General features: G+C 39.1%; 7 protein-coding genes across 9 annotated transcripts in view; 4 read left to right on the top strand and 3 right to left on the bottom strand.

Moving 5' to 3' along the window:
• Nucleotides 1–12,939, top strand: part of LOC141908739 (WD repeat-containing protein 47-like) — a 16,942-nt gene extending 4,003 nt beyond the window's left edge. Inside the window, exons 3-12 of one of the 3 annotated variants that reach the window (XM_074798909.1) lie at nt 1–77; nt 589–711; nt 3,097–3,185; nt 7,435–7,595; nt 8,318–8,487; nt 8,903–9,073; nt 9,606–9,731; nt 10,472–10,690; nt 11,403–11,552; nt 12,044–12,939. The exon at nt 1–77 is cut by the window's left edge and continues 217 nt beyond it. In XM_074798909.1, the coding sequence (XP_074655010.1) occupies nt 1–77; nt 589–711; nt 3,097–3,185; nt 7,435–7,595; nt 8,318–8,487; nt 8,903–9,073; nt 9,606–9,731; nt 10,472–10,690; nt 11,403–11,548 (1,282 nt within the window). In that variant the 3' untranslated portion in view covers nt 11,549–11,552; nt 12,044–12,939. The remainder of the gene's footprint in view (nt 78–588; nt 712–3,096; nt 3,186–7,434; nt 7,596–8,317; nt 8,488–8,902; nt 9,074–9,605; nt 9,732–10,471; nt 10,691–11,402; nt 11,553–12,043) is intronic. The other 2 variants (XM_074798911.1, XM_074798910.1) reach the window with 2 other exon arrangements.
• A 7,483-nt stretch (nt 12,940–20,422) lies between these two features.
• On the top strand, nt 20,423–21,364 carry LOC141908549 (neuromedin-U receptor 2-like). Its single transcript, XM_074798646.1, has one exon. The coding sequence runs from the start codon at nt 20,423–20,425 to the stop codon at nt 21,362–21,364; it is 942 nt and encodes a 313-aa protein (XP_074654747.1).
• A 7,919-nt stretch (nt 21,365–29,283) lies between these two features.
• On the top strand, nt 29,284–30,186 carry LOC141908548 (FMRFamide peptide receptor frpr-18-like). The gene has a single exon (XM_074798645.1). It carries the CDS (start codon nt 29,284–29,286, stop codon nt 30,184–30,186), a length of 903 nt encoding a protein of 300 aa, XP_074654746.1.
• A 2,165-nt stretch (nt 30,187–32,351) lies between these two features.
• On the bottom strand, nt 32,352–34,607 carry LOC141908770 (toll-like receptor 2). The gene has a single exon (XM_074798963.1). It carries the CDS (start codon nt 34,541–34,543, stop codon nt 33,245–33,247), a length of 1,299 nt encoding a protein of 432 aa, XP_074655064.1. The 5' UTR covers nt 34,544–34,607; the 3' UTR covers nt 32,352–33,244.
• A 2,708-nt stretch (nt 34,608–37,315) lies between these two features.
• On the bottom strand, nt 37,316–37,950 carry LOC141909289 (delta-actitoxin-Avd1c 4-like). Its single transcript, XM_074799687.1, has 3 exons — nt 37,925–37,950; nt 37,744–37,811; nt 37,316–37,512 (listed from the first exon to the last, which is right to left on the bottom strand). The coding sequence occupies exons 2-3, from the start codon at nt 37,808–37,810 to the stop codon at nt 37,376–37,378; spliced, it is 204 nt and encodes a 67-aa protein (XP_074655788.1). The 5' UTR covers nt 37,811; nt 37,925–37,950; the 3' UTR covers nt 37,316–37,375.
• A 2,717-nt stretch (nt 37,951–40,667) lies between these two features.
• LOC141909110 (delta-stichotoxin-Sgt2a-like) lies at nt 40,668–41,129 on the top strand. The gene is made up of 3 exons (XM_074799480.1): nt 40,668–40,690; nt 40,773–40,840; nt 40,951–41,129. Exons 2-3 carry the CDS (start codon nt 40,774–40,776, stop codon nt 41,088–41,090), a joined length of 207 nt encoding a protein of 68 aa, XP_074655581.1. The 5' UTR covers nt 40,668–40,690; nt 40,773; the 3' UTR covers nt 41,091–41,129.
• A 6,976-nt stretch (nt 41,130–48,105) lies between these two features.
• LOC141908547 (LIM/homeobox protein Awh-like) lies at nt 48,106–67,736 on the bottom strand. The gene is made up of 5 exons (XM_074798643.1): nt 67,641–67,736; nt 62,105–62,286; nt 56,269–56,480; nt 48,618–48,878; nt 48,106–48,146 (listed from the first exon to the last, which is right to left on the bottom strand). The coding sequence occupies exons 1-5, from the start codon at nt 67,734–67,736 to the stop codon at nt 48,106–48,108; spliced, it is 792 nt and encodes a 263-aa protein (XP_074654744.1).
• Nucleotides 67,737–72,089: the final 4,353 nt, after the last annotated feature.

Genomic DNA, 72,089 nt, shown 5'->3' with positions numbered 1-72,089 from the left:
ATTCAATATATCCCCAATCCGTCCGCCCATCGATAGTTTATTTCAACGTTTAGATTTTTCTTCCGCCGATGTCGGAGGTATGTGTTGTTTTTGTTTTTTTTTCTAAGAATGACTGACACCTCCCTCGTAGGTTCGCCAGACCTGACAACTAAGCCTACAAACCATTTGATGGCAGGTTCAACTCAATTACATTTGAAATAGATTTCGAAGTCAAAATCATTTCCAATTAAACTGCTGTTTTTTTATCTTAAATTATAGTTCCCATTCTTGGTGAAAACTGCCTCAAATGGAAGTACAGTCAAATCTCTTTTCAATCTACCCCAAGCGACTTTTTTCAAAACTCCTTATATCCAGGAATGACTGCTCTGTAGGGACCCTGACCATGGATGTATAAACTTATTTTATACATCCATCACAGGTACTCTAAAGATGCATTGCGTAGAATCGAGATTTCAGAACTTGAATTGACGCGTTATACCGAGATTCAACTGTTCGTTAAGTAGTCAGGTCTGGTTCGCTCTACTCTTTTTCTGCACTACTAACTGCTGTCTCTAACCCCGGTGTTTCTGTTCGGTTGTATATTACCAGGCTTCGAGGCTGGCACGTCTAAACCCCGCCCTATCGGCCCCGTGAAAAGTGCCGGCATGAAATCGTCACGAGAAGGAGGTAGGACTCATCGTGTTAGGCTTCTAGATGTTTTTCGTGCTTCAGGTATCTATGACCTTCCACGCATGGTTGTATCTTTCGTTGCAAAAATATCCCACTTTATTTAAGACCCTTCAGGAACCCGCAGGAACCCTGAGAGTAATTTTTTACATCGAAAATTAAGGCAAATTGGTAGGGCCTAAATGATTTGGCCGGGCCTAAGTCTGAAAGTCGAAACAGTGCAAAACCGGTGTGCAATAACTCGTGGACAATAACTCATGGACGTATATATCATAGTTTATATGTCCGTAGACCTAACCTCTTCCTATCCTTACCTGTGCATATGGACCCAGTTTCACTGATCTCAAATTGTAATTTTGCACTAGAGTTAAGACACGGGAAATAAGCTAATTTCAAGTGAAACGAAGCGGAGATCTCTGAACCTGGGTCCTATGTATTAATACAGTAGACACTGCCTTACATGATACTAGTCTTCACAGTAAATTGCCGAACTCAGTGAATTTTACTGAAATTTGTTTGAAAAACCGCTTTGTTTTTTTCTCTTGACTCCTAACGCTACAGATTAAGGCAGAGTCTACTGCGGTGAATGTGCATTATTTCAACTTATTTCTGACTTGGCCGATGATTCGATATATTTACTGCTAATAATTCCTATTTGGATATCCCTATAAAATCCCACTATGTCAAATCCCCTGTAAATATCCTTCAAATTTGATTTCACAACAAAATTCAACAAAATATGTCAATATTCCTGTGTTGAAAAATTTTGATCGATTTCAAAAATTTCAAATTCTCTGTGGTGTCACTCACAATATCAACCTTGGATAATCTGTGACTTATATCAAGCTACATTCATAGAAATGAAATTATTCTGTGATTTCAGCAAGCTACAAGCATCAAAAATGACATTATCGTTGTTGTGAAAATTTCTATGGAGAAATATAGTTTAATAAGTAATATTATAAAATATCTATGTACATTTGTATGTATTCCTAGATATTAGAACGATAACCACACTCAAACGTGGTGAACGGATAATAAGATAAAAACCCACTATTTACAGATTAAAAGAATTTAAAAACAAGAATTGATGATGATCTCTAGGGTGAGATCGAAACATCGTGTCTTATATATATTTTAGATTGAATAAATAAATTCTTGTTTTTAAATTCTTTTAATTTGTAAATAGTGGGTTTTTATCTTATTATTCCTAGATATTGTTGTAAAAACATTACCTAGCTTTTATCTCTAAGTTTTATACTTGATAGAAAACTAAATTTGGGGGATTTTTACCTAGGGGGGATTATTACTTGGGGAAGGTAGTATTCTGGAAGGGTCTACTGACAACTCTAAATTTAGTGCGCACTTTTCTTTCGGCCATTCGCACCATTGCGGTATAAACCTACACACAACGTTTTAGAATAGTAGAATTCAAGAAGTTCATTTAATCGTAGTCTATTTCATATTTAGGTTAATGTGTTTTTACATGGTTTTATGCATCTACCTGCTTAAGTGTATTATGATTCGAATTGTTTGATGTTTTATTTCGAGTTAAACATCCATTTCAATTTGTCTGACACATCAAAAGATTATCAGTTTTATTTATCAGTAAATGAAGCCTTCAACAAAAGTGCCTTTGTATATATATATTAGTATCATTAGTCTGTAGTTGGCTTGGTGTGCACTGTTTATTTTGCTCATGCTCGATATTGTTGTGTCAGTGCTGCTGCCTGGTGGTAAAATAGTGTACTAGTTTTATTTATGGTAGATATTAAGCTTGTGGTAGAATAGGCGAATCTTTAGCCGCGTAATTCGCTAGTGATTGATTTGGGAGATCAATTTTGACGCATTTAGGCAAATTTGGCATGAAGAATGATTTGCGGAAGGAAATCACTGAATAAATGAAAGGGTAGCCACTGAAAAATTCTGGAAAATTCAGGGAATCAGAAAAAATCAGAAAAAGCTAGAAAAAAAATTGGCGAAGATTCAGGGAATTTCATAAATTTTGCAAAACACCTGGAAAACTCAGGGCATTCAGATGTTCTATTGACCACGTGTTTTTTTGCTATACGCGATTATTCATGAATAATGAATTAATGATAACATTTTAAACCAAGAAATTCCTCCATTCACCTGCCGATTCACTCAGGGAATTTTGTGTTATAGCATAGAAAAATCAGGGAAAACTCAGGGGATTTGTAAATGGGGGAAAGTGGCCACCGTGAATTATCACATGACTCGGTACACATTTTTTTTGCGTATCCTGTTAGGGTGGCACATTGGGCTGAATAAGCAATTGCCGATTAAAATCAATCTGGGGATATATAGGATGATATATCTTAAGTTTACTTATTTTTTGTCTATGAATTCGTCGCCTTCGTTTAACGACTAACGTAGAACGTGAATAACAAAATAAATTGTTCATTTCAGATCCGAATCGTAACATGACTATATCGGACGCGTCGGACAGCAGTTTACAAGCCTCATCTTCTGACAACAGAATGAAAACAACAATGAAGGTAAAAAAAGGATTTACAATTTGCCATTCAAACCATTCACTCGATACACTAAACAGTGCGAAGTAAGTCGCTTCAAGAACCTTAATTCACAGGCACTAATTTGACCCTTGCTGAAATTAAGCTCGGGCCTGGTCCGACGTTTTTGGTCAGTACAATCAGGCACCGGTCTTGGCACCCGTGTGAACAGTTGTTCCGGGGCAAAACTGATTGCATGATCGTGGCTTATGTTTTTTTATGCGTGTAGGCCTAATGTTGATCAATGTTATTAAGATTTAATTAGGGCAAACTCGTTTGGTAGAGTGACTTTTATGGCTTCGACTTTTTGACTTCATCAGATCTCTTTAGAGATACGAAAATCTTTAAAGATATTTCCTCTGCTTGCTTCACCAACTACCTGTCTAACACAGTTCTGTCTCACAACTCTGTCTTTAGGCTTGGGATGGTGGTTTTTTTTTTTTCATGAGAGTTGAGAATCAGCAAAATCAGAAGGGGGACGTTTTGTGAGAATAAATTTAAGCAAATTACACCGATTTGAACATTTTACTGAGGTGAATGGAATAATAATTGGAGTATACTGTACTCGAAGGCTTCGAGGAACATTCGTTAATTAGGACCTCATTCATATTAACTCAATGTTGAAATCAGGCAGTGTCTGTTTATTATACTGTGTTGCCTATGAGTTGTATTTTATGTGGCAGACACTAATTTAAAGGAACCCCTACCATTGCGGAGGTTTAGCCCCCCTCCCTCGTTATTCAACGACAAATTTAACTCCATAACCAGCTCTGATATTTCTATTGAAATCGTTCATGCCTGAATGAAAAGACATTTCTATTGGATGTAATTGGCTTGGAAATCATTTCCTACAAAATTTGTATTAGGCCGATTTTGTCCGGCGTTCTGCGGTGATTTTTTATCCTGAATTACTTCCTTTGGCAGCAATTTCAATGACGAATATTTCATTTCAATATGCTTTTCCACTGAATGATATTTTCTCTATCATATTTAACCCATCTATCCGATACCGATACTGTTTTATCTGCCCCAGTACACGGCAATAATACCAGAGGTAAAAATGCCATAGGTAACACTGCCACAAGTAAAAATGTCCCTGGCTGTTTGGGGAGGGTTATTAGGTCTAGATTGTGTTAAGTTTTATCCAAAACTTTACTGGTTGTAGAACCATGGACTCGTTTTTGGAGACCATGGTAGAACTAAGCACGAAATGGCATTGATTCCGCCAAATGGCATTGATTCCGACTCTCAGACTGGGCGGGTACTATTGCGTAGGTCAGGAATTATTAAGAAATCACAATACGCTGAAAATTATGATATTCAAGGCGAACGACATTTTAGGAGAACAAATATCGTCATCGTCTATTCGCATTTCAAGTGTTTACGTTGTTGTATGAATACGATCCGCAAAACTAATTACTGTTTTATTCAATCATTTCACGAACTGAATGCGTTAAAAATAATAGTCCTCTATTTGACGAAAACGCTTTCGGTAAAAGACTTATAAATGGTATTCTATGTTTGTTCAAACGACCGACTACATGAAATGTATTTTAGTTTAGTTACAGTACGCTCTAAAACGTCTAGCGCCCGCGTGTAAAAGCCAGACGCGGTCGAGAACGATATTAACAATCGAATATTCGAGTCTTTGTGCGTTTATTTTATTGTTTTGTCGTATTTTTCCGTTTCGGTAAAAACTGGTCTTTCTCGCACGTAGACATTGTATTATTAGTCTAGTACTTCCTTATAACGACGACCAGTTCAGCGTGTACTACCGCGATCTCTGCTATACAGCGAAGAGACCCACTCACTCTCTCTGCGTTAGAATGAGAGGACTTCGACGATATCTGTATGGATATTACGTTGCTGGATCTTAGACGACGCTTTTTAGTGTTGATATTATCGAAGAAATTCGCCGTGAAGAGTACTCGTCCATCCGCTCGACGAAGCGACGATATTTAGATAGTAACGGATACGTAGATTCGTGAGTCGTTGACTTCCGACGGCGATCGAGTTGTGACAACCAAGACGCCGCCTGTCATATACAACATGTTGAAACTGCGAAACCGGTAATTTCGAAATCCTCTAAATACGTACATCTAACCGGCTCGGATTCGAAAAATTTCTACCATCGATATTGTCGGCGAAAAAAAAAAGTTGAAAACATGGTTGAATATCACAACGGCCATCATATGCGTTTTATGATTCATTTAAACGGCATGAACGATAAGAATTACATATTTCAGGTAAGACCGATAAGATAAACGAGTATACCTTAAAAGAAATATAGCGGAGCGTAAAGAGTCAGTGATTTCTGAGTGGTATTTTTGAAACTTATTGAGTTTATTGAAATGTCAAAGGTTAATTAGGCAATGCTTGGATGCAATGCTTTCTACGTGTTACTCTAGTCCAATTAAAGTAGCGACTGATTTAAAGAGATTTAAGATTTTGACTTTGAGATTATTGTCTCATTGGGTAAGGTGCGTGTATAGGTAGGCTCGCGACTGCTCGCGACCTGACACAATCGGTTGCAACCCGGTTGTAAAATGGCCGCTTCGAGTGCCAGTCAGTCTCAGTCAGTCATTAGAGCATTAGAACATGCGTAATTCACCGGCGTCACGAGGGTCCGAACATTGGCAGGTCTTCACGTGACATGACAGGTCGCGGGGAATTGAGTCGCCAAGGCCGCGACCTCTGCCTGCCTTGAAATATGACCTGGTTAGGACTCCAAAAACGGACTGCCTATTTACAAAGAAGATATTACTAGAATATATATATTTGTCAACATAATCTTGATTATATACCAATGAGTGTCATACATGTTCATAGACTTGTGAATAACAATAACATACCGTAATAAATAGTTTGTTAGTCTATTAGGTAAAGAAAACTATGAGATTTTAGCTATTAATGTAGAGAATATGAGGGCGCCCGTTGATGGTTAATAGTCTTTAGCCGAAACATTGCTCAAATATATACTCTTCTATTCTAGAACTTTACATCTTGGCTGTGAGGATTTCTCTCATTAGAATATGACAACATTTTAATTAGATCAGTCTCAAATGACATACACACAAAAATTGCAGACGCCAGAAACTTTTAAAATTGTTCTTTCGATTGTTAGTATTTCAACTAGTTAAAAAGACGGTCTTTTGGAAAATCAGACCGACGGAAAATAGTTAAAGAGAATAAGCATTATTGCCAGGGCATATTCGTGTGTGTGACTGGTAAACACATTTTGTCTCATGATCCTCTACAAAGCTTTAGATAAAGCCGCGTCTCGGCATAATGTCGTTGACAATGTTAACAACGCTCGCTGAAAAAATCAGGGTCAGATCGTGTACGTCGATATATTTGAGCTCTCATTGATCGGAAAACTTCATGAAATACGCATTTCTTTTATGTGCGGCAGTCGCTTATAAAGCTATCAAATTTCCGACGAAATTTCTAGTCAACCGCATTTTACCGGTGCCGACTGGTTACAATTTTTGGAGCGCCATTGTCGAACCTGAATGTTAATTTTTGTTTCAGTCTATGTTTTTTGCCAACCAAAAATATCGCGTATTCGAAATGAAACTGAAATTGAATGCATTTTATGCATGATTTTTGATTTCAAAATTTTTTTAGTTGTAATAATTTTGTTTTCAGATTTGTAGGTAGTCGGTTTTTATTATCAAAAAATCTATTCTCCACGTCAGAGTTTGGTAATTCTACTATTGAAGCCATTAGCACTCTATTACTCCTCAGAATATCTGGGGCCGGGTTTTAAAGACTGGTATTACCTTTAACCCGGGGGTTAACTCGATTCATTATCAATTGAGTTAGCCCCCGGGTTGAAGGCAATACCAGTCTATAAAACCATGCCCGGAAAACCTAATTTTCAGTTGATTTTAATGTATTACAATTTGGTGTTATTTTGTAGTAAATAGTCAAGGCTTTCATATGATAAAATATTTGATGAGGCGGGCCACCGAAATCGTGTCCTTTTGGCCCCCGAAATTCATCCAGACTTACTTGGATACAAGTGAACGCTCGGATCTGTCATGTTCCTACCCCAAATACTCGAGAATTTTCAAATAGGAAAATGTCGATTTCTTTACGGAATTTTGATGCCTTTGGTGGCTAGTTTATCCTAAGCTATTGGGTTCGAATCTCACTGAAACCATTTCTCTGTAGCAGACGGCAAAAGAGTCGGGGTCAATTGTAATTTTCTTCAACGTTTTGTATTTTTCAGCATGCCGATAATAAGAAGCCGCAGTTTATTCCGGTCACTCGGTTCGAAGATCAGCAAGCGATACGTTCGGTCGCGTTTCACCCGAGCGGTAACTACTACGCGGTCGGTTCCAATACGAAGGTTCTGCGTGTTTGCACATTCCCAAATGTAGCCGAACTTAAGTAAGTTCTCGAGCATTTGCGATCGTCTCCATTTCATATCACGGCCCGGGGTTGTATCCCTCCTTTTTGTTTTCCGCTTTGGACTTAAATCCTGGCGATCGTTTCCTTTCCTGTAAACAATCTTCCAACTAGTTAGTTACTTAGTCGTTGGTGGTAAGTTTGTATAATCGGATGGGCTTATACTATGCAGTTTGTGAAAATATCCGATCATGAAACTAAACCGTAGACAGGTTACTGACTATCTTCCAACCAAACTGAACCGGCAAACGACTGATTGGGGAAAAAATTTCGAGATTTGATCTCGGGACCACTCGGTTCCAAGAGGAATACTATACCAGCTAAGCTATCGAGTGGGATTTTATGTATTGATTTATATTTGATACTATTTAGTGTAGTTTGTTAATTCTCAACATAAATTTCAAAAAAATCTGTTAAGAACATATTTCGGAGAGAATTTAGTTGACTTTCTGCTGCAACCTTGAAATGCCTTAGTTTCTGTTGAAAAGAATGAAGGCGAATTACAAATAGTTTAATGTTCTTGTCTGAATAATAGAAGAGAATATGGGTGTTTTGCAGATACATGTACTAGACCCATTCCTTGTTTTTAGTCAAGGTTTAGTTGCGGGTGTGGGGTAGAATCTGGAAATATTTAGGGCGCTTTAACTCTAGAACTACGGAACTCGTAGCGAGTAATTTTGTACGATGGTATTGATGTTTTGCAGAGATGGACACCTGACTTCTGAACCGAACATCGTATACAAGTCTTCGAAACATCACAAAGGCTCGATATATTGCGTCGCGTGGAACGAGTTGGGCGACTTGATCGCCACCGGTTCGAACGATAAGACAATCAAGATGATAAGATATGATAGTCAGACTCATCAGGCAGTCGGTAAGACTTATTTTTGGCAGATGATCCTTGATGTTATTTGATGACATTTCTGTCCATTACTCTTCTGTATTCGAAAAAGTTAACACGATTACCGGGTAATATCATTTTTCCAAGAAAAAATGTTTTTATAAATTGACAATATAGGTTTGTACGTAATTTTCAATAATCCTAAGGGTCTTTAGAAGTCGTCATTTTTCATGCATGATTCCAATAGGGGTGGCTCCGAGAATATTATAATCGCAACATTCCAAAGGCAAACCCACACAAAGCTGGAAAACATAGATGTTTGATCTTGGAAACATTGTTTCCCGAACCATGTTCTGCGTTTCCCTGCATCCTATGTGGTTTAAGATATTGATTTCACCATCACGGGAAAAGTCATCTAGTGTTCAAAACGGTGGTCTTATTTTCGCAGGTCCTGAAGTAGAATTGAATCACCACGATGGAACAGTCAGAGATATGGTATTCATGCAGGATACAAGCAATAGGTCGTCGTTATTGATCAGTGGTGGCGCCGGCGATTGCAAAATCTATATAACCGATTGCGAAACTGGGACGCCTATTCGAGTTCTATCTGGTCATTCAGGTAAACGCATTATTATCTTAACCCTCCAGTGCGAAGGGATTGGTTTTTATCTCTTAGATTTTTTGAACTTTTCAATTGATTGGAACTTCATAGTCAGAAGTTGACGCATTCGTGGCCGGCTGTGAATATACTTGTACTTCCGGTTCTGTTGCCAGTGCCACTATAAGTATATACTTAAAGATTCTTAATATTAGCTGTTAGATATTCGCACTGTGGCCCCCCCGGGGAATGACACAGTTCCTGATTGGCTGGCAATGTGAACTAATTCTACTTCATTCTCATTGCCCATTGGTCAATATCGAGCAAAGGCTGTCTATGTAACAGCTCCAGTGCCAACCTACAAGTGTATTTGTAGTGATAATTGGGGATGGCGCTGTATTTATTACTAAGCTTGCAACGCACGTGTTAAACCCACAATTGAGTAAACCGTATTGAACATATCGTATTCTAAATTGCTGATCAAACCGTTTTGATAACTCTAACAGCTCATATGACGACTGCTGGTGTTTATGTATCTAATGTTCAATTACAGGTCACATATATTCATTACATACGTGGGGTGGATGTATGTTCGTCAGCGGTTCACAAGATAAAACTGCGAGATTTTGGGATTTACGAGCGTCGACTGCCATTAGTGTGGTTCCTAGTCCGGGACAAGGTACGTGAAGGTTATACCCGACTATATACAGGTAACATAGAAATTCAAAGATACGGTTTGTTGGCATCGTACTAAAACTGGATTTATTCATCAGTTCTCTACCCTAGAGCGCCGACGACAAGGAGGAGGTGGCAAAAAAATATTGAACCATATAAATGACCTTAGAATTATGTTCTGAAACGAAAAAAAAGAATAAAATGAAATTTTGGGGAAACAGAAAAATCAGGAAAAACTATCAGGCAATTTGACAAATTTTGCAAAAAAAAGAACATGGGGAACGCAGGGAAATTGGACATTGACCACGTGTTTCTTTATTTAATTCATGCAAAAGGGTTAAATTGTATTTTGCATTTTCTACCAAGAAATTTTTCCATTCAACCTGACGAGTCACTGGGGGAATTTTGTGTTATAACATGGGCAAAATTCAGGGAAAACTCTGGGAATTTGTAAATTGGCGGAAAGTGGATACCCTTTTATAGTAGAGACCTTACTTGATTCTGATCATTTGTAATCAGTGGAATTACCAGGATAATCCGGTGCGAAATCCAGATCAAACATCGTATTTTGCAGACATGTATGTGTAAATTAAGCAGTAATTTCCACTTCAAACTAAAATTGGGATTAAACTGATTTAGATTAGGCAGAGTTTTCGGTATTAGCAACTGAAAACAATGATCTAGGCAGTGAATGTGTTAGCCATATTGGCGGTATATGACTAAAGTTTTCTACTCTATTTGCAGGAAGTCCGTTTGCGTCGGTTTGCGTCGATATGTCCGGTCGGTTGTTAGCGTCGGGTCACGAGGACACGTCGTGTATGTTGTGGGATATACGCGGCGCAAGAATGGTGCAAACCTATAAACCGCACGCGTCCGACGTGCGATCGGCGCGGTTCTCACCGAACGCTTTCTATTTACTCACCGGTTCTTACGATAATAGGATTATGCTTACAGATTTACACGGTAAGTCGGTGTGATTCGTGGTTCGAAGCTAGTCTACTGTGTACTACTTTTTGGAAAAAATTTCTTAAGGCCCTGATTTTGCCTACTTTTCACAATATCACATGGAGACGATTTGGCCCGGGTCAGGCCTGAGTCAAATTTGGCCCGTGCAGAAAGTGCATTCACATGTAAACCACTCACTTGATACTACAAAATGCTTATACAAAGTGAAGTGAATCACTTCCAGAACCAATTGCTATTCGCACGCAACCATTTGTCCCGCACTAATATTCCGCTCTGGCCAATTAGGCACATGCCCATTTAGCATCCATGTGAGTGGTTGTTCCGGGCCAAGAACGCTCATGTGATCGCGACTAATACAAGCTGAAAAGTGTTTTACTTTTTGACTGCAAGCCATATTAAAAATGTTTGTCACAGCATTTGTATTTGTGATGTACTAAGAGTTGATCAAATAATCAGAAGCCAAGCACACATCAATTCTGGGCAATTAAAATTTCCTAGTACATGAATGATGTAAGTGATTTGTATGTAGATTATTGTTGTGGTGTGACGAATGATGAGCTGTTAGAATGTCTATCATGAGCGCAATTCACTAAAAAAGTGTTGTACTTTTTCCACACCAAAAGTCCTTACTAGCTTTAAAGTGTTACTACTACAAACCGTGGTTGTATATTCGAATTTTATGATTGATAATTCTTTTGATCTGATTCAGGAGATTTGACTCAACCCCTGCCGCGAGTCGTCGTTGCCGAACACACGGATAAAGTGATACAATGTCGCTGGCACCCTCAACAGTTAGCATTCGTGAGCACGTCCGCGGACAAAACCGTCACGTGCTGGGGCCTCCCGGTCGTGTGAATAGGTTAGTGTACACGGTTTACGTTGCATCAAAAAATACAGTAGACTCAGCCCAATCGCTCTATTCAGTAATGCCGTACAATTGTGACATCATTTCTGTTAATTTTCACCTTAACTGATAAATCATGATGGCTCTTCGCCTACAACACTGTTTTAGACAATACCATCGATCTTCTATCCCTGTTGGTGAATTATTAGGCCCTATGTTACTACTTCTGTACACTCATGACCTAAATTGGCCGTAGTATGTCTGGTACATCATGTAAGGAAGCAAACCCTCAAAGATTCGCTACGGTCTGATCAAAAGAAATTAATAAAGCTGTTCGGACGCCATTAGGCTCAATAATTCCCTATTTTCATCCATTGATTTTTGCTTTTCTTCAAACCTAATTTGGTAGAAAAATGGTGCCCAACTGTTGCACTTTAGGCAGAGTTTACTGTATGTTCAAACGCTTCGTTGAAACTGAAAATATTTTTCTCAATCTATCATTTCAGGAAATCTCGATGTTAATAGCATTTAGAGAAAAGAAATTATATATCGCGTCTATCTTCGGTTTGTTATCGACTTCAGTCTTAATATCGCGCCGTTTTATTACAAGATCTGAATTCTTCTGTTCGAAGAAGAATTAGTCGAAAGCTTTAACTATTATGATATCATCATCGCCCGCCTAGAATATCAGAGCCTCGCTTGCCAGTGTAAACGTCGTGGTGTATATAAATTAGTTTCATCGTGTACATTTTAAAGTTGTTGTCGTAAGGAAAAAACTTTATCTCTCAATACGGTTAGAAAAAGTGAAAATATCGCCAATGTACGGATGATCGGTTTCGCCTGTTAGCTGATAAATTGGAGATTAGTCAAAATAAAAATAAACTGATGTTTACTCCAAAATTAGATTTAGACAGTGCCTGCCTCGGAGCTCGTGGGCCGGATAGACATTATTCCGTGGCAGTCGGAGCAACGATGAGTCGAAGTCACAGGAATATATCGGAGTAGGAAGGTTTAAACGTTTAAACGTTCTCTCCTGTGTTATGTGATTATCGGAGGCGTTCTGGCTGCATTGTTAAGAGTTAGCCGCGTCGTTATAGCTCTGATTCTGAATATGCTCGACGGTATATCGTAACGTGCGCGTTCGTTCGTTCATAAATGTTCGAAAGACCGGTATGAATATCTGTAAATATGTAAAAATATAGAATTTAGAACTACTGTGCTTTTCAGTTCCGAACTCATTCCGACGAGGGAAGGTTGAATTATTGTTGAAATTGACGGACAGGGAATGTACTCGTGCACGCGTCTTGTTGAAATTCAAACCGACTCGGTTTCACTCAAAACTAACTAGGTGTAAAATTCTAACTTATTCAAGATAAGATCTACTATAGATATAAATATATATATATATATATAGATATATGTATGATTGTACTCTGTAAATAGATTCTTGTTGATTCTTGATTCGGATATAAATGTTTTAAGAAACGTAAACAGTAAGTCGAAACTCTTCGTCGATGATAATACCGCGCGCTCGTTAAACGTGTATCTGCCTTGATTTCTGTTCAAAGCCGGTCGATATAGCAATATCATCACATCGTAAGACATATATATGTATATATATATATATTTATTTATTATTTTGTATACATTCTATTCGTATTGTGTAACTGTGAAGTCATTTTAAGTACGGTATCGGTTGGCGTCAATATTTTCAAAGATATTTGAAGGGGCTACAGGGGATATTTGCAGATAGGGTCGTTTTGAACGGATAATTGCATAGTAAACCGTCAATGATTCGGGCATTTTACGTAACAAATTAGTATTTATTGTATGCTAAATGCCTCTCAGAGTCCAGGCACGGTTTAGATATCGTGCAAATGAAGCAGGGCCGGTTTAATGTACTGGCCCCGGTTTCACAAAAAGGTTTAATTCTAAAAATCGATTTAGGCCTGCAACGTTTTTGTGAAACTGGGTGCTGGTATTATCTTTAACCTAGGGGTTAACTCAATTGAGAATGAATTGAGTTAGCCCCCGGGATAAAGAAAATACCTGTCTATGAAAAACCGGCCGCTGGGTTTTCTGTATGTATCGTCAAAATTGTTAATGTACTGATGAGAACTTTACGATACTGAGATTTGTCGATGAATAGTAGGTACAAAAGTAAATCTGTTTGGTGTTAATCTAAATACTGTGCACTTCTTTCTCAAGACTTTCTTGGAAAGACTCGATTTTCCGAATCGCCATCAGGTCAGTTCGGCGAAATATTTACGTCCAATCAAGAATTCACTGTCCAGCCGCAGTCGTTGTACGGTCAAACCTTAATGACGTAAGGTCAATTGAGTCATCTGCAAATGTAGGAGACTCTGCCTTATTCTGGGCTACCTCCCTGTTAACCCTTTCAGTGCATCTACACCGCAGTGCGGTGTATAAATCTGTGAGGGATTTTGCTAGTACACTGCACTGCGGTGTATAGTGCGGTGTATTGGTGCGATTATGGCAACACCTGTCAAACATAGTGAAATAATAGTAACCAACAATACACTGCACCGCAGTGTAGACACACTATGGTGGTATTCAGGTTATTCAACATACTAGGGTGAAATTTTTCAAAATTTTCAAATAATCTCGAGCACTGAAAGGGTTAAAATTGAGACTTACCCTAGATATATTCTAGTACCGAACTGGTAATGGCGAACTCTCTAAGTACGATGTATATAACTAGACTTCGTAAATTTTGCCAAATCGTTTGAATACCGAGTAAAAATTTCGTAAACGCCGAGCGAATACATTTCGACGCAGAAAAAAGGAGCCTTACCGTCGTTAGATCGTGTAGTACTCTTGTAGAAGTAAAGTATTAAACGCATGTATATGTGGTCAATGGAGGTGATGTTGTGTATTTTTCGCTTATTATCAACTATATTAATGTCCAATCATAATCTGTGATCTTTTAACATATATGTATATGAAATAACGGGCGTTCAGCTCGCTATATATATATATATATATATATATTATTATATTATTTGAACCGATGATATCCATTCGGAAAATCCTCTTATCGAAACAAGTTGTTCGTACTTCGTATTTTACAGTACACCAGTAGATTAGATTACGTTTCTATGAATGGGTAACTATATGGATTTAATGGTGTGAATAATAGAATAATTTAATGGTGTTGAATGAAATAGGCGATAATTGTCTTGATTCTCATCCGAATAATGAAATAATGAGTATGAGGCATTCGAGAATGTGATGGCGAGTCAACTGCCACTGGCCCCTACCTCAGTAGACCGAGCGCGCAAACATTTGAAAATTGGAACTTTACGTAGCCATTATTGAGTTGATAAAGCCTATGGTAAAATTGATAATTCGATTGGGTACTCGCCTCGCTGCACAAATGGCTGCACAGTCTTAAGCCTAGCGCACATCGACACTGCGATTGGAGACAACTAGTTGCTACCGAACGATTACCCCGCGCACATCGAAATCTAGTTACAACCGGTCAGTTGCAGCAACTGCATGGCGCGTGTCGATCGTCGAAATCCAGAGCGCGCACATCGACGGATATGACTGCGATTGAGTACAACCAGTTGCTCAAAAGTAGAACATGGGCAACTGGCTGGAACTGGAGATAGATCGACGCTTACCAATCGTAAGCTCGCTCACATCGACACATTCAAGCAACTGATCGTATCAAGCCAGTTCCTCTCATGCGCCGAAAACTGCCTTGCAACTAGTTGTCTCCAATCGCAGTGTCGATGTGCGCTAGGCTTTATAGCGCGGACTGATATTAACTTGAAGCCAGTGGTTTACTCGATTCAATGTCACTTGGGTTTAAATTAAAACTTATTTATAAAAAACATCATCTTCCGGTCTGCTGAAGCAGGGTTTTATATCCCGGTAGTTTCATCAACACCATGTTCAAAATCTGTGCAAGAATGCAGGATGGGCACTTATATGTAATATCGTTGACTGAATGAAAAACACGTGATACTTGTGTTAACATTTGAAAAAATGAATCCCTTTGGAAAACCATTATTTCATGCAATTAGAAGCAAAGCAAGCTGTCTACGTGTCCCTAGTGTTGCGTATTGCTTTTGAGCACGAAAATATATAGTGCGTACTGTGATAACAGTTTGAGAAAATGCAAACGACATTAAAGCTTTTTCTACGTAAAATGTGAAATGTAATACGATAATTCCGTGGTGAATATTCTAAAGAAATGTCTATCTGTGAAAATTGTATCATCTTCACGCGGAACGATCTGCGAATCTTTTATTTTATAAGTAGAACTTGTAGACTCGAACTGCAAACAGGAACGGGGTCCTTTACCTTACACAGTGAGAGGCATTTGATGAAAAATTCAACAACATTCAATCCTTGGGTTTATCGATATTCGCGAGGTACCTATCGACGATAGTGGAAACGTGCCGATGATTTTGGACAACGTCGCCTAATTTCTTCTATTTGTTCATTGCCAATTTTTGGTCTTAGAAAAAGTCAACGTTGTGGTTCAGAAATGTTTCGACTTTCAGGAACCCCGGGGGATCGATGTTGTTTGGATTAGGTTTTTTGGGGCATCGAAAAATCTGCTCGCTGCTGCAGTGTAGTTTTTCTTTCATTCGAATGAAAATTTGGTGAAGGCAATGAATCACGTCTGAACGGACATCTCGAAATCGGCATTAGAAGTATTTTTCCGAATTGAACAACAGCGAAAAAATGCGCCGCTTTTTTCATTTCCACGTAACATATAGTAATCGATATCGATACGAATTTGAATGCAATACGAATAATGATTAGTACTTAATTAAGTTATTTGTTTCTCCATATCTGATCAGAAATTATTATTAGTTTTAAGCATGAAATCTAGGTATTTATCAATATTATGATTGGTTAACTATTTTTACTAATTTCATAATGTTCATGCCTCTATAAGTACAACACGTAATATTATTATTCTATAAATATATATGTATGCCTGGCACACGTTTAAAGGTGCTATTAGTTGCTATGAGTTTTCATTGGAATTAGTGCCTGATTTCACGAATCTTCCAGTTATTTTGCCTGCTTCATCGAAATACTGTTTGTTAAATTGTCAGCTAATTTCATAGAGAAAATAAATGTGCCAATGCGTCTCTCGAATTCAAAATCGTTCGCTTTTCTGATATCGTTTGTTGGCTGTTACGTTTTTCCACTCCTCGTTCAAATCGTGGATTCTAGAGTCCATGGACAAATCTTGCCATCTGTCCCTTTTCAACCACTGCCGAGTTGAGGTCTATAAGACCTAATCTAACTACACACCAAGCCGTTCATTACGATCCTCCGGAGAACATCTGACGATTTTATGCCAGACCCCTTCCATATAGCAATTTTATTGCTTTTTGGCATTTTTAGAAAATTTTTATTTTGATTTTTTTTTTGGAAAATAGGTCTGACGAGCGCCGCACCTACGGCGACATCAGTCGACCGGTCAATCCTATTGTTGATACGATGCATCTCGCACAGCCAGAAAAGTTTTTTAACTCCGTATATGTAAGAGATAATGCAATCATCCTTTTTTTCGTGAGTTTCGTTCGAAAAAGCCTCCCGATTTTTATTCAATATTTCTGGGAGCAATTGATGAAGAACCTGTCCGTAACTGTTCCGATGTGAGCAGAAAGAAAATGAATCAGGTGATTGATCTCAAAGTTCGCATGCATCCGCTTCCATGAAATATGTTTTTTTTTTAAATCCTGGACATGCCAGCTGTACCTTCGACGAATCATATTGATCCCAATGCCGAACGAGCCACCCGAATATTGGGTGGAACGGTAATCAATGTTTGCTTCATGTATCATTTTCTGCAAAATCAACATTCGGTGGATCGACGACATGCTTGATATTGTGGTGCTAGATTATTTTGTGCAGGATTTGTTGCGACATTTTATTGATTTGGACTTTTGGCGTTTGTTCACAACGAAAACCCCTGACAAGTCTCTGTCGGAAAACTCTCAGCGTCGTGACATATACGAAAAAATTTATGCAGAATACAAACTGCCGAGGAATCGTCAATATGCGGGAGAGAAGTGGCCACAACATACGTGTAAAGAAGTGAACGATCGGGGTTCTATTAACACTGATTCTGAAGCCATTCACTTTAAACGCCAACAATAAAATCAAACTTCCCAACTTATTCCAACAGTCGCAGAAAGCGTACGGTATTACGAGTACCAGATAGACAAAAACTATTACAAGTAAGGTTTTACTGGCTTCAATCGTATGACGGCTAGTGTTAAACGAGACATCAATACGTGTTCTACTCCCTCGGCGAATTCTAGCAGTTGCCACTGATGTTAAAACTACAATCAAAGCTGGGACTATATCCCGAACGAACACCGCGACAGATCTGTACGTCTGAATAACTGAGTCATCGCCACTTTTACTGCAGTAATAGAACGGGTAAGTTTGGTTGGTGAAACCACGTGTTTGCACACTGATTCTAGTGATTATGGACAAATCGCAGTTGAACAAAAGCGACCAAATAACGACAACGGGTATGGCATATCTACGCCGAGTTACGGCGAAATGTTTCATGTGAAAAAAGGGAAAACGAACGGAGACAAATCGTTCGATAGAGATTATGACAACAATGTAGTTAGAAACAGCAATAGATTGGTTGTAGAGTGAAGTCTCGATTAAACACATCGGAATCGTTCGTTCTATTGAACTATAGAAACAGTACCAATAATAGTAAACTGACGGACATGTTACTTTGCCCATTTCACATTCGAACGCGATCCAACTTCTGCATTTTGGGTAATATCCTAATTCGTAGATGATGAAAGTAACCATTGTGTTGGCGAATCGTCTTAATTTCAACAGCACGACAAGCTGATCTGAAAGTGCGAGAGATATTAGATAAGGGAACGTGTAACGTACTGACTGATATCTGCGACATTTTATCAGTAAAATAAGAGTAAGAAAGTTAAACACGCTTCCCAGTGGATATATGTACAATTCTTTGGCGAATTCGATGCGTTTATAAACCTTGTAATTACGAATGAATTGTGCGAAAGCTCTAATAAACGGCGGTGGCGGCACGAACAGCCCCGGCGGTCTAGAAGTAAGATTTCTCATATTAGGATTAAGATATTACGTTGAAAACGGATCGTAATCTATATTCGAAGTTTTCTCCGTAAGAACCGATTCAGGCGGTTCAGATCAGCGCAGGTTCTCCGCGCAGGTCTCTCTGGCGCGCTCCGTGTATAATTACAGAGAATGCATTCCATTCTTGTATCTAACGCATGCTCTTGTATCTATATACAATTTCAATGTACGCTGCCTATTTTGTTCCGTATAGATGTTACTCTAATTGCAGGGAGGACGAAACACGCTTCAAATAACAGGGCAGAATATACGTATATCCATAGCTGAAGCGATTTTGGTTGAAATAACTTTTTGCGGCGAATTGATTTTTATGAACAACTAAAATACGTACGTATACAAGTTCAAGGTTGTCATCTCTGGAAGGGATGCATTTTTTAGTTTATTCCATGCGTGGAAAAATTCCAACAGAAAAATAGACGCAATGCGGTGCATTCCGAGCAAGCTTTAGCAATATGACAGAATCAAATTAATTCGTTCGGTGAAGAACATTCGGCCAATCCTCCGTAACGTAATTGAGATTTGCGGCTTCCATCCAGCAAACTAGTTCTTTGTATACAGAGGCTTGAAAAATTTCTTTACACGGCAAAAATAGGGGGTGCGCGCCGATCCGCCCCTGTGGATGCTTGGGAAAAAGTACGTGACACTGGAATTACTGAATGAATGAATGAATTAGTGCGTTGTTGCAATCTAAGATGGCCGCGAGCGTGACTGATAACCGGAAGCAGCAACTGACCTGCATTACGCTAATGTTGCTGACGATTAATTTCGTCTTTATTGTGACGTCATTTCCGTCGGTTATCTATCTGCTTTTTACGGACTCGTTTTTGACTTTGTTAGCCGTTAAAAATTATGCCGTACATTTCTGTGGCTATATTGTTTTACGGGACGAAAATTTCGCATGGAACTGAATATATTGTGTGCTGCTCATCGAAAATGCCCACACGAAAAAATATGAGATATATAAACAATAATTGTACTGTGGTAATTAGTAAGAATAGCTTTAACTAATTGTTCAATCTAGTCAATGTTTACGATACCTTTACATCATATTTTTTTCAGTCCAAACTCTCGAAAACCATATATGCACCGCTATATATTGTTACTCTAATTTGCATAACATTTTCTCTCTCTTTTTTTCTCGCTTTTTGTTCTTTTGTCATGATTGTTATCTACTACAATAACAGGTTACTAGGTAGACGTTAAATCACATTATCAAATTAAATAACCTTTCATGTTTTGTTTATCTTCGTTTCGGAGATTCGTCAACGGGGATGAACGAATCAGTGATTTAGTTATTTATGAACGCAATTTTTCATCACAAATCAAATATTTGTGTATTTAGAATTCGCGTGTTTGTTCGGGGGATGAACGCGATTTGACGATGAATCAATAGAACGAATAATAGAATTTCCTCAAAATGCGTCACCAATTAATAGGAGAGTAATTACTTCATCTATCAGGTGAAAACGCATTTGAAGCTTTTGATCGGGATATTCGGCGTTAAGTTTTCACATGTTTCGATGAGCCACAACTGAAACGAGTGCGACTTTGGAACAAGAATCGCTCTAATCGAAAGAATCGAAAAACCAGTGCGGAGTTTGAAACATGGTGAGTGCCATCGAAATATCCATCGACATAATGGACTAAACATTCATTGAATTTAACGTCTTAACAGTCAGATTTTCTCCGGGTAATAAGTACGTCTCGAAATGATAATCTCAACCGATGAAATTGGGGTGATGATTGTAATTTATGGAGCGCCGTTTGTGTTATTATTCGGTATAGTTGGAAATACGTTGATAATCGTAACATTCAGCAGTAAACGACTTCGTTACAAAAGCTACGCTTGGTTGTTCATTTGTTTATCAGTTTCTGACTCGGGATTTCTGGCTACCGGTCTGGTGAGGCGATGGACCATCTTCTATTACCATTTGCGATACGATTTTCGCGACGAGAACTCGATAGTGTGCGTGGCGCACACATTCCTTACTCATTACTTCGTGCACGCTTCGCCTTGGATGTTGGTTTTGATCACGATCGAAAGATGCGTATCGGTAGTCGCTCCGATGCGCGCTAAAATAATCTGTTCCCGAAAACGAATGGTCTACGCTTCTTTAGTGGTTATGTTTCTAGTATTTGCCATCAACTCACATATGTTTTATGGGAAACGCATTCAAAGCGGCTACTGCCACGAACGTGAAGGAGTCTATGCAGTTTTCTGGTTCCGGTATTGGTTGAACATAGATCTAGTAATAGCCAGTGCAGCGCCATTCGCGGTACTTCTCATCTCCAACGCCGTCATTATTTACTTTCTAAAACGAGCCGAGTCTCGCCGAAAAACCCAGACATCAGCCGTCACCAACACCTCGAAAAAACCGGTCACCAACAGCATCACCTTAATGCTCGTCGCAACAAATTTCATTTTTCTCGTGACGTCATTTCCGTTCAACGTGTGCCTACAACTAGATGACGAGTATGTTCCTATTCTGGTCCACGCTATTTTCGCCATGTTACTTTACGTAAACTATGCCATAAATTTCTGGCTGTACTGTTTTACCGGACGGAAGTTCAGAGAAGAGTTGATCGTTTTATGCGGCTTTTGCCGTCGAAAAGGTCGGGTGCCAACCGCTGACAATACTACAAGACGCCTGGAACAAGGAGAATCCTCAGTGCGATTTTAAAAGACATCACTACGTCTTAATTCTGGGTGCTTTGGAGATTGGTCTCGGAGAATGAAAGTGATTTTTGGAATTAATTTTATCTCATCGCATGTATATACCGGCGCTTGAACAAATATATTCGGTGAAAACAATTTTAAGATCAATCATTTATTCATGTTGCATTTGATAATGATCATAAATCATAACAAAAAACCGATAAAATTCAGTGTCAAATGGTAAACTGGTAATAATTGTCATCGAAAGGCAATAATTAGGTAACATTATTTCAGTGGTTTTTACGGGATTGCAGCAAATCGACAGACGGATATATGACTGCAGAACAAGCAGGACCTTCAAAAGTAAATAAAGTGTCGTATTCGATCCATTGAACGTCTACGAATACCAACCGCTTGAAGGAAAATGGCCGAATTAACTGCAGCTGATGAGATTGGTAGGAAGATCGTAGTTTATGGGGCGCCGTTTGTGCTATTATTCGGTCTAGTTGGAAATACGTTGATAATCATAACATTCAGCGGTAAACGGCTTCGTATTAAAAGCTACGCTTGGTTGTTCATTTGTTTATCAGTTTCAGACTCAGGATTTTTGGCTACCAGTCTGGTGAGGCGATGGATCTTCTATTATCGTTTGGAATACGATTTTCGCGACGAGAACTCGTTAGTGTGCGTGGCGCACGTAGATCTTACTCATTTTTTCGTGCACGCTTCGCCTTGGATGTTGGTTTTGATCACGATCGAAAGATGCGTATCGGTCGTCGCTCAGATGCGCGCTAAGATAATTTGTTCCCGAAAACGAATGGTCTTCGCTTCTGTAGTGGTAATTGTTCTTGTACTTGCCATCAACTCACATATGTTTTATGGAATACGGATTGGAACACCTGCCACGCATGGCGGCCTCTGCCACGAACGTGAGGGGGTCTATTCTGATTTCTGGAACCACTATTGGTTGCACATAGACTTAATAATAGCCAGTGCAGCGCCATTCGCGCTACTTCTCATCTCCAACGCCGTCATCATTTACTTTCTAAAACGAGCCGAGTCTCGCCGAAAAACCCAGACATCAGCCATCACCAACACTTCGAAAAAACCGGTCACCAACAGTATCACCTTAATGCTTGTGACGACGAATTTCACTTTTTTCGTGACGTCATTTCCGTTCAGTGTGGGCCTACAACTAGATGTTAATCAGATTTCGACCCTGGTCCTCGCTATCTTAGCCATGTTGATGTACGTGAATTATGCCATCAATTTCTGGCTGTACTGTTTTACCGGACGGAAGTTCAGAGAGGAGTTGGTCGTTTTATGCGGCTGTTGTAACCGAAAAGTTCGGGGGCCCACCGCTTACAATACTACAAGTCTAGAGCTAGGAGAATCCTCTGCTCGATTCTAAAAACACCTTAACACACGTGGTTAATGTCTTATTCGTACACACTACACCAAAGTCGGATATATTTGCATACGAAGTTAAAAACAAATATGATATCTACCGGGGGCGAAACAGGGGGTTTGATTTTGAAATCGGAAATCGAAGTACAGTTGCGCGGTGATCGGCGGTCGAATCTATAGAATTTTTTGTTCAAATCGAAGGCAACAATTTGAGATTTTCGTTCCGGTTCATTGAAACAATCTTCCAACCAGCCTGACAAGCGACTGATTGGGGATAACTTTGTTTGTTTCTAACGTCGAGGGAATGAGGAATGATTTGTAAATGTAAATTTCATTTCATACCTTAGGAGCCTTAGGATTCTTTTTTTCTGGGACCAATACATGCTGACAATAATTTTCGGATGTGTGTTTCGGAGTTGCTCTGTATAATAATACACTTTATATAAATGGTCCTTGTCGCGACTGATGTCAAGAGTATTATCATCATCAGTGTAATCCATGGCATTCAACACATGTATTATGTTCCTATAGCACAAATAATGAGCGAATATCAGTACCTGTCACTAATGAACTATACATTGTGTACAGAATAAATCTGAGTGTCCACTCGTACTATATTACTTACTGAAACACGTTTTTCGTAGTTCTTATATGGTTTACCAGTCAGACATTTGGTCCCTCGAACCCATGTTCTACCAGTGGTCCTGCTGTTATCTATGTAATGCTTTTGTGTATTGGGAAGCAAGGAGAAATTTGGTCGGAGAAATTTGGTACATCAACTGACAACTGAACATCTTGAGCACATACACAACAGGAAACCTGATAGGCACATGGCCTCTGGTTCATAAAAATTGGACCCTAGGGCACACACCCCTCGAGCCCGCACACAGCAGGCAACAGGACACACGAAGGCACACCGCATCTAGACCACACACAGTGGGCTTCAAATATTGTAATGACCTATTGAATGACCACACACAGTGGGCTACCTCAATGAGGGAATAATGATTTATATTTCTATCGCTTCATTAACGATCATAAGTCTACCAAAAATCCCTTGAACTCAGGAATCTTGGACTCAGGAATTTACCCACACGACTGGGGACTATCAACAATAATTCCACTTTTTAAAAACAAAGGGGATCCTAATTGCCCAGATAACTACTGGGGCATTTCACTAACGAGCTGTCTAGGCAAACTATTTACTGGTCTGGTCAACAGTCGATTATCTGAATTTCTAGAGTGCAACCAGTTGTTAAATCTTATACAAGCCGGCTTCCGTAAGAAACATGGGGTTACTGACCATATATTTACACTGAAATCAGTTGTTGACTTGTTTTTGGGTAAAAATCGCAAATTATACTGTGCATTTATTGACTATGAAAAAGCGTTTGATAAAATCTGGAGAAAAACACTATGGAAAAAATTAGATAGCCACGGAATCACAGGTAAATTTTACAATATCGTAGTAAATATGTATAAGTCCGTCAAATGTTGTGTTTCGACTAACGGAAGGAATTCCGAGTTTTTTCCATAGTCATATTGGTCTCAAGCAGGGAGATAATCTATCCCACTTCTTTTTAGTCTATATGTAAACGACCTTGAAAACTTTCTATTGGGTAAAGGCTGTCAAAGTGTATGTATTGATAATAATGATGAGGTAAATTTCTGGTTGAGACTTCTTGCTTTTGTATGCAGACGATACCCTTATTTTATATCTGACTCGATGGAAGGCCTACAATTAGCACTTGATTCTTTGTCTGAATATTGTGACCTTGAATTTGGAAATTGAAAATCAACCCAGCAAAGACTAAAATACTAATATTCCAAAAAAGAAAATCAAGATTAAAACCAATTTTTTTATACACCAACAAGAAGTAGAAGTTGTTGACGAATTTGTCTACTTAGGAATATTATTTAATTACACTGGTACATTTGCAAAATGTCGAAAGAAAATTGGGGAAAGTGCAAATAAAGCTCTATTTTTTGTTTTAGAAAAAGGTCCAACAGTACTCTTTTGATACAAACATAGGTTTAGAACTTTTTGATGCTATGGTCGAACCAATCATGCATGTGAAATATGGGGTTACGAATCAACTGCTATTTTAGAGAAATACCACCTGCGTTTTTGTAAATATTTACTACATCTAAACCGGTCTACCCCAAATTATATGGTCTATGGTGAATTAGGTAGAACCCAGCTTGCGATTCATCAAGATTAAAATGATTAAGTTCTTGGCAAAGCTTCTATGGAATGATGTATCGACATATCGGGTCAAATGTATAAAATGCTTCTCCGATACAGGAGAATCTGTAATAACGACGCTGACTTCCACGCGGCCACCAAGACACTGTTCACCTCCCTGCGACAGCGAGGCTACGCTGACCGCACACTGAGATACGCCAAGTCCCAAATCCTGAAAAACGCAAACAGTGACGATAAGATGGAAAAACAACCAAGTGGTTAAATTATATAAAATGCATCCTAGAAGAGTGTGGTTTTATGAACTACTGGGTATATATATAACGTATTATTATGTATTACATGAACGATATTTGTGTACTGTACTTTGTACAAGGTTACAATAAAATATATAGCTGCAAAGCAGCGATAACGGGTTTTCTGGATGCATGTGATCGAAAGGAAAAATTAATTACCGGGTGTTCGATGGAAAAATAAAATGAGATGATTTGGATATTATCGGAGCAATCATCTTTTTGGTTGAATGGTCTAACCCCAGTATAGTCCCCCGTGATTTGGAAATTCTCGGAGCCCTCCTTTATTTACTTACTAAATGACACAAACTGTTATTTCGCCGGTGCTTGCATATGAGTCATTCTGCAGATTTTCCAGAACCTGCCCTGAGAGGCCAGTCGTTTGAATCAATAGAAAATTAAAACCCATTCAACAGAGTGAGCTGAAATGGTGGCAAGGTGATCGGGATATTCAGATTCAAACTAAAGTTTTCGATCATACAATAGAAGACTACGCTGTATTCTATAAAAATAAATTGAGAAATACAAATGCTTTTTATCATATTAAGCTAAAACAGCTAAAAAGTCAAGACGATAGGGAAACAAAAGTTACCTAAAATCAAAATATGTTGAAATATATAAGAAAATAGAATTAGAATTGGTTTTTTTCAGAAACAAATTAAAAAATTTGAATATTTTTCATAGAAATAAAGAAATGAAAAAAACTTTTCTCTGTGGGAACATTGCTTATCAAAACATCATAAAAAAATTCATCTATAACTTAATGAAGAAGGAAAATTATTCTCAGGATTAGAATTTTGCTGCTATGTTAGGTAATTAATGATAACGATGATACAAGTTTTTGTAAAGATTAAATTATATGATTCCAAGCGGCGCTATTTTTATTTGTAATCTATAATTTACGATTAACGTGCTATGTTTCTTCTAATTTCTTTGCACTTCACTTTCTTGTGTTACATATTGCATACGTATTTCTATACATTGTTTGCATCAATAAATATGAATGCAATTGTGTTAAATAACAAAGTCCTTATCGCATCGTAATTAAACTGGCTATCGGCTTGCTCACACATTAATGGGAGGTGACGAAGAGATGAGAGCATGCCGCAATTGCTCATTACGTCAATATAAAACATTCGACACATTTTCTAAACTCATTTTGGTAACATGCGTGAGGCCTAGCCTAGATTGCAAATGTAGGAAAACTCTGTATTATCGAAACGAAACTGGCCTCTCAGGGTAGGTTGATATTGGAAGTCAAACTGCAGCAGCTCTCGGGGCAGGTTGATTTCTGCAGAATGATAGTGGCCTCTCAGGGCAGGTTGATATCTGAAGTCAAACTGCAGCAGTTGAACTGGCCTCTCCGGGCAGGTGATCTGCAGAACTCAAACTGCAGCAGTTAAACTTGCCTCTCAGGGCAGGTGATATCTGCAGAATGAAACTGGCCTCTCAGGGCAGGTGATATCAGAACTCAAACAGCAGCAGTTAAACTGGCCTCTCAGGGCAGGTGATCTGCAGAACTCAAACTGCAGCAGTTAAACTTGCCTCTCAGGGCAGGTGATATCTGCAGAATGAAACTGGCCTCTCAGGGCAGGTTGATTTCTGCAGAATGAAAGTGGCCTCTCAGGGCAGGTTGATATCTGCAAAATGAAAGTGGCCTCTCAGGGCAGGTGATATCAGAACTCAAACAACAGCAGTTGAACTGGCCTCTCAGGGCAGGCTGATATCAGAAGTCAAACAACAGCAGTTGAACTGGCCTCTCAGGGCAGGTTGATTTCTGCAGAATGAAAGTGGCCTCTCAGGGCAGGTTGACATCGAAAGTCAATCTGCAGCAGTTGAACTGGCCTCTCAGGGCAGGTTGATACCAGAAGTCAAACTGCAGCAGTTGAACTGGCCTCTCAGGGCAGGTTGATATCGGAAGTCAAACTGCAGCAGTTAAACTGGCCTCTCAGGGCAGGTTGATTTCTGCAGAATGAAACTGGCCTCTCAGGGCAGGTTGATATCTGCAAAATGAAAGTGGCCTCTCAGGGCAGGTGATATCAGAACTCAAACAACAGCAGTTGAACTGGCCTCTCAGGGCAGGCTGATATCAGAAGTCAAACAACAGCAGTTGAACTGGCCTCTCAGGGCAGGTTGATTTCTGCAGAATGAAAGTGGCCTCTCAGGGCAGGTTGACATCGAAAGTCAATCTGCAGCAGTTGAACTGGCCTCTCAGGGCAGGTTGATACCAGAAGTCAAACTGCAGCAGTTGAACTGGCCTCTCAGGGCAGGTTGATATCGGAAGTCAAACTGCAGCAGTTAAACTGGCCTCTCAGGGCAGGTTGATTTCTGCAGAATGAAACTGGCCTCTCAGGGCAGGTTGACGACAGTAGACTACGTATATAATAAAGAAGTTTCCAGTTTCTAGGCGCCATTTTGTGGCGGTCCCTCGAGGTCCCTATTGTTGCGATAATTTGCGCTCAATTTTAAACTGCAAATAACCCTCTTTAACCTCTGTGAAAATAGGAAATATAGCTTTAAGAGATACTTAGATATTTTAAAATTAATAAATATTGCGATTTCTTTTACGCACGGTTTAGATATGCGGTCCTTGGTTTCACATCGTCACTGTTCTCAATTGTTGCGTTCAAAAATTCCAAGAATCGCCAGCAAATATCTGCATTTCATTTCCTTTAAAATGGTGTGTAAATTGATTTCGTCGAGCAAGGGACTGCAGAACTATATGATATTCAATCTAAACTTATGTTTTAAAAATGAGCGCAAATTATCGCAACAATGGGGACCTCGCGGGACCGCCACAAAATGGCGCCTAGAAACTGGAAACTTCTTTATTGCACCTGCAGGGCTGATCAGATTAGATTCAATTGCGTATGCCTTATTGCATGTGGCAACAATAATTATGCCCTTGTCATTAGATAAAGTATACAACTGATTAAAGTTGGCCTGCGCTCAGGTAATTAACCTAACGAAAAATAATATGACATATGATCAACCAACCCTTACCCCGGAGAAGAAAAATATGATCAGCAGAATTACAATAGAGTTTCTGCGAAAGCAGTAGAAACCCCCGAAAAATTCACTGTTGAATTAGAATATACAGCATATTGAAACGCACTAATATCAGTGGACGACACAAATTGTTTATGTAGGCCTATAGGATATTTGAATAATTAAATTAATGCTTTGAAATTTATATAATCACCATAACTTTTCGTCGTCAGTTAACTACATAACTTTTTAAAAATACATTTCTTATTATGAATGAATTTAAATTGAAATATTACTTTAGTTTTAAGTGTAGATATATCAATACGTTTAATTTATTTCATTTTAATCCATTTAATTTCACGACTCGACAATGTGCATGTCTAACATCGGCGAGATTGTTCGCCGTTTCATCAGAATTATAGTCGAGTTTTCCATTTATACTGCTTAATTGCGCCAATGGCCTCTCAGGGCAGGTTCCTGCCCTAAGAAGCCATGTGGCCTCTCAGGGCAGGTCTGCGGATTCTTAAGAATGACCCTTCTCGGTGCTTGTTGTCTAACAATTCAATTCAATTCTTTATTTACAGTAACCTAATAAGTGATTTTAAGTTTCAAATAGGATGGAAAGTACATTCAGACAATCTGTTGGTTCAGAGAGACCGTTATTACAGTATCAATTTATACATTTCGTTTCGAAGCTGTCAGTTGCCGAATCTGAATGAAGATGAATTTTATTTGACGAAATTGGCGGAAAATATATAACAATAATAATAATAATCAACAGAATTTCAAGAGGGTTTTCGACGAAAGTCAGAAAACCCTAATGAAATGAAATGAAATGAAAATTAATCATCAAATGGAGGAGTGGGAATACTAAGCCATCACATGTGCATCATCATCGAAAGACATTAAAGTGATTATTTCAGTGAAAGTTTAAATGGAATTGCGGCAAATCGACAGACGAGTGTCACTTCAGAAAGAGCAGGACGTTTGGAAGTAAATAACGTGTCGTATTAAACAGACACGTAAGTACGAATATCAACCGCTTAAAGAAGGATGTACAAATTAACTGCAGCTGATGAGATTGGTAGGATGATCGTACTTTACGGAGCGCCGTTTGTGTTTTTATTCGGTATAGTTGGAAATACGTTGATAATCATAACATTCAGTGGTAAACGGCTTCGGTATAAAAGCTACGCTTGGTTGTTCATTTGTTTATCAGTTTCTGACTCGGGAACTTTATGCATCGATCTGGTTGGTCGATGGACCGGTTTCTATTATCGTTGGGAATACGATTTTCGTGGCGAGAACTCGATATTGTGCGTGGCGTTTCAATTTCTTGGTTATTTCTTCGCGCAAGCTTCGCCTTGGATGCTGGTTTTGATCACGATCGAAAGATGTGTATCGGTCGTCGCTCCGATGCACGCTAAGATAATCTGTTCCCGAAAACGAATGGTCTACGCTTCTCTAATGGTCATTTTCCTATTATTTGCCATCAACTCACATATGTTTTATGGAATACGTATCACGCAAAACGGCTTATGCCACCGACGTGTAGGGGTCTATTCAGTTTTCTGGAACCAGTATTGGCTGAACATAGACTTAGTAATAGCCAGTGCAGCGCCATTTGCGGTACTACTCACCTGTAACGCCGTCATCATTTACTTTCTAAAACGAGCCGAATCTCGCAGACAAACCCAAACATCAGCCGTCACCAACAGCATCACCTTAATGCTTGTCGTAACGAATTTTATTTTCTTCGTTACGTCATTTCCGTTTGCTCTGGGCCAGCAACTAAGTGATGAACAGTTTTCGCCTCTGGCCCACGCTATTTCAGCCATGTTAATGTACGTGAATTACGCAATCAATTTCTGGCTGTACTGTTTCACCGGACGGAAGTTCAGGGATGAGTTGATCGGATGGTGTGGCCGTGGACGCAGACGTACACGTTGCAACTGATTGTCACTGGAAGGATCGAGACCCACTGCTTACAATGTAATGAGCCCAGAACTAGGAGAATCCAATCTACAATATGAATCATCATTAAACACACGATCGATCTTTTATATCTTTGATACATGTGTAAACAATGAACTTAGTTGGAGTCTATCCTTATATGTTTCTCGACCTTTCGGAGAATTGTCATCGGGGAATGACAAATGAAAGTCATGAAAATGATTTTATTTGATCACATGTATTAACGTTGTTTACGTATAGCCGTTTGTGCTATTATTCGGTATAGTTGGAAATATGTTGATAATCGTAACATTCAGCGGTAAACGACTTCGTTATAAAAGCTACGCTTGGTGGTCTTCGTGACGCACACATTCCTTGCTTATTTCTTCCGTGGACGTTTCGTCTTGGATGTTGGATTTGATCACGATCGAAAGATGCGTATCAGTCGTCGCTCCGATGCGCGCTAAAATAATCTGTTCCCGAAAACGAATGATCTACGCTTCTTTAGGCTAAACAAATATGATACCTTGTTTCTCCGCAGCGGCCGGGTCATTTTTGTAAAATATGATAAAATTTATAAACAGCTCATTTCTATAGCGGCCGGGTCTGTTATGGTAAAATTGATCACGATTTAAAAAAAAAAGTAATGTATAGGGTAGATAGGCGGCCGGCCGGGTCAACATTTAAGCTCAGCAGAGCGGAGAAACAAGGTATCAATTTTGTTTAGCCTTAGTGGTAATTTTCTAATAATGCCATCATCAACTTACATATTTTCAATGGAATACGTATCGCGCAAAGCGGCCTCTGTCGCAAACTTGAAGGGGTCTATTCAGTTTTCTGGACCCGTTATTTGTTGAAAATACATCTGTATAGCCAGTGCAGCGCCATTCGCGGTACTTCTCATGTTAATTGTAGCATGGTACCTTTTCGAAGTACTTAAAGACTCAATGTTCCAACCAGTAAAGTAATCCTAAAGTGTCCAGTCAGCATCAAAAATGTATCAGTATCGTTCGATGATGTTTCAGCATCGTTATCTTTCTATCCACTGCAGCTTACGATCTTTTACAATCCTCCACCAGAGAGCTTGTTAATTCTGAACTTTCTTTTGCTCTAACATTCAAAATTCGGGCCCATTTTAATAAATATCTACCTTCCTGGTTTCAAAATCACGATTTACTACTTCTGAGAAAGGATTGGCACCTCAACCAGGAAATAAAGTTTGGTTGGCATGTCAAATATCTTGATTGGCATCTCTTGCCGGAGTTGATATTTTGACTGGCATCTCTCTCTTCCTAGAATTAAAGGTTTGATCGAAGTGTCTTCTACGAATTCAATTCATTTCTATTCAATTTGACCCCAGCCTCCAATTCTAGATACAAATTCGCCCTGGCAATAGATACCAAATTGATTTTTACTTACCATTTCAAACCATAACGTTTATAATAACAGCGACACACTGACGGGCAACCGTAGTAAAAGCGTCTGCTGAGGATACCGTCGTGTCGGTTTGGACGCCGCTTATCGCCGACTATTCCAGAATGCAGCATCAGACTACCGTCGAGTGACTGGTATTTCTCATAATCCAGTAAGTTACTTTCGGAACTCCACTGCGTTCTTTCTATTTCAAACCGTATTCAAACCGGTTGCTTATTTCAACTACATAAGGCCACGATCATGAGGTGGCCATTTTGCCGCCTAATTTGAAAAAAAACTTAAGCGAAACGATTTTACACAAAAAAAGAAAAATTCTGAGTTCATGGATTTTTAAGAGGACCACGATGTACCGCGCGAGGAGACCACCATCCCAACATTCTAAACAAAGTCGCTTCCCAATACCCTCTAGTCTATAGATCCGCCAGTCTCACGATGTTATCACGTTCGCATCCCTGAGCGAGAGAACTTTCTACCAGGTCAGGGGTCCATACCATATTAATAAACTTTTATAAAGAATTTACAAACTCTTCGACAATATCTGAAATATACTGAGAATCTCAGAGACATATACTCGATATGTCTACACCAAAATCAAACTGCAAAAACATTCATTTCAAGATTGAATTTATTTTTACTCGAACAAAATGACAAATCAACTGTAATTCTTGGCTAACGTGAATTGATCCATTATTCATATACAAAACAGTTTAAGAGCGGACCTAGTTTATACCCGGATAGTTATAATTAACAATATGATATCACTTTGAATAAACATATCTCACTCATAATTCACCTTTATGTCACATTTACAAATTATCATTTTGAATTAAAGTACCTGAATCTAACACACAAAATTTATGCACAAACATTCATTTTAACTACGGCAAAATTTGTTGATTTATTTTTACTCGAATATTCGTGAACAAAATGACAAATCAAATATTCCTTGGCTTACATAACTAAATACATTATCTATATAAACAAGCACTTCAAGAGTGGACCTACTAGTTTATACTGGAGTAATTAATGCCGAAATCAGATATTTGACAAATAATTAAAAATACCTGAACTACACTAATAATCAACTCATTATGGATCATATTTACAAGATAAAATATTTTGAATTTAAAAAATTGAATACATCAAACATGCAAAATGAATGTATAACAATAATAATCTTTAAAGCAACTGTTTTGTGCGCGTGACAGAAATGACTGGTGGGTTTGTATGGTTAACGCGATAAATAACAAATGATTATTTTGAACAGATCATATTTCTTCAAATGGGTATCAATCTGGACCGTGTTTTATACAGAGTTATATATGTTATATCGTGAATTAGATTTGACACAGTGTTTCAAAATTAATTTATTTCTAATGAAAAGTGGACAATCTGATTTCCAACGCATGATCATAAAATATGTATTTGTCTGTGATGTCTGGCTTAAGTGTTGCCTAAAAAATCCTGGTGCGTTGAAAATCAGTTTTTTTGTTAAGGAGGCAAAGGTCTGAGGGGATGGGAATTTACCGCTATGTGCGCACGTTGAGATAGGGGGTCCTCCCTATTTTAAGATCACAAATGAAATAGGGGTCCATACTGGGTATATCAGGCGAGTAGTTTTGATAGATTAGCGGTTAGATCGGTACATATTAGCTGGCTGTATGAATTTTCTCTGTTTACCGATCAGGGTAAGGCGAACTTTTTTCCAAAACGTAGAACGGGCTTTATCGTCTCGCGGGTATTTCATGTAAACGATATTTGAAATGATCGTCCGCAAGGATTCGGGCATGCGAGATTCGGGTATATGATCGATATCAAGCACGAGTATGATGTTATTGCCCTCCTCGACGCACCGGTTTGCCGCCATGCTTATCACAAACTCCGTCCATCTTTCCTCGACGAATGATTCGGTCAACAAAAACACGACCCACCGAGACCCGTAAATAGCGTCGATATTGTTTTGTTGTATGTAGCCACCGATTGTAAAGTCTCGAAACTCGATGCAAAACTTTGAAGCGAAATCTTTGGATTTTTCTATTTCGGGTATGAAATCCAAATAGACAAATTGAAGGTCATCCATGCTATGACTTAGAAATCCGTCAAATTTCAAATCATCAGAACGGCTTACCGTTGCTATACGTAATAGTTTCGGTAGAAATCGATTGATTTTTACCATCCACCAATAGTAAATTGACCATCGCTTTTTGGCGACAATTCGCCCAATAGCCATAATAATAACAGTGACGCATATAGTCGAAAGAGAAATGACTATATCTTTGTGGTTGTCACATTCTATCCAATGTAAATGAAAGTCTGCGATAGGAACTCCGGATAGTTTTTTCGGCGAAGTACATACAAGTTTGAACGTAGTTAGATTTCGAGTGACCTCCGCCTGAAAATCGTGATAATAATGCTTCTTTGTTCTATGACTACTCAACTCTATAAGCCAATTCCGCAACTTCCTCAGTTGACAATCACATTCAAATGTATTATCGAGAAGAAAAATGGATCTAAAATGTTTTAGATTCATGATTTCAGTAGGATCGAACGTTTTCAGTTGATTCGATGCTAAGTTTAAAACGCGTAGGTTTATCAGTGGTTTTAACAGACCAGCTTGAATCATTGACAGTCTGTTATACTTTAACCTCAAGAACTTTAATCTAGGGGTCGCTTCAAACGTGTTGCTATCAAAATGTGTAATTCCATTACTGGAGAGATCGAGTGTTTCTAGTGAAGGAACTCTACTTAGGATATGATGGAGTACACGACTAGGACAGCTGCCAATGATTGTCCCAGTAAGGCGCAGCCAAGTTAGTTTATAAAACGTCCTAATCCACATGAGGCTTTCACACGCGTTATGAAGCAATAGTTTGTTTAAATAGTAATTAAACGGTCCTGCAAGATTGTCTATTCCTATATAATGCATCGATTCGGGTAACAGATCGAACGACTTCAGGCATAAGAAAACGAAAGAACTTGTTATTTCAAACATTAAGTAGCGCAACTTCCTCAGGTTCGTTATGTCCTTTCTCAAAAAGAAATTTCTGTCAACAAAACCACGTGGACCGTTACACGGCGATTCAGCAGAAAACCGCCTAGTAACACTACATGAAATTCTTAATCCTGTCAGTCTGTTGTTTATAGCAAATGATGTGCGACTATCGAAGCAAGTTAATCCTGGTGAATTAACAGCATTGAATTCTATGAGTTTTTGGTAGGAAGTCGTGAATTCTGTGAGATTCAAATTACGGATGTTGTTCTGCGCCAAATTTATTCTGCGAAGATTAACGAGTCCTTCGAATTGATACATTTTAAAATTCGTTTCGCAATAGTTCATCCCCAGGATTTCTAAACTTTTGAACCCATGAAAAAAGCCATTATCTATTTCGGGTATTCGATTATACATCAGACCTAAAATCCTCAAATTCTGCACAGGTAAATAGTTTAGTATTGATTTAGTCAAGGGAATTGGATCTAACGGCCACGCAGCCCGTAATAAAAGTACTTCTAAAAAAGCGCAATTTTGCAATGAATAAAATAAGTTATGAATATCTTCGACAGAGTGCTTTCGCTGACACACCCCTCTGACAAGTGATGTTTGCTTGGATAACAGAAAAAAATTGTAAGCAAACCATTTCAGATACTCATTCTTCACGAGGACCTGTTTGTCAATAAACCGTACTGGATTACACGACACATCGAGATGTGACAGATTCGGCAGATAATGAAGTGACTTGCGTCCCACCAGTGAACTCAATGCGTTTTTGCGTAATTTAAGCCCTAATAATCTCGGTAATCGACGGAACGGTTTTATACTCTTTATCCTATTCTTCGATAAGTAAAGAATATTTATGTTATTCTTTATTCGGGGGAACTTCGTGAGTCCTTTATGCCTGCAGTTAGCGATACCAAACCTGAAAAATATGTTCAAGGCCAAATGTTGCGAATAATAGAATCATTTTAAGTCATCAAATCCATTCTCTAATCCAACTGCATTTGCCATAGCAGTGTGTGTCCAGACAGTAATAGCCAATATCTGCAAATTTGTCAGGTATCCTCTCTGGAGAATGCATCTATCTATCAAGGAGGCTTTACTTTTATTATTATTTTATTTTAACTTTTGATTCTTTTGGATCCCACATTCCAGTCTCAGAGACGGATTTGCACCAGAATTGATACAAATTAAAATGAATTTCAACTCACCCATATTTGTTATAACAGCGACACACTGACGGGCAACCGTAGTAAAAGCGTCTGCTGAGGATACCGTCGTGTCGGTTTGGACGCCGCTTATCGCCGACTATTCCAGAATACAGCATCATACTACCGCCGAGTGACCGGTATTTCTGAAAATCCAGTAAATCACCTTCTGAACTCCACGGCGTTCTTTCGATTTCATCAATAATTTCTGATATGGCACCACAGCGGTACAGTAGTATCGCAACCACGAGAATTAGAAGTTTAGACGCGGCCATTTTCTTCAGTCTGCCAATGATCGCATCGAACAGACGACCAGAATACCGCGAACAATGACCCAATTAAGAATGTACGATGACATATATCATACGTATGAAATATCAATTCTAATAAAGCTTCCTGGTTGTAGATTGTTTTTTTTTCAATTACTGAATATTGTCGACCTGCAGCTTCTGATCTTGATAAGATATTATAAACGCAAAACCACTAATCTCTACCTGGCGAAATATTCGTTTTTATGAGCTTATTACGGGAAAAAATAATTTCGGTCGGAAATAGATATTACCTGAGGTGAAAATGCAAACCGTCTTTTTCAGAATTAATTACAGCAGCAACGAAAAGAATCAATTTCATGAAAAATCCACTGTGATTATCATTTAATTGGATGAACTGTAACTAGTGTTGGGTTGTTGTTAAATTTAGAGTTTGGAACAGTTTCATTGTTTTTTAAAGCATTAAATGTTTCTGTCGTCTCACCATAAAACCTAGTCGATGTCTCAGACTAGCAAATCAAGTTATTCAGTCTCTCTACATATTATTATCACAAGTCAAATGGGTTCACCACACATTTTAAACGTACAACATTTCGAATTTTAAAGGACGAATTAAAATAAAGGTTCATTAATTCTAAAAATGTATCGTTATCGCGCGGTCACCAATTTTAGAATATTGTGATATATGATACATAGTTAATTGTTTTCAAAGTTAACCCAATTCTAATTTCCAGTCAAAATGTTTTGTATACGACCTACACCACATAAAAAACCGGCTATATTCATCAGCTGTACTAATCACTCTCTGTTGCAGGTCTATTAAATTCTTAATTGACAATTGTAACCACTTAAGGGTTCTTGTCGTCAAGAACCCTAATGTCTCGAAGAACCCCAATCAGCATTCCATATTGCTGAAGAAGCTTAAAGCCTCACCAAGAACCCAAAGGTTCTTCGAAGACCCCCTGAAGAACCCTTTGTTCTAAGAGTGTATCAATTTATCGAGAACCGTCCTTTCGTGTGTTGATTTACGATAGGGAAGTTGATAACTTTTTGTGAGAATGATTTATGATAGGTTGATAGTATTTAAGACAGAATATGACGACTCGTGGTCACACGCGTAATTTTGTAGAGCCAACCTCGACCAGCGTCAATCCACTTTCAAGAGGAGAGATATTTCGAATCAGACAGAGAAGATCCAAATCATGTATATATTATTTTCATTTTCATTATTCATTTTATTCGCTTTCTACGTAACAAACATTTCTTTTCTGAACATTGGCATAAGATGATTACCAACAACATCTACCAATAGCAAGTCCGCTACCACTGCAGCAGTTGTGATCGGGTCCTCCGATCAACCACCAGGTTCCTCGTTTGCCGTTGACCTTACAAGTACACGGAATTCCTCTCTTTTCAACCTCGACTTCTATAATGCATACATAAATATACCAGATAGAGTAAGCAAATCAAATCAGATCTTGTACGTAATTTTTAGTAATCTTTTTTTCGAGATATCTTGCTACATGAGTAATTGTTAGGTGTATTAATAGATCGAACCGTAAGACCTCAAAATGATTTTTGTCGAAATTATACTACATTGATAGTCTAGAACCTCGCAATAGAAAGTTTGTAGATACATAGATAAAGCGATATTTACCCTGAGCAGCAATGGCTCCAATGACCATGAAAACGGCCAAGGCAACGAAAAGAGTTTTGGTAAACATTCTGAAAATTGTGTATTAAACAAGCTAATTTCAAATGCTGTTGGATGAGACGTCTAAATTAAAATATCTAACTGAGACAAAATGCGAATGAATATAAATTATTGTGAACGTTACCTGAATGAGTAGACTTGTGTAGAGACGATTCAATCACAAAAAAAAACTGATAGAAATCAGTTCTTTTATAGCGGCGTGTAATCGGCTTTGCAGATAATACTTTTGATGTATGCATAAAAGCGAAAGCTTTACATTTTCAATGTTGATATTTCTATGTATTTTCAATATTACTATGATAAACACCTAGGCCACAGCTTGGAATTTTGTATCGCTCATATTTATCTAACTTTTATGCAAGATGAAAAACAAATAAAGGAATATATTCCATGGGCGCAACAACTGCTGAGTTAATGGACGTTTTCAAATCAAGGTTTAGATTCCTTCGAGACTCCAAAACAAAATGAAAGATCAGTGGAAGATTTCCAGTCACGGTACGTATAACCAAAGGATTCCAAAAACAAGAAATAAATCCGAGAGTTCCGCTATTTGGGTTCCCGAAATTATTTTTACAATTCAAAATTTCCTCCTTTCTTGAGCCGCCTCGAAAAACTCAGGTCTTCTTCCCGGGCGCGACTTGCCCCGATTCTCGGGAAGAACCTCGTCTGAATGATTTTCATCATCGTCATTTTTTATTCCATGAGATAAATACAGCTAATGAATCGGCACGAAAGCTTTCGAGGAAATCAGCAATATATATAAGAAGCAACTAATGTATAAAAAAGCCAAACCCAGAAAAGAATCATACGGTAGCTGTAACAAGGCAATAACGTAAAATTTCTGATATGCAAATGAGAGTGCTGGGAACATCAAAACAATAAAAACATCGAATTTTCTAAAATGGTGCACCAAAACATAGAACTATAAGCGAAAGGGAAGGCCAACTCCGTGACGTCACTATACATTTGCCTTTGCTATCTTCGAAATTGATCAGCTCCCTCACCGGTGGCGACAAACAATAGGTTCTCGGAAATATTTTCGATTATATTAATCACTGCGAGCATTGAACATTACCGTTTTTCAAGATTTGGTATTAAGAATTAAACAAATCAATGAAAAACGCTACCGGTGAGGGCGCTGAACAAAAACACGAGATTACTAGCGGTGCCTAGCGGATTTTTGAGGAGTTGGCCTTCCCGTTCGCTTATAGTTCTATGACCAAAAAACATAATTAGGCGTTCTGATGCCTTCATTAGCATATATGGTTATATAGAACGAAATCACACACAACCGTATATCATAGAGCAGTTCATAAATGGCTATCCTGATTATTCAAATTTAGGTATTTTTAAATCACTTTCCCGAAAAATCAGATTCCATATGGCGCGTGAAATAGAATGAATCTTATATTCTCCATAGCTTCACGTAGGCAAGGTATTTAAATGATACGGACAGGGGCGCATTCAGGGTTAGGGCTACAGTTACACAAAAGCACTTAAAAAAGAAGGACACAACACAATATGTGAAATATAGGGATCGATATCAAAACCTGAATTTTTCAGAAACGGTTCACCTTCACGTTTTGTAAATATTTAATACCATTTTAAGGCGCAGTGCATATCTTATTGGATCTCTTAACTGGGAACCGAAACGACGTAGAATACGATTTTAAATGGATATCATGTATAAGAAAGTATGTATTCGCGCAAAATGTGGAATGTCCGATGCTCGGCTACACCAAAATTACCCAAATATTCAATTTCTGTACGAATTCTTTAAACTACAGGTAAACTGATCGATTTATTCACGAATGGCACTCGGACTGCTTTACCTCTTCCAAAGCCATGACATTTCGTGAAATTAAACCAAATTTCATCCTATTGCCGAAATCCTGTCGTGGAACACTATGTAACTAATGATATACAGGATGTTTTGATGAAAATCATATACTCTTAGAATGCAATTTCTACTTTCTTGAAACAAGCTAAACTAATACCCTATAAATCTAGACAAACACCCAACAACCCGTAACCTTTTAACCCGTAACATAATTTTTGATATAATAGTGAAAAAAACACTGATTAATAATTGATCCATAAATTCATTAGAGTCGGAATCCGTGTATAAGCACCTATATTTATCAACTAAAAATCGAATCAAAATCAATCCAGGATCCTAGCCGATGTGAAGAGAATGAAACGAGTCTAGAATTTTGATTATAGGACCATCGAATTTCATTTCTAAAAGGTTTGATTAGATATGAATAATTAAACGTCTGGAACACTTCCTATCTCAGCGCGTTCACATATTCACCTTCCCAACCCAGGGTGCAATTTTATAAGGAGAGGCTTCAATTTACGACTCCAAAACCATGGAAATGTAAGCTTACACTCCCCTGTGCTAGAACGAGAGTACCAAGCCAAGTTCTGGAGAGCGTTGGGATCGTATATAGTACCGCATTCCGGACGAAGGATGAGAATGATATTTAATGTTCCAATGAGTAAAACCTATACACCTATACAAGTCATAATGTAATCAATGAGTCAGGAATCATTCTTTTGCAAAAACACATGAAAAAAATCCAATTAAGTTTTTGAATACTTATTTTATTAACACATGTTACGATTTAAAATCATAAATAATTTTTTTATCGTAAAATGATATTCAAAAACTTGAACCATCCAGGCGGCACGTACACAAAAAATCCAACCAAGTTTTTGAAAACTTATTTTAACACATGTTACGGACTAATTTTCGAATAATTCAAGTGGCATTTAATCTCTCGGTTGACTAATCCCACCCGGCTGGCGCTTATTTGAGACAATAAATGCAGGATATCTGTTACTGAAATTTACTGTTCATCTAAACACAGACACCAATAACAACCAGGTAAGCACTTTTCCGTAAAAAACGTACTTAAAACAAACGCTCAATCAGCAAAAGATTTTACTATGAACATTTTTTTTTTCAGAATGTTTACCAAAACTTTGATCGTTGCTTTGGCCATTTTCATGGTCGTCGGAGCCGCCACGGCAGAAGGTAATCTTTGCATTAAATTTTCGTAAATTAAAATGGTTTCTTCTTTATGCACAAAATTCTTGTACAGTTTTTTTTTAAATATTTGTTGACGTGATATTTTTAAATTACAGATGAAGTACATGTTGCCAGAAGAGGTGTACCATGTTTCTGCCCAGGAAGATTCGGTTTGGGTGAGGGAACCTACTGGCTGATCGGTGGACCAAGCAGCAACTGCTGCAGCTGGGGTATCGGCAAATGCTGCCATAACTAATACATTCCATGAATATGTATTGAATATGAAATAAAAAGGCGTGACCAAAATCATCATTTTAGTTATAATGTCTCTTTACTATCTGTGAATATACGTCTTGCGATATTTGTTTAGATGTAACCTATCTTTCGCATCGGTAGGTTGCAGGATTATCAGTGGCGGATCCAGAGCGGGGCACCAGCGGCACGTGCTCCCGTCGCTATATTACCGTACCCTTTTGAAAAACAAAGGCCATCTATTTTTTCAGGGCAATTTTTCACACATAACTAACAGAGCAGCAGTCAGTACTAAGCTTACATTCTCTCTAATGCCACCTGAGTGTCTGCGCCTGGAAATTGCATTGATATACGCTGTAAGTTACTGTTTTTCTAGAACCCCATTTTGGCTTCGCACGCTTGCTCTTTCTAGATGCTTGCCTCTTTTTCAGTATTCCTTTTTTCAAGTCTTGTGCTCCAGTCAAAATCTGCCACCGGACCTGCCCCTGATTATGGATCTCCCATTTTTGCAGTTTCTCAAAATAGATAGCTATTTTATTAGAGTAAATTATGCTATTAATTTCTGGCTGAACTGTTTTACCGGAAACTATGGAATTCCTCAAGGGCCATATAAACAGCACATTGATTCATTGTAAATCTTCATGTAAACCACGCTGATACGCAGCGTAATGCAGCATGTAAACAAATTAGTTTGAATATGAAATATCATGTTATATTATAATCTCATTTGAATAGTGGGTTTCAAAGGTTTTTTTTGAAATAGGGATTGTTTTCCCCTCTTATTTATTGGAGTCGTTGATTATTTTTGAATTTATTTTGAACGTTTTGCCCCTTACGAACCAACCACACTAACCGGGAGTGAAACAGGGGGTTTGATGTTGAAATCGGGAAATCGACGTACAGATATGGCTGTGTGATCGGCGATCGAATTTACAGAATTTTTTGTTTAAATCGAGCAACATGTACAGGCTCGAAAATTTCATTTCCAATCGGATACATGAACAATTCTTCGGTGAATTCAAACCATCTATATAAACTTAAAAGATTAAATATATGCTATTTTTCTGTGTGGGTTTTTTCAACGCAGATAATTAATTTCTATTTAGATGATTATTTTTCAGTGAACTACAAAAAGATGCGTATGATGCTGCCGTACAGATATCTGTTTATTGTTTAAATAACCTATTTGTACAACGATACCAGTGTTTTTATCCCAAACACATGTATATATCAGAATGCGTTGATGAATTGAAGAATAAAATAGCATTTCCGCACTAAGCGTGTTCCATTGTCTAGAAGTTTGTCTAACAGACGTCTCTAGATCAACGCTTCGGTAGAGATTCTAACCCGTGGCATTACGAGACTGCCACGGGGCGAAATCATGCCCGACTAGCCTTAGAATTGTTGCCTGTCCCAGTCAATAAGGAAGATAGAGACCGGTAACCAGTATAGACGAGCCTGGATGCACATTCAGTAGGGCATCAGGTACCGAGGGCGAGGCAAGATGCACCGGTAAAGCCACGCAAAACTACACTTCTTTCTAATCATTCCTTTTGAAAAAGTGCTAGGCAGGTTTTTGTTTTTACCACCTTTAAAAAAAAACATGAGAGAAATAAAAGCCAAAAGTGACGAGGGCGACTAATCATTATTTCTTAAATGGGGAAATCTAGGCATCAACGACCTTGAATCAGAATGTAAAGCACTTCGTTATCGAAATGCTCACCTGCCACAGTAACATAAAGTTGCAGATTTCTGCAGATTTCTATAGATTTTTGTTTTTTTACGGACGAACTTTTTATTGACGCGTGCGGAAAATGAAAATGATGCGAAACGAGCTTCAATTTGTAGGTGGCCTTAAGTTTATACTGTACCTTTTCAGTCGCTGATTCTTGGGCCTCGAACTCAACTGGATCCTGAACAGAAGCGCCTTTTTGATACCGACCTAAAAACCTTTGGGGCGGATTTAAGGAAGGGGCGGAAGCGGCGGCGTAGCCCCCCTTATTTTCGTTGATATGCGTTTTGAAAAAGACACCAGGTGGGGATTTTGTCCTCAGGTGCCTGGAAATCGCATATACCCGGCGCATCCTGTATTTCAAAATCTCTTCGCTCGATGCCGCCCACCACCCCCTTATCCAAAAACCTGGATCCACTCCCGAAAACATCCCCGAACTCGATTAACTAGACTAAAGAGATACATGGAATAGAACACAAATATAAAGTGAAATAAAATCTATTTCAAGAAAGAATATTTGATGTTAAAAAAAGACATTTTAAACCCCAGAGAACACAGAAGAGTTGATTGTCTGTGTGTGTTTTTAAGAACACGGGTTTTCTGCCCAACACGGTTTATAGGGCCCTTGTCGAATGAGCCTCTGAATAAAAGCCTCTGCTCTTTTTTCGTTCTCGTCATCGGCAGCAGCCATGGCCCAGAAAGCAGCGAAAATCCCAGAAAGTGGAACAACGAATCTTTGCACCTGGCCTAAGAAGATAAAAAGAAGATAGACATGATATAGTTATTAGACTATTATGATTTCTAACTTGGTCTTCTCAGTACGTACATCCTGCTGTTTTAGTCATTTTCATCCACACCTGACGATGGTATCTAGAGTTCGAAATGTCATTTGTTTGCTTTTGAATTTGTAGTGTCTTATACACGTATAGAATCAAAACCGCTAAATTCGGATCGGTTGTATCCGGATTTTGGTCTAAGGAAATTACTTCATCCGGATTTAGGGAAATCAGGATGATTATTTTGGTCTCAAATGATCCGAATTAAGCGGGTTCTACTGTACATACATAGTTGACAAACGTAGCAATGTTGACGTTCAAAAACCGTCATGGATAAAATAAATCATTAAGTAATCAACTGTGGGTTTTACTTATAAATTCTCAATGCAGACATTTATATCAGCCTACCAGTCAACTCTCTATCGAAGATTGATTGGTTTTATTCTCATGGAACATAATTACGTATCATAATAATTTATGTTACAAAATATTGAGATGAACTATGAAAGACTCGTCCAGAGCCTGGATGCATAGCTCTGTACAGAGGGTGCAATATCGAAAATCTAATACTTTTTAATGAGTCTTTATCTGCAAAAACTGATAAAAGTAACCGACAAATTCTATCCACGCGGAGTATACCCTTGTATATGTATATCCGTTTCTTAGTTGATGATAAACATTTTGACGAGTGAATAAAGATGAATTCAAGGTGACTTACCGATCATTGTAGATAACGTGTTGGAACTGATTAAACCTGGAAACACAAGAAAATACACACTCTAGTATGTCTTTCTATATAGCAAGAGCCATTAGTTGATGGGTGTGGCGTGGAAATTGCTGAAACAATAATCCGAACAACCCGTACAAACCATGTCCTAGAGTCAATGATAACTTCAGTATCTAAATGAATATTACTTACGTGTTTAGTAGAAGTTTAACTGGATTCGAAGCCGCGGCCCTTTCCTTGATCTGCTGTTTCTGCTGATCTCCCTTAAATATATTTCCAGTGGCTTCGGTTTATTTTTTCAGCCATAGGAAACAAGAGGAATTCGAATCCACTTTGAGTCAAACTCAAACTTGAAATACGAATTTGAATAACTATATTAAATTCCAACACGATCAATATATTCGATTCAATTTTGGATCCATTTCTACTGGAGTAATCATCCAATGATTACTCCAAGCTTCTACCGTCATCCAGAATATGAAAATTCATCGATTGAACTTGTTATTCGATACTACATTTTAATTTGTTAGATCGTTTTATTCACGAATTCGAATTCACTTGTACTTATCAGTATTAGAAAATCTATATGTTACTGTTTACTCACTACTTCATTGTAAACCTTCAGAATCCGTTCCATCGATTCAATGAAAGGAATTTGAATCCACTTGTATGGTTAGATATGAATACGAAATTTCATAATTCAACCGAGTGAAACTCCATAGCACCAGTGAAACTCCGCCTTCAGAAGCAACAAACCGAAATAAAATACCTATGCTTGGTACATTTCTTAGTTTCCTATGCTGTCTTTCAACCACCTTTAGACTGACCGTAAACATTTCCGAGGCTGTATATGCGTAATCCCAAACCCAAATCAGTCGTAGGTCAAAATCCTGTATGGAAATTTGAATCTCGATTGTGAGGGAGAGGGAGAGGGAGAGGGAGAGGGAGAGGGAGAGGGAGAGGGAGAGGGAGAGGGAGAGGGAGAGGGAGAGGGAGAGGGAGAGGGAGAGGGAGAGGGAGAGGGAGAGGGAGAGGGAGAGGGAGAGGGAGAGGGAGAGGGAGAGGGAGAGGGAGAGGGAGAGGGAGAGGGAGAGGGAGAAGGACAGCGAGAGCGAAATGGAGAGGGAGATGGAGAGGGAAATGGAGAGGGAGATGGGGAGGGAAATGGAGAGGGAGAGGTAGGGCGAAAGGGAAAGGGCATTGCCTTCATAACGTGATAGAAGAATAATTTTTACACCGTTTGAGAGAATAACACCATTACTAACAGCCCCCTATAAATCATCGCGGCTCGAGCCTGATCCCGAATGTGTCACCGTTTTGAGATGTATTTATGAGACTCGGGGTCAAAGCAATCTTGCGTGTCAATCGACCGCGCTCGCGCGCGCACATGGGGAACGAAGCTGATTCTATTTGCTGCTCCGTCCAGCCGAGTGACCATTACCGCAGACTGCCCCCGGGGGTCATGGCTCTCTCTGTCTCCCTCACCGCTGTAGATTAGCTCATCCATACCAATACGCGGTCGTTTGCCCTCTGGGCTTGTTCGAACCCTCTATCAACATCTACACGCAAAATTATTAATTACACCTCAGTATGATACTCTGGGCTTAATTGTCTTCGTGGCATCTTGGAGTAATGATCTGGCCACTCCCAGGTGGCATTGAGCCCTTAAATCAGCTCGAACCTTGGGTGTTTTTCGATGTCTATTAACTAAAAACACTATAATCAAGAAGTGAAATGTAATGAACCCGCGTATACGGCAAAATACAGACATTAGAAAATTTTTGATTCATCAGATCTGGCCGCGTTAACGATCTGCACCGAAATGTAAATTATAGCGCGAGGAAAGAATAACGTGTGTTGTATCGTCGCAAACTATACTCAACATCAACGATGACGATCACTCGTTAGCTGACGAGAGAGGGGCGGACTCCGGTTGATCACAGGACACACGTCCATACACAAGACAACACGTACCGTAAATCAGTGTCAATCCTCCTCGTGTTTAGAGGCCACACAGAGAAGAATAGATGCGATCAGAAAACGTTCCCGTAACACCAAAAGAAACCCGTTTGTTTTTGTTCTGCGCACTGAAAAACCATGCGTGCTAATAATGGTGACGTTCGCGAAGCCTCAAATGTTTTTCGTATATTTTGTATGCGTCCGGCTTCATGTAGAATTATTGGAATACTTCGGACTAAAAACATTGTTCCTCTTTGCCGTCTTCGTCGGGTTGCAAAACATGACAAATTGCTCGTGGCATTTATCGAAAAAGAAAAAGTCTGTTCGAAGTGTCTTCTCCAAAACAAATCAATCAAATTTACGCAACGTCGATATCTTCTTATTGAAACCACTTTTTATTTTATGATTTTTCGTCGGACATTTACAAGATTTTCATCGGCCCTCGCAGTTTTCAAACTGCTGCAGCGATGAACACGACCGCAACGTTTGGTATAGTTATTTACGTTCATATACATATATATTTATATCTATTTATGTACATATAATATATTTTCATATAGTAATAACAGAATGACAGAAACATAAAGAGCGCCCATCGTGTGCACGCGATCCGTGCCGATACATCGAGGAACAAAACAAAAAAAAATGTCGAAAGCCATATGTCGAAATCGCTGATAAAGATGCTGTCGAGGATGAATGGGGAGCTGCTGCGGCAATTGAGGATTCCACGGCAAGCGAGGATCCGCTAGGTTCGCTAGTAGTTACTCGGTCGGTTGAATGAACATATCTCACAAATAATTGAATTATAAACGGTAACTGAAAGAAGTAGGTTGTAAGTAGAAAATAGTAAGTAGTATAGTATAGTAAGTAGAAAAATGGAGACGTAAATGTGGTGGGTCGTGTGATAATGCGTGGATTAGGAGGCCTACAAAATCAGTTCAAAATTGAATTTTGAAAACGTAAGATATAGTGCTCGTCACGCCATCTCGTGGGATAACTGGTGTTGCAGCTCCTCATTGGCCAAATTGCCTGAGACCGGTTTCATAAAAAGTATCGACTCTTTAATACAATGTGTGCAGTATTTACTGAATCATTAAATAACGTATATCTATTCAAGAGTTCATATTGTCTTTTCGGTTTTTTTGTGAAACTGGTCCTCTATCGATCTGACATAAAATAATTCAATTTCTTTTTAAACGTTCTCGCTTCGGGTAAATTTCGTTTATCAGTAAAAGGGATGCGTAGCGTTTGAAACGAGTAGCACAGATTTTCCCTTTATTATCCAATCAAATTCACATCGATGATCGTCTGTATAATATTCCAATATCCCCGGAAAACAAACAGCAAATTCTAAATAAATAACCCGCAGTTTTCATACAGCGACTTGGATCAGATTATTTTCGCCGAAGCCTTTTGGGTCGGTACCTATGTTTATACATTGGAATGAGTAACTTTGAAGATAACGATGACTGGTGAAGATGACGCAATCGATGAAATGGATACGGCGGATCGGCTATTAGATCCTAAACGGAACCGAAGGTTAACGATGTCGAGTTTGCGACTGTGCGATGGCTACGTGGTCCAAACGATAACCTTTTCCGGCGGCCAACTACGAAAAAATCGTCAGACGAACTACGTTCTTCAACGCTGTGACGAGTAATCCAGTTTTTGCACCTTGTCCACTAATGTTACACAGTTCATATAGTTTCCTCTTGTCAATGTCTTAATGCGAAACAGTATGACGAGTGAATACGCCACAATGAAGAGTCAATTCTCTCTCGAATGAAATGCGAAATGGCCGCTGTTCGAATGTTGCCGCCTGATTTTACGAACTCTCGTCCAATAATCCCCAATCTACACCATCGTCTGCAATGAGAAAAGGGTTTATATTCGAATAATGAAGCACCAATTTTGGGTATGTTTTGTATTATAGATGAGATCCTACTATAATAGGTACAGAAGAGCATCACCGGACTTATATAGCTAGAAAACGTCGCAAATGATATTCAGCTATTTTGGTTTTTATTGCGGTAAGTTTGAAGGAACTATTTCGGAATGTATATGGTATTCCATACAAGCATTATTTATTTGAGAATTAAAAACTACAAAAATACGAAGGTATAAGTTTTTTCTTGATTCTGTAGTTCGATTTTTTTATATTGCAACCCAGGTATATGGCACTCAATACAGTCAAACATATTAAGCATTTTTCATGATTTCACATAATCCGAAGCTTAAAAATGCTCTGTACTTAACATACATGACTTTTTTTGTATTCATGCATTTTTGATTTTGTTCGGTAGAATTTATTTGTATCAATTGATATACTGAACATACCTGTATGCACGGACTGAGGGGAAGCGCCGTCCATTTTGCCACCAGTCGTCTGTTGTTGGTGTTTCTTTTGCCTCGCTCGAGAATTCTGAAACCACACTTGCGTCACGCGTTTGCTGAGACCGGTTATCTGCGCTATTCTCTCCAGGTCCTGTCCGTCTGGATTGCTGTCCAACTGGAAATTCGCCTGTAGCACTTGTAGCTGTTCTTCGGTGAAGGTCGTCCGCACCCGTTTGGTTTTGTTGCGCTGTTGACTATCGCTGTCTGAAATGCACAAGTTAAGATAAACATTTAATTACATAAATTCGGAATATTCGTTTCGTTACGAATGTCTAAACGTTATTCTAAAGTACGACGCGCCGGGACGGAGTCTCACGATGCCGTAAGGTTCGAATCCCAGCCGAGGGATTGACGACGTTGATCTGGGAGCGAGAACGTCGTTTCATTTGAATTTTGATATTGAATAATGACAGGATGATACTTCCAAATATTTCCAAACGTTTTTTCATAAAGCCCACCATCTTGTCATTGTATAGTGTCTTCGCAAAGAACGTTTATGTGTGTGGTTTGCTGAGTTTATTTCTGCTTATTGATTTCCACTTATTAGTTACCCAATGGACTCTCAAATGAAATCATTTTAGAGTCCGTTTAGGGCAGTTTGTTTGTATTTCAGCAGCCAAAAGGCAAATTTTGGCTTTAGATGGATTTCTCTGTTATATTTTTTCTGTTATCCTATCGAAATTCAGCCATTTACTCAAGCCATTAAACTAAAGCTGCCTGAAAACCGCTCCAGAAGACCAATATCTGTACACAGCCAACTATAACTACGAAAAGCTTCTTTTCGACGTTTATTAATTCATCGCCCGATAATTTGCGTCGATCTCTGTTCTCGCGGGCTGCTCCAGCGCGTTCGACGTCGTCGTCTTCGATGTTTTAAATCGAATTTACGACATTTAACATTTTGACTCATCAAATTCAATAAACGTCGAACGCGGGATAAAACGGCGATCGGCTCTGCGCGCAATCACCGATGCCTTTCTGCGAGTTCGCGCGACAAACGGCTGCCGTGATTTTTATTCGATAAATTCACGGCGCGCTCCTGGGCGCTGACTTTTCTATCGGCGGTGCTAAATGATTAGGCAAACACAATTTCGGGCCAATTTTCTCGTGTAGCAGCGCCATCGAGAGTCGCGGTATATACGGCTAGCGCAGTCGTCGTAGCTGTGAGCACCGCGCGCCACATCCCAGCGGACCGATTATGCCATCTTTATTTCTATATTGACTCCTGTGAAACGGTTTCAGTCGCTATCAGATACGGAATCAACAGGGACGGCTAATTTTTACAATCAAACTCTCACACACACAGGCCCGCAAAACAGCCCGAACGTTTTGAGTTTCAAGATAGAAACGGCTTATCAATACAATTCATTTTATTAGGAAGAACGTTCCTACACTGAAACTGTATTATAGTTTTAATGTGTAGGAACGTTCTTCATAATAAAAGTTGAGCGGATGGACGATTTTTGACAACATGAAAATCCTTCAGCGGTTTATCAAGAAGACATTTCCCACGCTTGCACTGTGCTAATGGGCCGGGGAGCGAATTTGGTAACAAGAAAATCCTTCAACGCTTTGTCAAGAACTTCTCCACGCTTGCACTGTGCCAGTGGAGGGACGATTTTGGTAACAAGAAAATCCTTCAACGCTTCAATCGCTAAACGACGTGATTGATGTGGAAGAAGGAAGTCTCAATAACTCAATTTTACTTTTTACGGGGACCAGCATTACGTAGCCTTTGGTTTTTCGTGGGCTTGATTAAGTTACTAATTGTATGTATATCTATATGAAGATTGTTATATTGTACTGATGACCGAATCGATTGGCGCGGAGAATCTACGAAATAGACTGACATTCGAGCGAAAATTGACGTACCCGTGGTTTTGTAATCAGTTTAGCGGTTAGCGATTGTTTTTCTATACCGGATGTCTCGGTCGATTATAGCCACCCATCAGCATCCTCGTATAACCTTCAATCTTTTGCATTGATTATTGGGGCGAGAAATTCTTTCGAATCGAAAAAGAAAAACTAGTTCAAGAAGTTTATACGGCAGTAAATTATACGCGAAGACAAAAACAACTACAGTGCACATTGAAGCGCAGCTGTCCCGAGCGTCTTGTTAATGCAAATCATAATATACGTCTCGGTGGTGTATTAGATATTGTTTACATCTACGTTGGCGCCGAATGGACATTTTTTACGTCTCTCGGGTGAAATATTGCGGTGGTTTTATAGACTTTTTGTAGTATAGTTTTATCAGGAATCTGAAACGGGTTTTTTCGGTGTATAAAATGCAGCCTGGGTGGATGAGGACGATTAATACGTCATAGGTGAAAGGTTCGATATCCACGAGTTCCCATGGTTCAATGGACGTGCCTTCACCGTGAACGCCGATTAAAAAAGACACTTTTCATCAACATATCTGTTACATAAGCTTATGGGGACAATCTTAATAACTGTGACAATGGATGAATCCACTTGTGGTAAGCGAGGATTTACCAGGCTTTACTTTCTTCTAGTAAAATCTATCCTAATTTTTCTGAACGTACGATAAAATCGATAACAATCAATAACCGTCTCAAATAACAACCATTCCGAAGTCGTCCTTTGCTGGACAACTCCCCAGGCGGGGGTGGATCTAGGGGGACCCAGGGGACCCGGCCCCTAATTTTTGCCGAGATAGTTACACAATTAGTATTAAATCATTACTGGGGTCAATTTTTTTAGATTCACTCTCAATTATGCATTTCTTCAAATTTTCTTAGGGGGGGGGGGGTTAGGTCGCTTGACCCCCTTGAAGCCTTTGCGCATACGGCACTCGCTCTCGTGTCAGGGGCGGACCCAAGCTGTATTCAACTATATTCCAGAATAAAGTCAGAAAAATTTGAATAAAATAATTTTTAGAAGTACTAAATCTACTAGGTCCGGAATGCCTTTACATACCAGGAAAACAGTCATTTTTCAAATCATTTTTCAGTCTTTTTTCTTGGGAGGAACCACAAACCCCCTTTCATGAGCTTCACTGCTAGCACATTATTGAGCAATAATTTTTAGGAATATAGTCAAATTCACCAGGTCTAGGAAGTTTTGCACCCGCTATTCTAAATTCCTGGATCGCGCAAACGCATCGCCCCGATTCCAATATCGGGATGTCATTAAGAATACTGGCTAGCTGCCGCGTGGGACAGAAATTAACTTTTTCTGAATTTCAAATCGCTATGTTGCGAATATTTTCAAATTCTAGTATTTCAAACATTTTCTTATGACAGAAAGAAATCCATCACACCATACTAGTCACCACTTTTTGGACTTAAGTCTCGACTATGGAACCGGGCCCTGGGATGCTTGATATTATACACCTCAATTTATGATTAAATATGAGAGCGCACGGCGAGTAGCATCGATCTGGGTTTGATAGTCGCGGCATAAATCACGAATGAATCGACTGTACAACAACGAGCTTAAGGCGATCCCCGAGATAGACAATAGAATTCACTGCCAGCTATCGGTAATCAGGTTACCGACGACTTAAGACTTCGCTGATGAAATCATCTCAACTGAAAACATCATCCAGCCAATTATACTGTCAATTACGCGGAAATGGTCGTCGTTCGAACTGCACCATGATAAACATCCATTTCCAGGTTTGTTCTGTTTTTAAGTGCTTTTTTGAGTGCTGTATATGAAAAGCAATGAATACTTAGCGCGTTTTTGTAGTCGTTTGGTTTGATCTTTTGTGCGCGACTTACGAGACGCGCCGCGCCGGAGTCTGCGCGGACAAAACCTAGAACCCCGGCGACCACTTGAATTCGTGCAAATCGAATTACCGACGAATAGTCGAGGAAATTTGGCTGAAGAAATGCGGCATTGTTGCTCACAATTACCGAAGATGTTTTCCTTTGTTGTCGAAAGATGAAAATCGAAAGCTAGCCACGCGCGCGCCGCTGCCGGAGCCGACCGTTTTATTGGGAATATTCGCGGCGCAGACGCGACGCCGCGCCGAGCAGAAATTACCGAATAAAACCGAAAATATTTCTCAATTTTTCTTCAATTACGGAAGATACGCGCTCTATTATGAAGACTAAAGTGGTCGCCGCCGAGTTCTATCCGAACGGATAATTGTGTTTTCCGCATAATAAAACAGGAAAACATTGTGAAAACACGACGAAAGCGACGAACTCCACGGCGCGTTAGGGTACAATACGTAAGCTGTATGACAGACGGCGGAATTGAATTTCAGGGGAGAACTCAAACTGCATATCCAGTTTGTATAGGTTATGGGTAAAGAGATAAAAGTGAACGGCCAGAAAATAGCTTTTGGCACCTCAACGCATTGAAAAGTCTAGTCCTCCGCCAACTGCATCACCAGTCCTGAGTGTAGCTCATATCCTACCCACTCGGATAGGAGTGTATATCAACATATAGTTTTCCAACGACTCTGGCCAATCACGATCTTTACCCATGGACGAATTTAGGGCACTGGGGAGGGTATACATCTAATAACCTTTAAAAAGAATTCTGACTATTTGACATTTTCCGTCACCAGAAAATACTCCATTTCCCTTTGTTAAGATCGGTGCAGAGGAATTTTGACCGACGCTGTTGGCATCATAAAACGACTGATAAACGCTAATCCGCAACAACTGACAAATACAGCATCTCCGTAATCCTGGCCGGTTGTTAAATATAGTTCCCGCCTGGGGACCGACGCATTCAGGCCGCCGTGATCCTCCAGTAGGCTGGCAAGAGTCGGAAACGCCGGTATTCACGGCCCATCAGAAGATTTAGCCAGAAATTGATATGTCAGGAAATCAGATGTAAATGCTTGTATAGATTGCTCCGTCGGGAATAAACGCCACTGAAGGCAATGTAAGGGTTATCTCTTATTTCTCCATGATGTTCCGATGGTTTGTATCGATACGTCAATATTGCCTCTTGGTTTGCTCTGATAGTTCCGTCGACGTTTTGCATACACTATGTATGAGGAATTGCTAGACAATACCCGAATGAAATATGCTCGAAAAGGATCTAGAATTGGACGCCGAAACGACGAACAAAGAAAATCGGAAACCAAAGTCTAGAAACCGAATAGAAGTTCTCTGCTACGCCCACATATAACCACTTTTTTCATTACAACTTTGGTTTTACATCTGAAGCCAGTTCCATAGTCCTGCGGGCCAGTTTTATCGACTGGTATTATCTTTAACCCGCGGGCTAACTCAATTGAAAATGAATTGAGTTAGCTCCCGGGTTTAATAAGATAATAACAGCTTGTAAAACCGGTCTCGGAGTCATGCTTAAAACGTATTAGGATTGTGATTTTAACTGTCAAATGAATTAAAACTGAAATAACACAAAACTGTTGAAACTTTAAAGAAATATTATTACAAGTCGGTCAGCAAAACGGGCTTCAATCTCAAATATTTGTGGGAACTAACTTTTGTGCCAAAAGTATAAGTTTTTTTCAAGGATACGAAATGAGGACAGCTTTAAGTATTTCTAGATATCATAAATTAAAGAAAATAGGAGTCGTCACGGGAAAATCTTCAGTGACGGCATGCGCCACGACGCAAAAGTCTAAAGAAGCAAATATTAGTCTTATCATCTCTACATTTTGTTTAACTATGAAATGGCAAATGGCTAAGATATAGATAGATTTATCGCCGACATGGCCGCCATTCACATGTTTCAACTTATTGTGCGACGATTTGATGACGAAGAGCAATTTCTCGGTCCATGATAGCACTAAATCATTTCATCGATTGAGCGGGCGTCAAACAGGAGGGTGATTCTCTCGCCGAGAACGTTTCGAAGATAGTGTCCCGGTGAAATGATAAATTACGCCGTTTCAAAGATAAATTTAGTATTGTACGGACCCCTGTTACAGAGGTTATTGTTTCGGAGACGCGCTGGCGCTTGAAGGTCATCGTGGATCACTCGTCTGCCTTCGTTTTCGGCGATGATAAATCTGAAGATATTCACGTGATTTGTGCGAACGATCGCCGCAAATCATATGATCAACGAACGACGGCTTATTAAAATCATTCCACGAATTCAAACGTGCATGAAAAATTGAATGCGGTACTTCCCGTTTGTGCGTACGTACGATTGGCTAATATATTAGGCGAATGAGCATAAATTTGTATCGAAATGTACATTAAGGAAGATTATGCGTAAAAATAATGTCAAATGCCGTTGTAGAAATATTGGTGGGATAGTATTTTCACGGATTGCTCCTAGACTTTGGAATAACTATACATTGACTCTCCAAAACTGTATCAAATATATGTCACTTATTCAAAACATACTCATAAAAATCTAATTGTTCTGTGCTCATTTCAACCTTGAATAATGAGGAGCGCATTTGAACTTTGTTTTACCCGAAAAATGCGCTATTTTAGTCATTTTAAATGTTTGCTAGTTGTGAAATCGCTTATAGCTTTATACCAAAACCTATCTACAGTGGACCCCTTCGGTTCCGGGCAACGTCCATTGTGGGAGGTCTCCATTATAGAGAGGTGTTCACTAAAGGGAGGCTTTACAGTATGATATTCTTTTGGACCCTTTCAAGATGGCGACCTCCACCTAAATCGACTATGGCATCCAAAATTTCTTACTGGTGATCGGGTGTATATACGGCTTGAACTATAACAAAATTCAGATTTTTAAACTGTGTTTATAACTCTGTACACAACGAGACTTGTATTGAGCCAAACGACTACACGGCTTGCAAGTCTTTTAAGATTTTGACTTCAGTTACGCAATTCAGAATATTCAGATCACAAAAAATAGAAGCGTTAATTGCGAATCAAACGTCGTTATCAGTTTTCATCGTCAGAATCGCATCTACGGAATCGTAAACCAGACGGCAGCCGCGGCAAGCGAACGAAGAAAAGTGACTCATCCAGATTGACGACAAATTGTCTTCGGCCTCCGTGACATTATTAACGGCTATTTGACACAGATGGCAAAGGGCAAGTTTTAATGTAGCGCGCGGTTAAAATTCGCGTGACCGCCGACTGGAAATCGCGTGGTAGCTATCGAATTGCGTTCATTGTCTATTATAGCTGCAAAACGTGCTGATTACACCCTATCATCAATACCGGTTAGATTTTCCGCTCGGAGGCCGCTACTTACCGGGTACAAGTCACGGAATCGTGAGTTTACGACAGGTATCCTATTTTGTGGGAATGAGAGTAAAAGACAAGAAAATAGGAGGCCTACTTTGAATTGATACACTTATATTCTGATGAAGCCACTATATGCCCTGGTAACAAAAGGCAGCTCGTAGAATCAAGTTAACTTTCATAGTACTATTCGTCTTTACGTTTACCCATCAGGTACCGGGTTAAACACGGCATCTCTACTCTTCTCTTGAAATGGTGATCTTTACCATGTCATTAGCTATTTTCTCTAAACTTATGAATATTTTTAATATACCAATAACCGAGTACAAAGATGAATTCAATGTATATTTGGTGTGTCTTGTGATGATTTATGTTCAGTTCAAAGTCGAATCATTTAAGAAATGCTCGTCGCGCCATCTGGCGGGATAGCTAATGCTGCAGTTCCACAATTTTTTAATGAAAATATTTACCTCTATTTGGACCTCCTTCGACAGTTTCGACGTAGTGAGTTTTACACAGCACCCGATCCTCTTGTAAAGCGAATTCCTCACCAGTTGATAATTGTCTTTTACAACTGTCACACGCGAAACACGCTAAGTGATAAACATTGTCTTTAGCACGCCTGACCCAATCGTTCGATTGTATATTCCGCAAGCATTTGGCACATTTTGTTCCGAATTGTCTGAAATAAAGATAAGAAAATGAAATGTTTAAATACGAATAGATTTTGGGAGTGAGGCGTCATGAGCGGTGCAGATAGAATTGCCGCTTTGTTAAACGGATAGAAGACACATTTTGTGAAATCGGTCCAAAGTTCCAGAATCGGTCCCAAAAAAGGAAAAGGTATTTCTCGGATAAAGCCAAGCCAAATGCCACTAGCGGGGTCGCACCCTTGGCGTTGATATATGTTCGAAGACATGGATCCGAAAAGATTTTTCAAATTTGCAGGTTTTAACTATCTCTGACATGAAGAAAAATCCAATCTCAATGGAATGGCCGGGGTCCAGACCCCGAGACCACCCCCTTAATCTACTCCTAATGTTATCAGCTGGTGAGGTGCACAAAAGTCGAAATTGAAAGACGGAAGGGCTAGCTGTTAAACTGGTATACTGAAAATAGGATACATCGAAAATTGTAAGAGGACACAAACACCGAAAACCGATGATGCATTCTTCGAATGGCGTATGACGAAATGACGGAAGTTTTGCCGAGTAATCTATTATTTGATGAATGCTCACAATCTGTTAGCGTTGTTAATCATCGTAGTAATTAATAATGGAGTTACACGACGAACGAGCGAGGAAAATACAAATATGGCTGACGGCTAAAAAAACTACTACTATACGAAATACGTGATTCGAACAGAGGGCCAGCGGTTGACGCAGGTCATTTCGCATAGAACATCGGTATATAGACTGAAAGATGATAATTTCTTCTCTCATAAAGCCCAACGCACACGACGCAGGGAAACACAAAGACTGGAGGGGGAAACACGTTTCCGAGCGTTTCCATGTGTCGTGTGCGTTGGCGAGAAACATGTTTCGGGAAACAACGTTTCTGAGATCAAACATGTTTGATTCCGTGATTCCGCGTTTCCCTGCGTCGTGTGCGTCAGGCCTTTTAAAGCTAACATTTTTATGTTGACAATATAAAATTTTGCCCCCTTCTTCAATTTATACGAGCAATTTTTTTCGTCAATTCTTCAAAAATGAATGAGAGTATATGGGCCTGAAAATGTATTAACTGATTTGAATAAATCAGAAATAGATGTTTTCCAATTTCGAATATACTCCGTACACAAGGAAGGTATAGCGTAATTCGTACACGTGTGACGTGTACAGCCCGGATTCTACACCGATGGTGGAAAGAACATGAATCAAGTGTCGGGTGGACAGTTTTTTCCTGACCACAATGATACAAAGCCAAAGACAACAGATACGCTTAATGAATCGTGCGATGAAAGAAAAAATCGAATTGTGTACATTGTAGTCGGGCCGAGGAAACGTGGAAGGGGAGGGGCTGGTGTATAGCGCGGGTAATAGAGCTTAAATGAATGTTGGCGCTGTTTCGTCGTTAATTACAGGTTTTGTAGCATCAATTATACACATCATATCAAGCCCATTAATGGCCGTACCGAGCGCGAGATTGGAAGCAATCGCACGCGGTAACTTGTCCGACCGGTAATTATTATCCAAGTCATCATTTTCTCCGCATCCGCCGAAAGGCACCGCTTCAATCGGATGTCAAAGAAAGTCCTAGATATTCTGTATAGTTCGGCGCGACATATGGGGGCTTTATGAGTAACGAATCGGCAAGAAATCGCCACTTGAAAAGTATCGGTTTATTGGCGATCTGATTAGCCGTCGAATAAAGTAAAATCGCGGATTGCGGATTATAATTAGAACACGTGTTCGTCTCGTATAGATATGTGAATGCGATCTTTGTGTCGCCGCATCGATCGGGCCTTGCGGGGATTAGGGACCCAAGCGAGCGCGCGCTTCTGGCCCGAGTCTAAACTTCTATTGATGTCGGATATCGTTTAGTGTTGTTTTTATGACGACTTGACACTTTGATGGTGATTTTTATCGGCTCGTTTTTTGATTTCGTTTGTTCGGCGTCCGTTGGCGGTCATCTGTAAGGCAGACTATGAGGAGCCTCGCCGCTCGGTGACTCAATATGTACCGATCAACAAGAGAAGATCGTTATCAAATATAGTTTAGATAGATTCATCCCTTCTACCATATAATAGCATCGCTCTATCCATAAGGGATATAAACGAATATTTGTTTATCCGAACCGATTTGCAGCAATTTTTAAAGCGACGCGTCGTAGCAGCCTCATATCATAAGAACCACATCGTATCAAATTATAGATCGCCAATCGGTTTTCTTCGAGCCAGAACTTCTTTCTAAAGTTCCCAATCAAATCCGATATGATGCCCGGTTACAAAGTCTTGAATCAGGATTATGTAGTTTAAGTTCATGTAACCAATATTATGTTGGTCTTAAGACTCAGACCCTGCGGTGAAACCAACTGGCGTCCCATAGAAAAAAACATACTTTGTTTCTGGATGACTTTTAAATGCAATTCTAACGCAACAACCTGGCTCTGTATATAGTCATATTTCATTCAACACTATAAATAAATATAATCTTTCAAACGTGGAAGGAACGATAAGACTTAAGCCTTTTAGCCCGTCACTGTATTTTACATTGTGCTGATCGCTAAATTTGTGAATTCTGAGGTTACAAAATTTCGTATACATTTTTTCGAATTGCCAAAACATTTCTTTTATCATTGTTGAGAAAATCTGAAGGGCATATTATTTCATTTTTTTTCAAACCGGGCACGCGAACGAACTCGACGATAGCTGGGTAACAATTACCGGAAATTACGATCGCTTTAACTCTCCGCTCACGCAATCGGTATCAAACGTTACGCGGGCGCCTATTGCCTGCCTGATTCACCGTCGAAAATTGCGTTAACTGCGCACGACAGCGAGCGGCGAACATGCCCGTCTAGCTGTATAATCTAATAGACGAACTGCTGAGACAGGACCGGCATGCGAAACGAACCGTCGATGTGAAGATGTACGCCTTGTTTCGCTGGCAGACGAAGCGAGTCGTGTCATCGCTGAGAATTTTTGGACAATACGACGGCTAATGATGTCGGTGCATTCGTGTCAGAGCTCAATTCGCGTGAGTTTTTGTATCAGATGCGCGCGCGAAGCCTATTCGATTAAAGTCAGTTGAATCTTCAAGTCCATGGACCTTGAAAATATTCAAATTAAAGATACCGTACATGCGCACCAAAAGATGGCGTGAATAGCTGCGTCAAATAGTTCATTTTCACTCACTTTTTGAACTAGATTCTTTGCCTTTAAATCCATACACACAAGCCTAAGTTTCTATCATTGTTCATGTTCATCGCCTACAACCTGTCAGGTCAGGGATGAATCCTTGGCACAAATGTGGCTTCATAGTATTTATGTATTAATGCTACGAGCAATTATCTCAACAGAACGTAGACAAAGTATTTTGCTAACATTTTAGTGTCCAAACTAATTTCAATCCAATTCAAAAACTTGGTTCATCGATGAAGAAGGCTAGCGGAAACTAAGTCACTATTAGTTGTGTTTTCAAAGTTTGCGCCAGGTGCGCTGTTCATTTCCTTCGGGAGCAAAAATCATGATCAACTGATAAATATACTATCTGTATTACTTTTGGTTGCGTTTATTTGTCTTAAAAAGAATCGAGGTCGAAAAAGTCTTTTCGAAAGTCTATCGACAACAGAACGGCTCGTTTGGTTAAAACTATTTGCAAATATTTGATTTGAAGCCGTCGTCGTCGGTGTTTGAGCATTAATCGGGTCAACGCCTAAAACTCACGCCGGCTTCGCGTTCGTTAACTCCGGAAGTTCGCGCACCGCGTGTAACGTTCTAACCGAATTGCGTGTGCCCTCGACGGACCAATCAGATAACGGAAAATCTCAGTGAGTTTTCAAAGTGAATTTGCTTTTTCTATCAAAAGCTAGAAATCAAATCAGTAGCAATAATTCCCCGGGGGCTGTTACAATCTTGTCTCCGTAGTTCGGTATCGGCCCGTCGCCGCTATTCCGCATTTCCATACTTGATTGGATTACCGCGCGAGCGGAAGTATGCAGCGTTCGCCGCAGACGACTCAACTGAATAAATCCGCGACGTCTAAATACCTAACATCTACGCGAAAGGGTCACGCCGGTGGAAGGCAAAAAAAACCTAGAATTCGAATTCGGAGGCGACGTGATACACTTTGCGTATTTCGATCATGACTTTCTTCATAAAAATTTACAAGGATTTCTCCCCGAAATAGCGCGCGGGAAAACCAAAAACGTCGATGTTACGTCAAGACGAACTGAGCGGTGTGAATTCAAGCGAAACGAGTCACAGCCAGACAACTATTGTCACCGTCACAGTGGGGTTAGGTGGGTTGGGCAATCTTACGTAACACCGTCTGCAATTGTAATCAAGGTTACGTCCGGACGGGTTCTAATTATATACTGAATTTCAGTACTCGTTATTGTACACTGATTTAGGCTGGATAGATTGTGCAAAAATCTTGTTCAAAGAGAAAATCATCGATTTCGACCGACCATCCAGCTATAACAAAGTCTGAAACCTATAGAGACTCAACGGAAAATTTCTATCCATCTAAAAAGTCTCTAAAAAGTCTCTATAGGGATATACAAAGCTGTGTAAGAATGAATCAATGGCTTTAATATGGATGACTTTCTTTATCTGTATTTCAATTTCCGTTTGCAAAATCTTGGAACAATGCCTGTTTCATGAGTCGATTTTTCATAAAAGCCAAGCAAAAATAAAAGCTAGAAATTCTATCTCATAATACCAGCAAATTTCATAACATAATATCTCGTTGAGACTTGAACGGAGGTGGGAGAGAACCTTCCTGGTTAAAAACATGATCGAAGGTAAACTCTGATGAATTATCTACAGGATTTCCGCGGTATTAATTCCCCGTGATTCCCATTTGAACGGCACAACAGTGAGGAAAGTGAAGTACCGGGGAGTCTAGACCGACATCTGTCATCTTGCGACACTTATTAGCCGATTATTAATGCGTAATAAACTACCACCTGCTTAGAAGTCCGAACGGCGACCGGCTGGCTTTTGTCGTCAAGAGCACGAACAGAAATTGAATTAGAATCGTACTAGATGATCTCATTTACGTCGTAACACTGCGGAGTCAAACTAACCGCAAAAGTTACAATCACCGAAATTAGCGTAGGTTTTAAACAGATCTTGCGTACGTGATAAACTTATTTTGCCCCTTTTAATCTTCTTTTAGGGCCTTTTCAACAACAAGCTAAACTTTGTTGAAAAAGGATATCTCATGTTGGCTCTTTTATCTAGTTAGTACTCAATCGAGTCTATAATTTACACCCTCTCTTGCCAGGGTTTGGTTGCCTCGCACCGAAGCCCACGCCAACACAGAGCTTCGCTGGGAGGCAACCAAACCCTGGCAAGCGAGGATGGGTCAATATTGTGTCGATGAAAACCGCAATTCATCAAATAGATTTAACTGACAGATTATTTATTCGAAAGCCACCAGTTTCGAAGTCGGGCTGTCTAAACAACTAGAACCGTTGTAGCCCGGTCACAATTTGTTTTCGCATCAATCGTTAAAAATGGTCTACACTTTCTTCACGCGCAACTGTGACAGGCCCCTTATCTTTATCAAATGAAATCATTATCCATTTAAGCTTAAGTCATTTCCAAAAATTTCAGTCATTTTAATGACTAGTTCTTACCTGGCGTAGTCGAGTTTACAGTAAATATTATCTTCTTTGATGAAACAGGTTTGATGTCGGTCCAATATCGTCAAGCACATACAACACCGCAAACAATGCACGTGCCACGACCGCGAATTCACTTTCAGTAGCCACCGTTCGGTGATGATGTCCCCGCAACCAAAGCACAGTTCTCCTTCCGGCTGAAGAAAATAAGAGGTAATAAATAATTATGTTCAAGTTAGAAATCACCGAATATTGACTATAACGAATTTTAAGAAAAATCCACCTACAAATTTGAATGGGAATTTAACAGGGTTTAGAATTTCAATTTATAGTAAATATCCGCATGCTATCCATTCATTGGCAGTTTTTTTTTCGTCTAGTTTCTTTGCCAGGGTGTCTGAACATGCTTTTGGATTTACAGCAAATTGGGCGATTTTCACAAAAGTGAAATATTTTGTAACATGCACGCGGTAGACGCGTAGTTTTAGTTAGACTTGACAACATTCTTCTGGCAATATCGGGACAAAAGCGGAAGAAAAGTTTGCTTCTTTTCCCCGATTAAGCGACGAATCAAGTTTGAAAGCGTATTCCGAACGATAACCTATGAAAAATAACCAGATAAGCGTTTTCATTGTGTCGTTTTCAATCTCCATTATTATTATTACTAATTATCGCCAGGGGGCGTTTATCTCCCCAACCACGAATACTAGTTGAGATTCGAGATGAGAAAACGAACTATATCGTTGCGCAAAACGCAGATAGTCTAAAAGACTATTGTTGTTTTCAAAACAACGCCTGCGAACTAAGCAAAATGAGATCACGATAGTGGTGGATGGCGACGCACGTCCAAAGCTGTGAAAATCTCGGCGATATCGCTATCCCGGCAGGTTAATTTGATTACCTTTACCGCGCGGCTCCGGCGCAGCCCTCCGGATACCGGGCAAGAGTTGTCACATCATTGCGTGAATCGACAATGAATTGACGGCACATGTTTTGCAGTGTCAATGATCGCGGCGTTCGCGGTAAGTAGCCCCCCTGTCATAAGCCAATTAGCATAGCTCGCAACCTGGAAATCTTACGGCTCGGGGAAAACAATTCGTGTCGAGATGTATAGAGCAATGAAAAACAACCTTACATAAAAATTAGACTGGTGAAATATTCGAATAATAGTACATTTCACGCGGTCATGAAGTTCCCTGGTAATTTGACTTTTTGTCTTATAAGATTTCCACCATGCTAAAGCTATATCCATTCTTCGTTTAACGCTTCGAAATTTCAAGAAATTATTGAATTAAATTCCGATGAAAATATATATATATTTAATCGACATTTAAGAGTTAATCGACATCTTGGATGCCCACATTTGAATTCGAATTTTTTCATTCTGCGAGTCGTTTTGAGTACCCCTCAAGGCAGGCGTAACCTGGAAGATCCGGAGGGAAAGGTCAACAAACAGGCAGGAACAAAGTATTTGGGCTTGCTATAAGCCACGGACTGTCCTGTTGACATTCTATCCCAAAGAGAAATATTGGTAGCCAATCTCTCAGTTTTATCTCAGTTATAAACCCTTCCGAAATATATTCGGGGAGTGAGTCAGTTTAAATTCTAAAGAAAAGACTTAAAACATATTTTTAATGAAACTTACATCTGAAATGTTTTAGCTCATTGGAATATTGTATTTATGACTATCTGTATAAATGTTGTATATTTTTCTGTAAAGCGCTTTGAGCCGTCATGAGATTCAGCGCTATATAAAAATTAATTTATGACAATGATAATGATAATAGTAATAATAATCATTATTGATATTACACCTTGCAGATATATAACCTATGTACTTCGAGGCGAAGTCATTATGTTCATGCCACGTTAGCAATTGAATAAACAAAATATCATTTGGTCAAGGCAGGCCCAGCGCGGTTCGGGTCATCAGTACTGATCATCCCGCATCAGCGCGTTCGTCGGTTGCAATAGTTATATCGGTACAATAAAATCAAGTATCCACAATTAGCGAATTATCGATACACTTTAAACAGACGATGAAATTCCTGCGAGGATTAATAAGTGATATTGTGATTCTTATCCGCTGCGACAATCTTATGACATCAATCTCTTCGGGCCTAACGAGCTTGCCGCGTAACGGGAATAAGTCGGAATATTATGTATACATATCTCTACATTATATAGATATGTATATATCTAAACATATGATAATAATTGCGCTTTAACAATTCATCATATATTTGAATATATTTAGCAATCAGCATCTATTGACGACTCCGGAACAAGCGTCTCCGGCTTCCGATAATCAGATACAGGAGAATCGGGAGAAGACGTTCGCCGAGACTGCGGTGGCTGATTATCTAACACGCTCGGTTGCATGCAGTATGCTGCCTAATACTGCTCACCCAACAACACGAACGAAAAAAGGAATTTTATCATCTGGGAGGGTTGGACATAAATTTTCGACGATATCAAATGATGATGAAAAGCGCCGTTGGAGCCTTGATATCATAAGTATTTGAAACGTGTTGATTTTAGTCAATAAACTTTTTGCCGGTAGAAATATTGACACGTATTTTCAGTTGTTCGAACGAAGATCGCAGACGGTATGAATCGGGCAAACAAATATCAAAAGTAATACGTGAATATTCTAATAGTGAAAGAAGAACGCTTTTGCTTAACATGTATATTAATCGATTCCAGTCGGTATTTCAAAAATGTGAATTTGAACTAAATGCGGAAATTGTAGTTGCACAAGGAAAGGCCCGGAAAAATGTATGCAAACAAACTTGGAAGCGAAGAAAATCTCGGTATACGGAAACTACTTAATGAACTGAAAATCTACGATTGATTGTTAAGGAACAATCAAATCGTAAAGCCTGGCCTGAAAAGTTGTTTCAAATGTTGATTGAGACATAATAAACCTCGCGTAATGTACTGCCTTAAGAAACCTACTGTTTTCTAAGCCTTATAGTTCTGAGTTTTAATTCTGCGCCACCGTGAATAGCGACTATGCTATTAGCATGAATAGATTATCAGAAAGTAACTTCTAAACTGACGAATATCTACTTTAATCCGCCGTAATTTTTCTCCAAATCCAATTACGCATTAACCATAGCTAAAAAGGTTAGTTCTTCTCTATAGGCGGACGATTCACTCTTAAAGTGGTCATTCGTAATCTTGGATTATCCGTCGACCGACAAATTTATGGCCGATAATTTTCGTGATCAATTACGTAACCAATGCGCCGGCTTTAATGCCTTCGAATAACGGATAAAAATTAATAGTTAATTAACGCACAGTGTACAGGACGCGGTCATCGCACCCGCGGCGTGGCCGATAGTGGACGGCCAGGCATATGATTCGACATGTCAACGCACCATGTATTGAATCTCGACGGCAAAATAATGTCGCTCATGACGTATCCGTTTACAGAAATTTCAGAAAAAAGCGCGTTATCCTCGTGAAGAAGTGAGACGAATGAAAAATGTTACTATAGATATGCATGTGTTATGGTGTAGGTGACGTGAAGGGCCCCATCTGTACTTCTACCTGTAACTGGGAGTATACCCATTTCCTTTAAAATATATATAACGATTCTTGAATATTTGCAGCCTATTCAAAGATGAATTATCCTTTTATTTGAATCCTATCTTGTTGAAGATATGTATATCTGCTGGTGTCACTATACGTTTCATAAGTCAAGTTTATAAGTTTCATGAGAATGATTTTAAGAATGATTTAACTTATTTTGAATTATTTCTTAGTTTTGTCGGGAAATGAACGATCTAAATGAGAAGACAGCTGGAATTATTTGAGATAAAGTGACGTTTCATTTTTGTTCTGCCCCCAGAATTTTCTTCGGCATTCTGACGATCAGATAAGGTTCGAAATGAACGGCCCTAGGCAGAGCCCGAGGCGGAGCTGCAGCCTTGACATCGTACGGTTTACGAAAACACACCAAAACATGCGAAACACCAGTGGCAAAATAAGCAGTGCAAATTCTACTGTTGAGAAATCAAAACTTAAAACATAAAAAAGAGTTTTACAGGATTTCTGGGCGGTGGTGTTATGACATTGAAAGCATATTATCTTACTTTTATTCGATATTGTGGACTGAATGTCAAATGTTGATGTGTCAGACTTTTGTCACCGTCTAGCAGGTCCGACTCGTAGTCCGAGTCTGAAGCGGGTTCATGCTAAAAATAAATAAAAAACACAACATTCTAGAAATAGGCATATCTCGACACAAATACACGCTACATATACATTTACAACTAAAATATATATATATGTTTCAGACAAGACAGATGCGCACACAATTAGGTGGGAGGTGCTAAACAAACACGAATGACAAAACGGCCGTGCAAACTAACTCTAGCACCGGATCCGGTTTCAGAAAAGTTTGAAATCTGGACAAACCGAAATTCTATCCATCATTTATTCAGTCTGTGTTCATTTTAAAGATCCTTTTGGTAAAAGTGGGCTCTGTTTGATAAAAAAAAACGTTGAATTGCGAAATCGTTGAATTGCGAAATCACTCGCAAAACATGACCAGAAAGCCTTAGAATTTTATATATTTTCGGTCCAGTAACAGGCTAATATATATTCTTTTTTTGGGTTACCTGAATGTAACGATATCTATTTAGTGTAAAAAGCCTACCGTGTAATTGATGTAAAATTTCTTTACGCCATACTTGTATGATTACTTTGACGATTAACGATTATTATTATGATTTTATTATTATCATCATTTGATAGGGATTAAACCGCAAAAATGATAAGCAACAAATCTATATGGAACTGGGTCCGGCGTATAGAATAGAATATAGAATATATTGTAAGACCAATATCAATCAATTTGATATTTCAGCATTCAAAACCAACAGAAATGTCTGTTTGTTAATGATAACTTGTTTGGTTCGTCAGTTAAAGTTTGTAATTGAGTACGTCAAAATAGACACGCGTTTGTCTCCAGTGAGTGATTGCGCGAGATTTGTTTATTGACAAATCTATTCTAAAACAATGGCATTAATCGCTAATCCATTCATCGGGTGTAAATTTTGTTTAACGTATGTGCTGATAGTAATCTAAACTGATGACCTCCTGCAAATTGTTTAAGCAAACTTTTATCATACCATTTCCTACAAATTGTTTTACAAATTTATATTATGATTATCTGATAATGCTTAATGAGTATTTCATTTGCATTTAGCTTTTACTATCGTTTACGAACACTGTCTTAAAAACAATATAATTCTAACAATATTGGCGACTTGATTCTGATTCTCTATTTCGTATTTGCATATACTGAACATACTTCATCTATTGGAAACATATCTTTTGATAATAAATTCTATTTCGCGTTTTTTTTTAGATACGCATATTACGGAAAATACGAAGATATCGGTAAAGATATATAAAACGCCCCAAAATTGGATTTGATTTCGGCATTTGCGCGTTTGCTCTTTTTACGCCCTACTTTCAGTTCAATATACTGTTATTCGAGGTGGCGAAAGTTATTTTCCAACTTTCCTCCTGTACTTACCTTAATGAGGTATTGAGTGGTCAAACTATCGTCGGAATTGGTCGTCGTAAAACTATGATCATCGTCCGACAACATCGGAAAACTTCCCAAACCCATCTTCGAGTTTCTTAGTCTTCTATCGCTTTGGCCACCGTCCTAAAGTCGACCTTCTCGTTTCGGTTTGTTAACTTTCGCTTAGTTCATTTTCTTTCTCAGTCTCATTAGCAAAACCGCAGTTGATTTCGATTCGGTCTCGCAGCGTCCATCACCGATTGAATGTCTTCACCTCTGAGCTCTCCTCGACCGGACCTTCAGGAGATATCTTCAAAGCGGAGTAAGCTGTAACGCGATGGCTAGTATAACGGTCACTGTCAAGGGATTACGGACCTCGTGCAGTGCTGGCTTAGTTAATCCTGACGATGCCAAGACTGTCACAGCAATATACTCGGCGTTGGCACGGATGTCACTGGACCACCCTGCTGCGGAATCACCCGACCAAGACGATAACCATAAAATCGAAATAGTTCTGATTATTTCGAATATATACGAATATATTCTATCTAAAGACGTTGGTCATTCAGATGTCAAAATAATTCCAACGTTATATATATATAAAATGCGATTTGCCGTGCTTCCTTTAGCAATGGACCGTTATGCGGCGGTACAATTTTTCAAGTTGACAATTTTCTACTATTTTCAATTCGTCTCCTTCTCATGGGGTCCGTGATGATATTGTTCTTATAGCCGGACGCGCACAGAATGATACTATCGCTAAGGGACGCTAACTTTCTTTAGAGATTTACTTTCGCTGCGATCTCGATCGTTTCGGCCAATCAGCGCGCGGCTTTTATCCGGCGCTAACGGCTGCTTCTGATCGCCGGCTCGGACGTCAAAAGTCAGCGCGTTTGATTGGCTGAGTGGATTAATTCGACGGCAGATAATAAAATTACAGTTACGAGCCCGCGGTACTGCAGAGCGGAGAGTCTCTCATTGTCACAGGACGTTTGTATGATCGATAGCTCGACAATAGAAAACACATCTTAAACGGGACTGTGAAGATCAGAGTCATCGCTCAAAGACAATGAATCACATAAACCCCTCTATAAACCAGGAAGCGGACAATTTGCGATTATCTTTCGCCGCACTGGCTGCCAGCCGACTATTATCATGAACTACCCGACGACAAAATCTTCGCGGAACACGGCATCCTGTATTAGACGGCGAAAACACGCGAATTACGCCGAAATTGTTTGAAAGAAAAGCATTCTGAAAACTGGACGAAATGAGAGTAAATCGTCTGCGCAAGTTGTTTCACCGATTATCATAGGTTCTTAGATAATCGGCTGTTGAAATTGTTTTTGATGATCGTTCGTCCATTTAAGATATTTTCGCGCCCTATCAGCCCGCATTATCAGCTTAATCCCTGAATAGAAGGAAGGGTAGAATAATTCGATATTTTTTGTTTCATTTATCGTTGATAAGACAGTTAAAGACTGTTTTTGAAATGTAGGCTTTCTAACCCATCCTAAGCGACGTTATGCCGTCTGCGAGTACGTCAGGACAAAACACCAACATAATCTTGATGAACACTATCCGTGTTAAAGAAAAACGGTAGAAAAACGTCCTTGACGAGTCCTTGAGCCATAGTTTATTTCAACATTTCGAATCCTGATAGTCATCTTAAGGAATACTGATGATGACTACATAAAGAGCCCTCTCTATGTATTTTTGCTATTATGATAAAGTCAATGTATTGAAATAAACTACAAACTCGAGCCTTTCGGACCATTCGTTCGTTATGTATTGGGTGATTTTCAACCGCAAGACATTAACAGTATAATTTTCCTATGGATCACCATTAGAAATCACTGAAATATGTTTACTTATATTTCTGATATCTCGAATCGTGTTCGGGCAACGTCAACGGGTGACGTATTCGAGGCCGCGCAGAATTCCCAATTTTCAACTGGCGAAAACTGGGTGTGTAGATACCAAAAACAATGATTCACCTGTCCGAATAATTGTTTATAATTACCCCCTTAATTAGTGAAATAAACGCACCCCGACAGTGCGCGGTGTGAAACGCCTATTTGGTTGACCGAACGTTGTGTGATGGTGTCAGAGATGGGCCGAATATTGGCAACTGCCAAACTTAATTCATAACTGTCAATATTGTTTTTAGCCAGCCCAGGGTCACCAGTTCTATAAATCGTTTATCTAAAGTACGAAAAAAAAGTCTTACTTCAACAACTAAGGAAAATCTCTCTTCATTTCGATAGTTCGGCTGATTTATTAGCTTGAAGAATTGCACCTTGCACGATTTTCAAATGAAATTCCATTAATGGAATACAAAATTCACCTTAAATGTAATTCAAAATTCTCCACAAAAGATATAGCAAACGTATGGAAGCGTCCTGTACAAATAATGATATTTCTTATTAGCAACCCACAATATCATATTTTGTTTCACTCAGTATTCCTAGAGATGATTATTAGGTTATAGTAGAAATGTCGAATGAATAAATGAATAGCTTTAAAGGAAACTTTTCGGACTTCATCTTCCGTTGAATTGGTTTTGGACTTTCTATACAGCGCGTTACAACGCGGAAAAGTGTTTCACCAATGGTTAGCCCACAAAGTGTCTTAACTAATATTCAGTTAAATTCTGGAGAATTATTATAAAATTAGGTTTACTGACGCCGAGTAAGTGGTAAATTCTGGCTGGGGTCTATTCCTCGTAGCTCGTAAGATTCGAAGGGGAAAATAGCGGAACTTCTGTACAAGTGAATAACGGCAATCATCGCATTGTCTTTCCCTTCACACCAAGTCATAGTGGCGATTATCAAATTATGAAACAAAACCCGTCTGAGGCTTGGATACCAAATGACGGGAACGGACTGCTATACGAGGTGCTATCATAAAGACCAGTGTGAATGAATTTACTAAATTGGTCTCATTTATGATTATTAATTGGATGATCGTCAAAATATTCGTGTTGTTTCCATATGAACGTTTTCATCAATAGGCATCATATTCGTTTGTCCTAAGTGTTAGAATCGCCATCGAGATGATTCTGGCTGCTCTTTCTGAGGAGGGCTAGTGCAACGGATTTTGAAACAATTTATGAAAGAATAGGGCCACGATGATACCATGAAATTTCACAGTATAGAAAAAGAAAAACCGAGTCCGAAATTTTGCAATTCCTTTCAACCAGCAAATATTCTCCCAGATGCAAAAAATACATTCTCACCTCCAGCTACTCTATTATCAATGTATCTATATGTTAATAATGTACATGATTTGACCCTTTTTTGTTAACAATTATCTTTTTAATAGATCAACAACAAATGAAGACGTTCTGATGATAATCCACTTACAAATTCAACGGTTTTGTTAATAAACTCTCTTTAGAAATGGGTACGATTTCGATTGCAAATGAACATGGCTTTCGGTGGGCATTTTTCAAAAAATCTCAAATCAATTTCGAGGCTTTCAGATAGTCGTATACATTGCGTATGTATTAATATCTAATTGTTCGACATATTCCAAGCGATTTATGATGATTGCGTTTATCTCAAAACGGGATCGGCATTTTGGAAAATAACAAGTGAAAACAAAGCAAAATGGCGGTTGACAACCGAGTGGTTTCCGTGTGTTTTTCGAGTGTTATAATTCATCGCAATTATAGGAAACAACGAAATCCTCCTTGTAAGGCACGTCGTTTGACATCTCCTAATTGATTTGTGTGGGCAATTTTGTCAACGATCCCCGTTGTGGTTAATTAGTTAATTGAGCGCAATAAGATCGCCGGCCATGACCGGACTGTGCCACCTGACCAGACCCCCGAACGCGTTTATTTCTACTTCGAAGTATATGCCTGGCCACAATCAATGAATTGAAAAAAATTGACCGAACATTGGTAATTCAGTTAGATTTTCAGGGTTTATGATCATAAATCCGCTTTCAATCGATTTGTTCGTTTGGCTATCCAATAGCATGGATAAGACGAAGATATAGAACCATGGCAAATCGAAGAACTATATACACTGTACTTGGTTCAGACACTCTAAAACCGAGGAAATGGATTTCACTCGTTTTAGAGTCCATGGTTTAGATCGATATATTTGCATATTCATTTTTGTAAAATCGTAGTAATCTTTGTAGAATCTCGTTTCTGATTTCTATTGAAATGAGGACTCTAAAACGTTTTCAGAGACCATGTGTGCGATTGGGGAAATGAAGGAATTACGCGCAGTGGAACAGTGGAATTAAACGCACGTCCTCCATAACACATGGTTAAACATAGTCCGATGTGACGATTCTATTGATTGTTTATCATAACGATGGTATTTGAAATTAGGGATTTCTGAAATTTATAATACGATTTATTTTCAAATTTGACACCTCCCTCTCTCTCGACATATGTAACCTTTTTGACTGCGAGTACAGTTTCCCAGTTATACATTCTTC

Source organism: Tubulanus polymorphus, chromosome 7 (genome assembly GCF_964204645.1).
Source record: "Tubulanus polymorphus chromosome 7, tnTubPoly1.2, whole genome shotgun sequence".
Lineage (NCBI taxonomy): Eukaryota > Metazoa > Nemertea > Palaeonemertea > Tubulaniformes > Tubulanidae > Tubulanus > Tubulanus polymorphus.
This window is presented reverse-complemented; position numbering and strand designations above follow the sequence as displayed.

What these genes read in the sequence shown, in the direction of transcription:
- LOC141908549 (XM_074798646.1), top strand. Translation starts at nt 20,423, where the DNA reads ATGATTGTAATTTATGGAGCGCCGTTTGTGTTATTATTCGGTATAGTT.
- LOC141908548 (XM_074798645.1), top strand. Translation starts at nt 29,284, where the DNA reads ATGTACAAATTAACTGCAGCTGATGAGATTGGTAGGATGATCGTACTT.
- LOC141908770 (XM_074798963.1), bottom strand. Translation starts at nt 34,543, where the DNA reads ATGCATTATATAGGAATAGACAATCTTGCAGGACCGTTTAATTACTAT.
- LOC141909289 (XM_074799687.1), bottom strand. Translation starts at nt 37,810, where the DNA reads ATGTTTACCAAAACTCTTTTCGTTGCCTTGGCCGTTTTCATGGTCATT. An exon ending in TGGAGCCATTGCTGCTCAGG is followed by an intron (nt 37,513 to 37,743) that starts GTAAATATCGCT and finishes TATGCATTATAG; the next exon opens with AAGTCGAGGTTGAAAAGAGA.
- LOC141909110 (XM_074799480.1), top strand. Translation starts at nt 40,774, where the DNA reads ATGTTTACCAAAACTTTGATCGTTGCTTTGGCCATTTTCATGGTCGTC. An exon ending in CGGAGCCGCCACGGCAGAAG is followed by an intron (nt 40,841 to 40,950) that starts GTAATCTTTGCA and finishes TTTAAATTACAG; the next exon opens with ATGAAGTACATGTTGCCAGA.
- LOC141908547 (XM_074798643.1), bottom strand. Translation starts at nt 67,736, where the DNA reads ATGGGTTTGGGAAGTTTTCCGATGTTGTCGGACGATGATCATAGTTTT. An exon ending in CCACTCAATACCTCATTAAG is followed by an intron (nt 62,287 to 67,640) that starts GTAAGTACAGGA and finishes TATTTTCTTCAG; the next exon opens with CCGGAAGGAGAACTGTGCTT. An exon ending in CGAAGGAGGTCCAAATAGAG is followed by an intron (nt 48,879 to 56,268) that starts GTAAATATTTTC and finishes TGTGCATTTCAG; the next exon opens with ACAGCGATAGTCAACAGCGC.